Raw genomic sequence first — 72,089 nt, 5'->3', positions numbered from 1 at the left:
TAGCAGGAGTTTATGTGCAAAAGAAATCACAACAATGAAAGTTTGATTTTATCTTTTACTTTAAAAATTTCTATGAAAATACTAAGTCTGGACAGCAGAGGCTATAGAAATGTGACTTGAAGTAGGAAATGTGATTATTATATCCATTTTATACATGAAGTTTCCTAGAGTCAGAGTCCCTTATTTTGCAGTGCTAGGCTTAATGTTTTAAATTGTGCAAATTGTAAATTTTAGAATAGTCTATTTATTATTGAATAATGAATTAAAATTATACACAAAATAGATATACAATCATATTCTGGGATGGATGTAATTTACTTGATTGGAATGGAGAGCTCTCAAAGAGCTTACAACCTAATACTGAAAATTTGTGAGGTCATAAAAGTAATTACATTATAATTTGAAGTCCAACCTCTTCTTCCCAGAAAAAGAAAAAATCATAGTTAAAGTAAGAAAATAAATATTTGGATATTACAGACAAAAGTGCACTTATGATTGTCAAATTTTTAATGGACTTGATCTGTACAAAAATGGTAGATAACTTAGAAACACAAAATTGTTTAAGTACCACTTTGAAAGTGCTTTTCTTGGAAATAAAAATTTAGTTTACTATAAGTAAAATTTACGTAGAAAATTAGCCTCTGAAACATGTCTGTAAAATAATTTGGAAATCTTATGAGGAAATATTTAATTAAATATAACACTAACACTTAAAATTTTTCGAAATTAATTCTAAATTATGCAAAATTAATATTGTCTGCCTTTCTCTTTTTTGACACGCAATGAATGTAAACAAATGGAGAAAAACTGTTGGCAGCTGGATTGAGTGTTAAATTAGTTCATCTTGAATACCTGTAACTCAAAAACTCATTGGAATATTTAAGAAGTGACCAAAATAATTTTTACTATTTATTAAATAAATTTTATTTTAAAATTTAATTTATTTCCTAATAAAATTTTAAATTAAGTATTGGTAGAAATATTTTGGTGGAAAATTATTTAAATGTTCCTTAAATGTATGAAGGTTTACAATGCTTTGAAACTTGTGCTATTATAAAATTATTTCTATGTAGAATAATGATAATGGATTTTTAAAACTTAACATTTTTGTTATGTTGCTTGCTTTTTGCCCCTGTATCGTGTGTTAAACTGCCACTAGAGTTGCTAAGTTTTTGTTTTTTCCATCTACCTTGAAACCGCCATTCTGTTGCCAGGTTTGGTGGCTGCTTCACTGTTTTGGCCAGTAGTATGTCTACTTCTCTGGAATGCTTTCTTTTAAGGCACAGGTTATTTGCTTGCATTTAAAAGTATATCTTTCTCTTTACCTCTATGTATCCTTCCCCAAAGTCTATAACCCCAATCCAACCTAAATGTTTAATAAGAAAACAATGGAAGTATCCTAACTGATGGATACTCTACAAAATATCTGACCTGGACTCTTCAAAATTGCCAATGTCATGAATGACAAGGAAAGACGAAAACTGTCACAGATTGGAGGAGACTAAGGAAGCATAATGATTAAATGCAATGTGGTATCCTGGATTGGACCTTAGAACAGAAAAAGGACATTAGTGGAAAACCTGGTGGGACCATTGGTTTAGTTAATAGTATTGCATTAATGTTAAATTCTTAATATTCATGAATGTACCATGACTATAGTTAGGGGGAACTCAGTGAAAGGTATACAGGGGCTCTTTGCTATATTTGCAGCTCTTCTATAAATCTAAAATTTTTTTAAAACAAAAATTATAAAAAGTTAAGTGAAAATATGGTAAAATTTGCAAAAGTCTTGCAACTTTCCTAGGAATTTAAGCCATCTCTACCTATGGGTGTACAGGTAATAGGAGAGGTGAGGGACAAGATAGACATTTTTGATGCATGGCTTTGACAGTGCCCCCAAATAGCCTCAGTTTCCCTAGACACAAATTATTTTATTCATCTAGTATAAAATGAATAATAAGCCTTCGATTAGTTTAATAACTATATTTCAGAAGCTAATTTTTAATGGCATTATGTTTAGGATGAGTAAAATACAGGGGAGCTTTCTACAGCCAAGTTTCTTATATAAAACTTGCATTTTAAAGAAGGAAAGAGAAAAAAATGCAAATGGATCAGTTAGAAAAAAAAAGTATAGGGCTTCCCTGGTGGCGCAGCGGTTGACAGTCCGCCTGCCAATGCAGGGGACACGGGTTCGTGCCCCAGACTGGGAAGATCCCACATGCCACAGAGCGGCTAGACCCGTGAGCCATGGCCGCTGAGCCTGCACGTCCGGAGCCTGTGCTCCGCAACGGGAGAGGCCACACAGTGAGAGACCCGCGTACCGAAAAAAAAAAAAAAATTATAGAATGCTAGAAATTCTAGAAAGAAAATAAATACAGATTCTTTAAAGGCAATGTGAGAGAAACTAATGAGCCCGGCATCTAAACTCTGTAGTCTTAGGACAGATAAGGTTTATGCCTAAATAACAATAATACAGAAATGTGTGCTATGTGTGAGAATTCACAGAATGGAGAGAGTATTTTCCCTGAAAACATGTGAACGTGATGGTCATTATATTTGGACTTTAATAGGTCTATGGGATTAAGGTAGTATATAGAAGTAGAAGGAATTCTGAGTCACAAAAGAGTTTAGGCAAAATGTAGAGAAATTGAAGAGAAGCAGTGGAAGATATGTTGCATCTTCTGAAAACTTGAAAAAAATTTTGCCCAGTGATTGTTCAAACAAATATTGAATAAATTAAAAAGTACAGAATTATAAATTTTGGATATCCAGAAGCTTTTTAAAGCTAAACTAAGGAATAGTGATTTTACTTATGTGTCCCAACAGGATAAAGGCAAACTTAAGTAATAGTTTCAAAAGATCAAGTTTTAATAGTGTGCTTTCAAAAAAAGAGTGATGGCAGAAAGTCAAATTAGGACATGACAATAATAACAACAATACTGGCTATTACTTGCGAACTCACTATATGTGTGGATGTGCAGTACTGAAGTTATTTTATGCTTATCAAGTAAGTATAAATTACTATTACATATAGTATATTATATACAGTTGAACAACATAGGTGTTAGGGGTCCCAACACCCCACACCCCCGCCCCATGCAGTGGAAAATCCTCCTCTATTTTACAGTTGGCCCTTTGTATCTTTGGTTCCACATCAATGGATTCAACCAACCACAATCATGTAGTGCTGTAGTATGTATTTACTGAAAAAAATCCGAGTAAAACTGACCCCCACATTTCAAACTTGTGTTGTTCAAGGGGTAACTCTATATTAAATTTGTGATGCAGATAATAATTACTATTTTTTTTCTAATATGAGAAAGTAAAGCCCATTAGTAGCTAAGGAATTTTCCCAATATCAAAGTCTGTTGTGTGATAAAGGAGGGATTCAAATTTAATAATCACAGAATTTGCATTTTTTAAAAATTACTTTATTATTGATTATTGATTGATAACAAAAAGCTGTATATAGTTAATATATACAATTTGGTGAGTTGGAGATAAGTATACATATGTGAAACCATCACTACCATCTATGCCATAAACATACCCATCACATCCAAATCTTTCCTCCTGCTGTCTTTATTATTACTTTTTTAATGATAAGAACATTTAACGTAAGATCTACCCTGTTAGCAAAATTTTAAGTATACTATACAGTGTTATTAACTATATGCATTGTGCTGTACAGTAGATCTCTAGGACTTATTCATCTTTCATAAGTGAAATTTTGTACCCTTTGGCTGAAGGGGAAATAGGGGTATTAGAATTTGTGTTCTTAACTAACATGCACTATCATGGCAGAATGTTTGATCTGGGATGGTGACAGTGGGAATGGGAGGAAAGATGGATTAAAATACTGTTATGAACAGAATCAATAGAATGTGGTAATTTCATGAAGTTTAGAGTTAAAGCAGAGAAAGAGTAATTGATGCCACCAATATTTCAAGCCTGAGGGGAAAAAGGGATTTACTAACCTCAGAACAAAGAGATGGTTCTGTTTTGTGAGGATAAAATATGATGAGGTCACTCTATCAGAGGCTGAATCAGTAGGGCAAGTTTTATTACTAAGTATGAAGCCTAGATCATCTATAAGTCAGGAAACGAGCACAACTTAATATGTGCAGATATCAGTTGTTTTTACAACCTCATTTGGAAGATTCACATGTTTGAGAAAAAACAAAAACACTAATGTAGGTTTCAAGTCTGTTTTTTTTTAATAATCAGAAATAATTCAGCCTTTTTTCTCAAAATAAAAAAAATAGGTATGAGAGATGAGGAAGAAATAATAAAACCCTTGTGATGCCTTCATTTCCTAAAGGATTTATTCAGTATCTTAAAATATTCTATTTCCATAGTTAAAATGCAAGCAGTAACTTTATAAGGAGTATGGGTTACAATCAGCCCCTCATACTTTATCCACACCCTTCCATCTCTATCATTAATAATGCTGCTCATTCTCAATGTGTTTTGTATTAGTTCAAAATCATGCTAATAGCCATGTAAGGAAACATACTTGACACATAGACTGGGAAAGAGGTACTGGGTCACTGAGCTAATTGGAAACATTTTCAATTTTCAGGAAAGTTATCTTCATTATATCAGTAAATAATCCAGAGTTTAAAATATATCTTTTGAAATCTCTTATACAGCAAAAAACATATTTATGAATATGAAAATACATGGGAATTGCAATATACATCTGTTTTAAAAACTAATTTCTCTTAATTTGTCTCCTCACATTCAGTTTTAGGGACCGTGCCTACAATGATTCAAAAGAACATATTAAAAATTAATTCAACTTACAAGGAGTTCCATGGCAGGTCTTGTAATGTCAGAGTTACAATGACGTTTCAAATCTGTATTATTTCATTTTCATCTAATATTTTTGAATTGTCTTAAAATAATTATGAGTATTTTCATTTTTATATACATTGTAACTTTTCACATTTTCTTTGTTCTATTTTTTTGCTTTGTTACATGATAGATCTTAAAATCATCTTTTATGTAACAAAACATGAATCTAATTGATTTTGATATAAATATCCACTAGCACCTGGATAAAAGAAACTGTAAAGGATATCTGATCTCTTTCTTCTCTTTGTCAGCCATTTTACTTAACAGTGGTAAGTCCTTATTTTAATACATAAGTACTGTCACACATTTGAATCCTAAATGAGTTATTTTAATCTACTTTATAGTCAGATCTAGCTTCTTACCCTCTTTTAAATATATTTCCACTTCTGTTCAATGATGCCATCCTCGGGAGAGCAGAATACAGGATGATCTAACATTATAGATATAGAAACAAATCACTGCTCATGGACAAGAGTCTACAGGTTGAGCAGGCGAGCCATGTCACTCCCTATATAAATATTGGCCAGCAAGGTATTATGCATATTTTCTTTGCCTATTCTTAACTCAGAGACACAGCATGTAAAGAAATACTGAGTTAATTCATTTAATTCTTACAAAACCATAGGCAGTATGTATTTAACTCCCTGTTTATCAAGCAAAGAAACAGCAATGACATGATAAGAAATCATGGCAAAGGTTTAGAACCAAAATTTGTTTAATATTTATGCCTATTCTCTTTGCTGTATTCCATATTGTGATGGCTCTTTTTTTGCCTTTGATGTGACATGGCAATAGATCTTTGGAAAGGCCTTCCACAGTATTTAGAATTTTAATTTTTGCTTCTATGTTTATGATGTTCTGTGTTGTCTCCACTGTCAGTCAGTGAAGTTAACTAATATTGCTCTCCTAGTGTTTTACACTGCCTAGAGTTGCAGCACCAAAAGAAATGTGTAGTCTCACTGCTGCTGGAGTGCTCAACCTGGGATAGATTAATCTCACCTTTGCTATCATAATGCTGTTTTGTCATTGCCATTCCACCAAAATACAGGTAACTCTCAAAACTCATTATTGTGTTTAATAGTGTTCTCTTTAATCTAGATTTCACATAGTTCTGAACATCTAAATTTCAAGCACTTTCTTCAACCAAGGCTATAGCTACAATTGAAAAAAAAAAGAGCACTTAATTATCCAACTTGGAATGACTCTACTCCACAATGTTTTTCAGTATTGTCATGGGGAAATTTTTTTACACTTATTCTTATGATATTTATATATACAAAGGCAATAGTAAGGCATCTGCATTTCCTTTGATATTTTCAGGAAAAAATCCTCTGTTCATGAAATAGAAATAGATTACATCAGTCTCATTCTCTTTTCTTATTTTTTTGTCATTGATCTCGCCTTAAAATTAGATTTGTCTTCCAAAATTTGTCCAAGAAAGATATGACTCCTCTTCCTTTCTTTTTTCCTTAACAATTTTGTCAAAAGGCCATTAAATAGACACAAGCAAAGAAGGAGTCCTGGTGAGGCTTGAAGCCCATGTGAGGAAAGAAGGCAAGTGCGGTGGGAGCTATAAGTGTCAGGATATTGGTTATATATAGGGGGACTGAAAAAATAACTAAATATATTGATGATATTGTTAGATTTCTCAATGTTAGCAAAAGGAGTTAAAAAGATAAGAAGGAAGAAATCTAGAATAAATCTCATTGTGCTGGATTGGAATTAGAGTTATCAGTAGGATAATATATTTGTATGGGTAAAAGTACATGTATATATACACACACATATGTGTCACACATATGTGAATACATGTCTACATACATATACAGTAACACACACACAACTTTTGTTCTCATTCTCTTCACTAAAATGGCTATGGAGCTCCAAGCTAGAAAGAAAGCAGTCTCATTGAAGAAATGCCAGGAATTCCCTGGTGGTCCAATGGTAAGGACTCCATGCTTCCACTTCAGGGGGCCTGGATTTGATCCCTGGTCAGGGGAACTAAGATCCCTACAAGTGGCATGGTCAAAAAAATTAAAAATTAAATTAAATTAAAAAGAGCATGTTCTTTAAAAAAATAAAATAAAATGAAAACTGAGGAAGAAAAAAAAAATGACATGTCTAAGACTGAACAAATAAAAGTAACATAAACCTGTAACATCTCAAGTCAAAAAATTGCATCAAAGAAGAATTAAAATACACCAGAAAAGTACAGATAAGTCTTTTTAAATGGGTTAACTACAAAAAAGTATATTGTGCTTGAATTATTTTTAAAATAATATTTTGATCTACATTTTTATGACTCTAAAATAATTTATATTTATATTATGGTCTACATAAAAATTTTAAGATAATACATAATCAACATTTAAGTTCATGTTTTGAACATTATAAATTATTTCAATTTTTATTATTAAATTACATATCTTTTCTAATATGAAAATGATATCAGAATATAGTATATTATTGTTATAATATTAAGATAATTTTGTATTAACTTAAGGATAGACGAAGTGGACAATGGAACAGAAAAGAGAGTACAAAAACACACCCATATATGTGGTCACCTGATTCATGACAAAGGTAACAATACAGTGTAAAGAGTACAGGATGATATTTTTTATAAAGATCTCTTAATCCCTTGCCTCACACTGTACACAGAAATCCTTTTTAGATGGATTGAAAATATAAATGAAAAGTAAAACAACACTTTTAGTGGAAAACATAAGAGATCTTCTTTGTGACCTTGGGATATGCAAAGATTGTTTTTTTAAAAAAAAACACAAATTTTCTAACAAGAGAAAAAAGTTAAAATAAACTGTATTCAAATTAATTAACTTATATCTAACAAAAGATACCATTAAGAGAATAGAAAAGAAATCTTCTAAGTAGGAAAAAATATTCATAACACATATACCCCTCAAAGGACTCTTCCAGAATATATCAAGAACTACAAATCAATAAAAATATAACTCAATAGAAAAAAATGAACAAAATACTTGAACAGATGCTTCATAAAAGATTTCCAAATGGTCAATAAACACAAGAAAGATTGTGAATTTCATCAATCATCAGAGACATGCAAATTAAAACTACAACATGATACTACTACATGTACTTCAGAGTAATAAAAAAAGGATAGAAAATAATAAATGAGTCAACCAGAACTTTTATGTGCTGCTTGAGGGAGTATAAATTAGTACAAGCACTTCAGAAAAGTATCTGGCAATATCTGCTAAACATTAGTATGTATATGCTATATGAGCTAGCAATCAATTTCTAGGCTTATGCTCAACAGATATGCCTGTGTATGTTCACCAAAAGACATGTATTAAATATCCATAACAGCACAATTTGTAATAACTTTAAACTATCACTAACCATGTACTATGATTAGGAGAATGGATAAATAAATTGTGGTATATTGATAAAATGGAAAACTATGCAGCAATGAAGATAAATGATATATAACTACATGAGATAATGGGAATAGATCTCATAAACATAAAATCAAGTGAAAGAAGTCAAACTGAAGAGAATGAACTGTATGATTCCATTTACATAAAGTACCAAAGAGTCCAAACTAATCTACTGATTAGGAGTTATGAAAGTGAATATCTTTAGTGGAAGTGGCTTATTGGGTGGAAGGGGACATGAGACCTTCTAAGATGCAATTAATGTTTTGTTTCTTAATTTGAATGCTGATTACACAGATGTCTTCATTCTGGGAAAATGCACTGGGCTCTACACTTATGTGTACTTTTCTGTATGTGGATTCATCTCAAGGAAGAGTTTTTTAAAAAATGGATGTTATTGAATGAGAATTTTTTATCATATGTCAAATGGGTTTCTAATATAAACAAGCACAAAAATGCATGAAACCTATAAATTTGAATTAAAAATCTGTAACTAATTTTTTTTTTTTTGGCTGTGTTGGGTCTTCGTTGCTGTGCACGGGCTTTTCTCTACTTGCAGCGAGTGGGGGTTACTCTTTGTTGCGGTGCACGGGCTTCTCATTGTGGTGGCTTCTCTTGTTGCAGAGCACAGGCTCTAGGTGCACGTGCTTCAGTAGTTGTGGCTTGCAGGCTCTAGAGTGCAGGCTCAGTAGTTGTGGCGCACGGGCTTAGTTGCTCCGCAGCATGTGGGATCTTCCCGGACCAGGGCTCGAACCCATGTCCCCTGCATTGGCAGGTGGGTTCTTAACCACTGTGCCACCAGGGAAGTCCTGTAAGTAATTATTTTAATGACTTATTTGCCAGCGTATTTAAATGTGTGCCTTAGAGTAAAATTCATATAATTAGGTGAAGATTTTCTATAGTACCTGTATTGAATGTTTATTGAACGTCTCATTTCTACAGTTGTCACAAGATAAACTTATGAAAATAGAGGCTATATTCATAGTAATTCTCACTATAATGCTGTAAGCATTTCTACCATGATAAGTTTTATTCCTACAGTTTTGTAAAATCCACTTGATACATCTTTTTTGGAATGTATCATATTTAATTTTTATATATGGATGGTCTAAAATATAATGGTAAATACCACATTACTATTAGGAATTGCAATCATGACCTATTAAAAAAAATGTAGTGGACAACTTTAGTGAAATGTCATTCATGCTGAATGTATTTATGTTATGTTTTATGTCCTGTTTTCTTCTTTTCTGTTTGTAGTAAAGAAGTGCTGGAAAGTTACCTTTTCTTCTTTTTTGGAATCTTTGGTAGTGTTTGACCTCATGAAGTAGTCACTTAATCTCTATCACTTTGGGACAGGATGCAGGAGGTGCTCTTTCAGTTTCATACTAAGAAAAAGAAAACTCCCTGATCCCTGGTTAGATAAATAAGCTTGTAAAAACAATAATAGTTGCAAATTTGCACAATAAACAGCTAAACAAACATGTTTACACTTCTTTAGTCTCAAACAACAACTTGGAGAATTACCCATTAGAGAGAATTAGAATTCAGAGTTGACATCTGAATCAATATCACATAAAAGATAAAAAATAAACTCTTGCCTCTCCCTGGATCAGGTCAAGCAAGGTAGAACTACCTCAGAACCTTGACTATGGTAGTCAGACTATGGAAGATCAGTACTCAGTAGCATAACATTTTGACAGCTGGATGTAAGAGCAGCCATGGATTGATTAAAAACCATAGCTTTTATTGCTTGTATAGGGAAGTTGAGTAGACATCTTTCAGAAGGCATAGATTATTTGGGAATGGATTATTGATTACAAATACTAGAAATTGGAAATAGGAGGTGATGTGGTGTCAAAGAGCATATTACGCTTTCTACTACTCTGGCCAATGGCTCCTGAGATGTTTTTAATTTAATTTAAGGAAGAAAGTAAAGGAGATTGAGAATGCTAACATTTGAATGTTGTGGAACATTTCACATTGCTTACTGGTTACCATACTTTCTGGTACCAAAAGCAAAACAACAAAAAGAGGAATAAGGAAATAAGGAATAAGGAAAGGTTGAAGAAAAACTTGCTAAGAATAAATACTATAAAGGTATATTTGAGGTTGAGTTTAAGTAGTACGTAAAAAATAGAATGCTTCAGAGAAAAAGTACAATCAAAAAATAGTGAAACTATAAGGCAGTTAAACACAAAGACAGTTAATTTTTTTTCTTTGTACTGAGATATAGAATATTGCAACCAACTTGGGTCAGCTTCTCTGAAAAATAATATTGAGAGAAACAAAATATATCAGAATGAAAACATAAATGATAGCACATAGGTATCATAGAGTAAAATGAAAAAAGAAAAGCCAAAAGAAGAGTTTTTGACTTAATTAGCCATGTTAAAAGATGCTAAATTTAAAATGTTCTTATTCTAAAATGCTTACCTAGAATAATATAAAGTACAGCAACAGGTATTTTAGTTACATAAAAGACTTCTTAGAAATTATATACTAAAGTAGACAACTTGAAGCAATTTAAGGTTTTGATTTTAAAACTTTTAAGAGTTATGATTAACTATCTTCATTGGTTTGGTTTTTTAGTAATAATTTATTATTGTTAGCAATTGGACCCAATAATCTCCTTTTTCTAGTTTAATAATTGCTTTTTTTCCTATTGCCTTAGAACAAATACTGTATAAATGATAGAAAAATTTGCTATTACATTCTTTTATTCAATACATTATTATGTATTTATTACATGTTAGGCACTGCTTTGGGCTATAGGAATGCACAAAGAATGTAATTATGATAAAAATAGTGGTTATTCCTAGATTTTGCATTCTTTCACTCTCTCTCACTCAATCTCTTTTTTTCCCTTCCTCTTTCATGTTGTTCAGGGCTCAGCACACTATGGGCCAAATCCTGTCTACCACCAGGTTTTTCATGACCCATGAGCTAAGAACGGTTTTTGCATTTTTAAATGGTGAAAAAAATCAAAGAGTAATATTTTGAGATGTGAAAATTATGTGAAATTTAGACTTGAGTGTCTACAAATAAAGTTTCATTACAACAGTGGTATACCCATTTCTTTAAGCATTGTCTATGACTAATTCCACACTAAAAAGCAGAGGTAAGTAGTTGCAAAAGAATCTGTATGGCCTGAAAAGCCTAAGCTATTTACTCTTTTTTTTCTTTACAGAAAATGTTTGTCAATCCCTCCTGCAGTACCCTATCATTCTATACCACATAATCACAGCATTCTAAGTCAGTCAAGAATAGGAGCACTGAGCCACAGCCCATGCAGGAGGACAAACACCTCACTTAGCAATGGTCTTCAAGGGATGCACAAGAAAATCCCTTCTGTTGTGGAAAGAAAATATCTACACTTTTTCTAAACTTTTAAATGTTTTCTTTAAAATGTACAAAAATTACACTACATATATAATTTACAAATAAATATATATTTATATCTTAAACACACATATTATATGTACATTTGTATTACATGTTATATATGTGTGTATATATATGTGTACATATATATATGTAATTATAAATAAATAGACATATAGATTATGGAGACAGTGGAATGAATAGTGGAAGGGTTGGCTCAACTTCTAAAATGATAGTCATATGAAGCCAGATTTTGACTATAATAAAAAGAATTTCTGTTTTAGTGGAAACATGATTCACATGTATTACGTTCTAACATCTTAAAAATAGGACAGGGAAAAGGGAAGCATAAAATGAATATGCATAAATTTATTTATAAAAATATGAAGTAAAAACTACTATTCTCATATGTATGATGTTTTTTTCTTTCATCCCAAACTTCTATTTTAATAATGTTTAGTTCAAGTCTAGTGATAAGTACAGGAAGGTTAATTATCTCTGTATACACCTGTTAATTATGTGAAAGCATTGTCCTTTCATGAGTATTTTAGTATTGTCCAACAAGCTCATAAATTGGAAGGTAAAATTTCATAGAACTTCATGTGTATTATAAGGAGACATCACTTTAAGGGGTGTCAATAGTGGTTCTGAAGTATTCGAGTCAACTTTTCAAGCCATAAGGAGTCCACATAAATAGTGAAAGCAGGGTAGGAGGGTATAATGTGATTATGCCACATGGTCTGGCTCTTTTCCCATAATAAAGGTATTTTCATTTTAGTTTTTAAAAAATAATCCAAAAATGACCTTCTAATTCTTCTACATGCTAGATAATAAATCACATTTCAGTTAAAAGTCCAAAATGTTTCATGATTAGTTTATGATTTCTCACCTTATTTAGGCTCACGCTCTTTCATTATGCTCCTCTATGCTGTTTAGACAATTTCCTTTTGTCTCACTCTGTTAGCCATATCATCCTCTAAATTAGTAATTGAATTGGATGAATTAATAACTAAAACCACTTTCTTTTCAAAAATAAAATTGTGTAAATTGCATTTTTTTTCAGTTCTTTGCAAGCTTTATGAGCTTTATAGTCAAATAGCTAACCATCATACATTTATAGCTTATTGCACAGCTCTAAACTTTTTCACATCATGGTGCACTTTAAAACATGATAGTATCTCCACGACACACTGGTAAACAGTTGAGTGCGTTTCTACCCGATGGGCAACAGGGCTCCAGCTAACTCAGGTCTACACAACCACACTGAGGACTGTGAGGGATCAACCTTGGCTGTCTCAGACTGGGATCTCCAAAAATAGACCCTGAGAAACAGGGCTGTAGGTAGTTTATTTGGGAAATGATATCAGGGAATGAGGGACAGGGGGGATCAAAAGGGAAGGAAAGATGCATTTCACCATGTTGGCCATTATTATGAACCATGGGAGCTCAGTCACAAAGGCTCTGGTGCACAAAGAGGGACAGTGTAGTGTGTATGTATGTATGTATATGTATGTGCGTATGTATGTATTTGCTTCCACTCCCCATTGGTCAAGGGTGGCCCTATGAGCATTAGCAGCACATGTTTCTGGATTGCATACACCAGTAAACCACAGAGAGAGAGAGAATTCTCTGTAACAACAACAACAGTAACAAGAAAATGAAGTTTGAGGGGAAAACCCTCCTGACTGGGAGAGTTAAGACATCATTAGGACACTTGTAATATATTCAAGCTAAAGTCATTGTGGAAACCAGATAAGACACAGATGGGACCAAGTAGGTAAGTTTTTGTGAAGCCTTATTAGACACATAGTTAACCTTGTATGGTTTAAATTAGGCAGTAGACATCAGAGATCCCATCTATGTTTGGTCTGACAACCTGCACAGCTAGATATTTAATGAGCATAATTTAATATGGTGCTAGTATTTCTTTCCCTTTCATGTTTTGATTTTGAGAAACTAATCTGTTGTGCATTAATCACAACGTCCACTGAGTTATCAGAACTTCGTTTCACATTTACGATTTTAATGGATACTAAAAATTTCCTCCCATTGCCATGTAATCACTAGATGCTTTTAATTCCTGCAAAGTTGCAGAATCCAGTCACTTGTAGTCTGCAAGTCTGCCTCTTGAGCTGCAGAGGGTTAAGGTCATTACTTGATTATTGGCTTTCCATTTTTATAACTTTTAAGTAATAACACTTATTTACTAATCCTTGCCTCTTGCCTCATTTTCATCAAACTAAAAATATATTTCTGATAGCATATATTTTAAAAGGAAAATGCAGTTTCCACTAAAGATTTACTCATTCAAAAGTTTCAAACACAGACTCGAGAATAGATAATAAAAATATCTTAGATACATTAGAAAAATACTAATAAAGAAAAGAGCACTGGGCTTCCCTGGTGGTGCAGTGGTTGAGAGTCTGCCTGCCGACGCAGGGGACACAGGTTTGTGCCCTGGTCCGGGAGGATCCCACATGCCGCGGAGCGTCTGGGCCCGTGAGCCATGGCCGCTGAGCCTGCGCGTCCGGAGCCTGTGCTCCACAACGGGAGAGGCCACAACTGTGAGACGCCCACGTACCGCAAAAAAAAAAAAAAAAGAAAGAAAAGAAAAGAGCACTGAAGCAGGAGGCAGTAGTAAAGTACTGATTTCCTTATATAGCTGGAGGCCTTGAATATGGCACGTGCCTTCTGAACATCAATTCCTTCATCACAAAATTGAAGAATTAGAACTGATGTTTTCTAAGGACTCACTTAAGTCAAATAGTTTCTGGTTCATATATAGTAGCTCTTGATTATCTGTAAGCAACCAGAATTATTTGTTCTTTACTATCCATTGGAGAATTCTTATATGTATTCATAATTACTGAATTCTTACTAAAACTATAAAGTCATAGAGTAGGAAAAGACTGAGCAGGCAATCTAGTTCAAATTCAAACTCAATGAAAGAATTCTTTATATTCTTCATATCTTAATGACAGTCACCTAGAATTTGCTTTAATGCCTCCAGAAATAAGAAGACACTTCTAGTAACAAGAAACCTCATTAACACTCAAGAACTTGAAACTTGAAACTTGAAACTTCACTAACACTCAAGAAAGCCCATTCAATTTTTGAATAGATTCAGCTATTCAATTAAATCAAATACTATATATTTATTGATCATTTACAGAAATCCAGGTACCATTTCAGATACTTGTAGTATTCTTCCTTGTACCAAACTTAAAATCTGCTTCCCTGTATCCAATCCAATTGGATTACATGATTAATGAATGAATTATGCCTGAAGACTGTGGTTATTGTTTTCAAATAAATTGAAATAGTGACCTACACATCTTTGTTAGAGTCTTCATTGTTAATTTTCTATTCAGAGAAGTAATCTGATTCTTTCTAACTCTCTAGTAGCAAATTCAGCATAGAGGAAAAAATGACAAGAGTATAGACACAATCTCTGTATAGTTATCTTTTCCTGAAATTTCTCTGTGTAGCTTTGACTGGTAATGTAAGTTTGCCCTATTACCTATGGGTAGTTAGACCACTTTTGCTTCATAAATTGTCAGCATGCTCTCTCCTCAAAGTTGTAAGGATGACCTTAAACAAAGACAAATGTCTTGTTAGAATACTAAATTTCTTCTTTAAAAGCCCTAGCCTTCAGACGAAATATCAAGATCTTTTTTAAAGAACATCTGGAACTCTGAAACAAAAATAAGTTAAGAATAGAACCAAGTTAGTGATTTCCTGACTTTAAGTATATACACATTGGAGTATACTTAAAATTCTGCAAGGTTTCTCTAATAATAATTAAAATTAATTATACTGAGTAAAACTTTGTCAAACCTCAAAAAATTTTATGTAGTGGAAATACTTCAGTATCTCTCTTTAATTTTTATTTACTCTCCTCAACCTTAAATTGCTCTGGAGACACCATCTTTGTGGCTACCCGGGACTTGTCACTGCTATTCTCCTTTGTATACCTGGACTGAAATTTATCTCTACTCAATTCAGGATTTCTTTTTTTTTTAAAGGGTTTTGTATTACTTTTAGTTATAATGATATGTGATAATTTGGATACAAAATATTAATGTAAATGTCTCTCCACCCCTGGACAGTATATGTGCAATTTATTGGTGAACCCAGGAGACAATGCTCTTAGTTATTTTATATAACACTCGAAAAAGCAATATGTCCACTAATAACAGGACATGTAAGTTATGTAGAGGGAAAGGGTGGCATCATCACTTTCCTTTATGCAATATATCTTTATACAGGGTAGAGAAAGTTAGCAACACTCTTTAAATTATATTACACAAGCACAAATTACAACATTACACAATTACAAATTACTCTTATTATTTCAACTACTATTTAATGAATGCTACCATATATAAGGCACTTGGGATATAGAACTGAAAAAAATTCCACTTTCAAGGAAATTTTTATTTAATTTAGCATAAACACCAGTCAGTACAGTTATTAACCATAATATAAATTACTATTTCCTACCTTTTTTAAGTTGGTAGCATTCATAGTATTCATCTACACACTAAAACAAATAGCAAGTGTGAGGAGGATAGAGAGCTTCTGTAAATTTTCAGCATAACTCCAATCATGACAGTTATTCTTTGTTTATTACTTTGATTTTTTTGTTTGGGGAGTTAATTTCAGAATGTGAATTGAATTTTCTTCTTTTGTTTGTTTTTTTCCCCTTGTCAGATTCACCTGTGGTCACTCTATACCTACAGAGTAATTCAAAAGCCCTCTAGGTCTTGGAAGACTTTGCTGCTGCATAAAAGTTAGAATGATGAGGATGAAAACATCAAATCCAGAAATGTAGTAATTAGACAAATAAAGAAATTAAGAGAATTAGTATGTGACAGAATAGAAGATCATCTTCATACTTAAATCAATATTTCACAAGGTAAAGATGCTTTGATTAGAGAACTGGTTTTTCAATGCAACTGTTTGACAGATCCAGGCTGTTTCCAATTGAACAATTAGGTATCACATATAATTTTCCACATTGTATGAGAGCTCTAGGGCATTTGTAGACTTCAACAAAGTTTTAATTATGATTACTCTGATCCTTGTCATATACTTACATTTTTCTTTTTGTTGTTATTTTCTTCTGTTTATTTCAATGGAGAATCCAAAAAGTTCTAATAAAAAGAGGATTTTTTCCTTGGGAGGAAATAGATTCGTTTTATAGTAGTGTTTGCTCCAAAGTAATAAAATATCCTGAGAATTTTTTCCCCAGCCTTAACTTGAAGCATATGGTATAGAGTGGGTCAGTAAGCTAAGGCTTGTCATCTGTTTTTGTAAATAAAGTTTTATTGGAACACAGCCATGCCCATTCATTTACATACTCTCTGTGGCCAATTTTTCACTACAAAGTTGGATAGGTGTGACAGAGACCATATTGTATGGTCTATAAAATTTAAAATATTTACTACCTGCTCCTTTATAGAAAGTGTTTCTTGACCTTTTCAGTAGAGATAAACAGAACTGCAACTAGGTGAAGTTTCAAACTTTATAAAATCTCTTACCATGATGCAGATAAACTTGGTCAAAAGATATGTAAGAACAGCTTGGACATTTGAGTAGGTGGAGGAGAACATGGAGACTGCTTAGAACCAGAGAAAGTGAAATAACAGGGTTACATTATAGATTATAATTCATGGTTTCCTCAAAATTTTTTCACTGCAGTTAATATTGGTAAGGTTTTATACACACATACGGATTTTCAAAAACTTTTAAAAATCCTCTTTTGGCTAAACTAAACCTTAAATATTTCTAAAAATTCTATTCTTGGCTACATCTGTGATGATTGCAAATGAAATAAAATATTTACTATTACATCGAAAACACTATCAGTTTAAACCCTCAATTATTTGGAATGTTTTCCTTGGTTATAGTGTGTAATAAGTGTTTATCATGTTGATAAATGTTTAAATATTTAAAGTATCTGCTAAGTTAAACAGACAATGTCTACAGAAATGGTTTGGAAATTTGGGGGTAAGGAGTTGACTTAAAAATTTTTTTCTACCATAATTCTACAGCAGTGGCAACAAACTAATGATGGATATTATTTGCATATTTTCACTTTTTGATCATTCTAATCTAAAAGTAGAAATGTTTCTTATAATATTGATGTTAGGAAGTCCAGGTTTTCATTAGAAAATGTTAGCATTTCAATTAAAAGGGCAAGACTCTGATATACAAGCATTAGGATGTACTCAAAGCATATTGGAGGCTTAATGTTTATTGGTTGAAAGTTGAAAGTCTATGCAAGCATTTCTGCATAGTAGTTAAAAGCATAAGTTCTGTAGATAAAATGCCAGTTCTTAAAAGCAGTTTTCACCAATTGTTAGCTCTATGAATTTAGTTCATTTAACCTCTGAGCTACACAGGTTTTTGTCCTAAAATCTGGGAAATAATAATCTCACAAGATTGCTGTAAGAATTAAGTGGAATATTTCTAAAAGATGTAATAGTTAGCATATAGTATTTTCTTAAAAACTGTTGCTATTTTTGTAACTATTACATCTTCTGTTCTCTGGCTGTTCTGCTCCATGTAAAAATGTCAATGTTTCTAACTCCAGTTACAAAAGCACTAATAAATATTCATTGGCTTAATTAAAATGAGAAAAAATAATTTCAGAATAAAAATATCTTAAAATAATAAAATCAATAAGAATGGAGAGTAGGAACTAGATAAATCAAGTGATTTTAATATTTTCTTGTACTGGATACATGACAAAGTAGAGAACACGAGGAATTGGTTACACAGGTTTTGAAAGGCTAAAAAAATTTTTTAAGTGGGGAAAAGAGTAACCCAAATGTAACTGAGCATGCAACTATAGACACTATGACTGGGGAGAGAAGGAAAGAGGTGATGTGATCTGAATATAGTTGCTTAAATGAGGGCCCCCCACACTTCCCCAGGTGCTGGGAGTGCTGCTCTTTTGATGCCAAGCAGACATAGCACTGTGGTTCTGGAAGTGCCCATGGAAGCTAAGAGTTGAGCCTGTCTGTCCTCAGATGCTTTGGAACATCTATGCAGCTGGGGAAAAGAAACATGTACCTACTTGCCTCTTTTGTTTCAATCTCTCCCTAGTGCCTCACATTGGGAGAGCCTAATAAGAAACTAGGCAGTAATAGAGTTGGGAAAATGTAATTTCCCCATTCTCATCTCAAGCACAGAGCAGATTGGGAAAGAGTGATTTGGAGCAGAAATATAGAACTGACACATAGTTTCCTAACTCCATTATTTAAGGAGAAGGCAAAAATAATATATAGCCTTCAGTTTAACTAAGAGGAGAAAGTGAGAAAAAAAGAAACTTTAAAAAGTTTTATGTTAACATTAATAAAAGCAATAGGAATAGAGAGTAAGAGCTACAGGAGTTGAAGTAAACATCATGTTCCTTAAGCAAACACTTTCACAGGCACATGAGGAAATTAGCTAATTATTTGGGAAATTTAAAAGGAAATCAAGGCATCAAATTGGCTTAGTTCAGAACTAAGGAACTTGAAAGACAAACAAGAATGATCCTTAGTCAGGAAATCAGGGCAAGTCACAAAGGTGGAACATAAAGAAATAAATAGTACACGTGTACAGAGAAAGCTGTTGGAGAGCACCGCATATAAAAACTGCAATGCAGCTTGAGAGGCCCATTATCAGCAATGAAAAGCATGGATCAGGCATGGTGTCAGGCACAGTGGTTGTCCAGGAAGTATGTTTCATCTCATGAAACAAATAGTAATACAGACACATACATTTACTTAAAAATCATTGTCTTTTTTATGAAATGGTAGCTATGTTCTTTTAACTATTGGTGGATTTCAATGAGGAGTGGAATTTCTATCTTGAAGAATGAGTTTGTAGAGTCAAGAAAACATATTAAAAAGCACAAGCCAGAACTTTTAGCAATGCTTATAATCAGTACTTCTTGGTGCCTTGCATCGCAGGAGTCATGTGTAATCAGCAGGTGTTATTGCAAAGTAATTAGCTATTAACTAGTTCCTTGGAGGGCAACAGAAGTTGCTTAAGATTATTCAAAATTAAAATGATAATTTTGGAAAATATAAAGTTTTCATTTTAATTTTGGGGAAGTATCCAGAAAAATGCAAGAAACCAAAGAACAGAGATATTACTGGTTAAATGAATAAACATTTGAGAGTAGAATTTTAATTTGATATATTTGTTTCTTAAATAAAGTGGTAAACCCAACAAATAAAAAATAGCTATAGTGTGGTAGTTATGAGCTCATACATTTAAGCCAGACTGCTAGGGTTCAAATTTTAGTACCTGCCCTAACTACTTCTGTGAACTTGATTAACACCTCTGTCTCTCAGTTTATCCAATCTAATATGCCCACTTTTCTGAGCCTTGTAATCCATTCTGGAATCATTTACCTTTGTAATTCTGACATTTTATCCCTCTTACAGTTGGCAATTGCTTTTTTTACAGGCTTCTAGAAGACTTCTCAGAAGCATATTCACAATTTCTGAGTTTCAGCCAGGGCCTTAAATCTTGTATCCTGGAAGAGTTCTCTTATATCGGTATATTATTTCATAATTTATGTTCTGGCTTCCTTATTCCAGCACCCTCAGAACCAGGAATATGTGTACTCTCCATGGTCCAATAGTACATGATGGTGAGGTCTTGCAGTCTCTTTTCTCTCATCAGGCTCGGTTTGGGACTTCACCAGAGTTTATGCCATAATGTTCTTGAAGGAAGATAAAGGCAGATTATGAAGAGGAGCCTGTTGCATTCAGGGGAGAGTTCTCTTCGTTGTCCATTAACAGAGAGCAGGCTTAGATGATTAAGGGAATCCAAGGTTTCAAGTTTTGGAGGTATCTATCCAGATGTTCCCGTGCCATGATTCAAGATTCTTTTCTTCCTGACTAGGGCCCTGAATTTAGCAAAACAGACCTGCTTTGATTGGACATTTAACCATCTTTGGAACTTGGCTACTCTTAAAGTAAATTCCTAGCCCTGATCCTCTCTTTCCTCTGCTTGCTAGCTGAAGAAGATAACTTCTTTATATGAGACTAAGGAGGCCCTCTGTCTTTCACAGTTCACTTTCAAAAAACATTTTACTGTTCACTGTCCATTTTTTGTTATCCTTTCCCCAAACCTCAGTTGAGCTTATCTATAGCCATACAACTCTATGGTCCTTACTAGGTTAGCTACATATCCTCCCTGCCCTGTAATTCCCCAAATCCTGACACACTGCATGAGCTAGTACAATCCTTTCCTCCAGGTGTGCCATCTCAGTTTACCAACAGTGAAAACTTTAACAACTGTCTTTTTTGTGACAGGGGGCTATCTGTGCTCTAGTTATGTCATCGTCATGCCAGAGATATTCGGTGATCGGTGTCCAAATTTTGTCTGACCACTTCTGATACCAGGCTGAGTTTTATGGGAAGCAGATAGAGAGCTCTGAACTTTGTCCTGTAGAGTAATCCAAGATGGGGATGAAAGGATCAGGCCTTATAATACAATTTTTCATTTAGTCATTGGTCTAAGACGCCCTCAGAAGAGCAAGGCAGTGTTTTTCTGTTGAGGTACTTCCAAACGAAATCTGACCACTGAGGGCAATCTTCCGGCTACAGTACAAGCAGCTGAAAAGTGACGTCAGGGCAGTGACTCATCGTGTACACTACAAATAGTAATTAAAAAGTTCTTTGGATTTAACCTTATATGATCAATCAACTGAGTCTTTATTAAGATTATAAAGCACTATACAAATATTTTAAACTTGTAAATGAAAAGATAAAAGTATCATCAAGAGGGATTGGGATATAGAAGAGGAGGCAAAGCGTGGGAAAACCTGTGAGATCTCGTACTCCTAAGTTCCATGATGCAGAGTCATGATATGACCTTGTGAAGAGGTAGAATATGAAAGTTTGAAAATGAACATAATAAAATAGTAATAAAATTATAAAAATTAAAGAAAGGGAGAAAGTTGAATGGAAGTTGTGCAAGCAAGTGAAATTGTCACTTTTTGGAATGGGGTTTCAGTGTATATATTGTCTTAAATGATAAGGCAAAATAGAGTCATCAGCATATTATTTAGGGTTATGGAAACAACCAACACACATACTTAAAACAGAATTAGTTTTTGAGGGATGACTGAAAGTGGAGATTTGTAGGACAGGACATAAATTATGTTCATACTTTCCATTTTCATCTATCTTGTGTTTTTAAAACAGTGTCCATCAATGGATGAATGGATAAAGAAGATGTGGTATATATACACCATAACTTCATAATATTTACACACACACACAGGAATATTATTCACCCATGAGAAAGAAGGAAATTTTGACCTTTGAGACAACAGGGATGCACCTTGAGAGCATTATGCTAAGTGAAATATGGAAGATAGAGAAAGACAAATACTCTATATTATCACTTGTATGTGCAATATAAAAAAGCCAAACTCATAGAAACAGAGACTAGGATGGTAGTTACTAGGGGCTGGAGGAAATGGGTAGATATTGATCAAAAAGCACAATCTTCCAGTTATAAGATGAATAAGTTCTAGGGATCTAATGTACAGCATGGTAATTATAGCTAATAATAATATAGTGTTATGTACTTGAATGTTGCTAAAAGAGAAAATCTTAAATGCTCTCACCGCAAAAAAGAAATGATAATTATGTGATATGACAGAGGTTTTAGCTAACTCTATATTGGTAATTATTTTGCAATATAGAGGAGTATTTAATCAACACATTGCAAATCTTAAACTTACATGAAGTTATATGTCAATTATATCTCACACTGAAAAAATAAAACAAGGTATTAATATATATATATTAAAAATGAAGAAAAGCTATGAAAACATTGATGAAGGAAATTGAAGACGATACAAGGAAAAGGAAAGATATTTCACGTTTATGGATTGGAAGAATTAATATTGTTAGAATATCCGTACCACTCAAAGAAATCTACAGATTTAATGCAATCCATTTCAAAATGCCTATGACATCTTTCACAGAACTAGAACAAATAATCCAAAGTTTATATGGAACCACAAAAGATCCCAAATAGCCAAAGCAATCCTGAGAAAAAAGAATAAAGCTGGAAATATACTCCTTGACTTCAGACTATACTGCAAAGCTACAGTAATCAAAATAATATGATACTGGCAGAAAAACAGACACATAGATCAATGGAACAAAAAGGAGAGCCCAGAATAAATCCATGCACTTACGGTCAATTAAACTATGACAAAGGAGGCAAGAATATACAATGTTTTGCATCATTTACAATGTTGTCACAATCGTATTTTTAAACCAGTTTTACTCCATAAAACGTAAAGCTTCTCATAGTTATGCTTAAAATATTAACAAATTTTATTTATTTTAATTGACATTATAGAAAACAATTAGCAACTATGCTTTTAGTGCAATATGTACTAAGCACTGTGACTGAACTCTTTTGTTTAAGAATAACATGGATCCCAAGAGATGTAAAGATTGGCCAAATGTTTGTGACAGAAATAACAGAGGCAAAAATACCTAAATTTAAAAAAATATATTAGTTTGGATGCTAATAATTTCATATTAGGCTATCTGAGGTTAATAACCAGATGTATGAAAACTAAAATAAATAGTCAATACGTACCTCTTACTTTTCTCTGTTAATACTGATAAATTAACAGGAACGATTGTCACATGGTCTTTGGATCACCTTTTAGTTTACAATGACTTCCTGACCACTGCCCAGTCCTTAAAGATGCTGATCCCATCTATACTAGCTGATTAGAATACTTTCACATTTCAAATGTCTAACTAGGTTAATAACAAAGAGTGAATTAAAAAGAAAACTTTTTAAAACTTACATTTAGATTAGGAAAATGAACTATGTCTTTTTGCATGGAAACATTGTTCCCTGTATAATATTAAGTAAGTTACTAAACCCCAATGTACCTCAATATGCCCAAAAAACTATAGGAATTTTTAGAGGATAAATGAATTAATATTAAAAAAAATCCTTCACTCATAATAATAAATGCTCATTAATTATTTATAATCATCTAAAACATCACTGTTGTATGTGGCTATTTATTCATTTTATGTGTCATAAAGTCCAAGTTATATAGATTTTACTCCTTATGAAAATATTTCCTCCATTTATATAATTCAAAATTATTTTTTCTTCTTGGCTGTACATTATTTCATTTTATAAGTGTATGATATCTCATTGGAATATTGATGGATTTAGGGGTATTCATGTTGTTTCCTATTTACTTCTTCTCTGAGCACTGATGCTATGCATAATTTTACACATATATTACCTTTATAGAATTTGCCCTATGAGACTGATTTTCAGAAATGAGAACGATGGCTCAGAGTCTATATAGATTTTTATTCTTTAGTAGAAGTCACCACTTTGCTCTTAAAATTGCTATAACTATATTACCATAAGTTATGTATGAGATAAATTATATCTGATTCTTCATCTATAATAGGTATCATCTCAATTTTTAAAATGAGCTGTCTTATGGGTATAAAAGGTTTGTTCAATGTTACTTTAATTTGCATTTTTGACTACTAATTAGTTTGAGTGTCTTTTCATATGCTTATTCACCATTTGGGTTTATTCCTCTGTGAACTGCCTCTTCATATTATTTCCACATTTTCATATTGAGTTTTTTGTTCCTAACTTACCAAATTATTTTTCTCCTCTGCTTTGAGATTTTCTTTCCATTTGATATTTTAAGCCAAAAATTCTGGTCTCAACAGTGATTACGTCTTCTTCAATTCATCTAGTAAATTGTTCATTTGGGAAATCGTATTTTTTATATTTTCTACTTTTAAGTAAGTGGTTCCTATGTGCATATGTTGCATTCAAATCTAGTAATCTTTTTGTCATTATTCAAGTTGCTGCCTGTCGACACCAAGAGCTCTGTTTTTCTTGCCTTGTACTAATTTTGCTTTAACTGCTACTCCTATCTTGTTATAAAGAATCCTTAACTTTGTTGTTATTATTATAATTTTTAATTGTTTTTGGGGGGGTTTCAGGTCTGGTTGATGCAACACCACCTAACTGTGGACAAATGGCATGAAATGTATTGTCCACCCATATAGGGGCAGGGGTGCAGAATTAGGTAAGCTGCCTCTTACCTACTAAGGCACTAGGAGAAGTGTGCATCTGGCTGGGGAGGGTCCAGCATATTTATTCATGTTCCACTGTCCTCATTGTGTTGACATTTCATATACAAGTCAAAGGATCCCAGAGGCCCAAGATTTTTCTATACCCTAATATTCATCCAGAGCTTTAACTTATCCCATCGTGTCACGGGACAGCCACAGAGCACTGGATGAGTAGAGAAATTGTGAAGTTCAGAGTGAAAGGGAGGAAGTCAAATTCAGCTCTCAATCTTTCTAGAATTTTTCATGCCTGTATTTCTTTTCCATGATTAAATATTGAATTATTTAGATTAGCTCATAGTTACTTGAATATATTGACATTTTTTAAATATTTCATTCAAAATTGCTTTCAGCATAGAAATGCAAAGTGAGAATAATCAACTTTAAAATAGATTACTAGTGTAGTCAAAAATTGGTAAGCACTATTTTGTCTCAATGAAATGCAAATGAATTTTTAACCCTCTTCCTCTCTGTGTATCCCTGTTATTATATTCTAACTTGTCAATCATAAAGGCAAAATTTAAAGAGAAGAAAGAAGTGAGATGAAAATAAACCTTGATATTCATCTTTTTGTATAACTTTTAACAAGTGAAATCTAACAGCACTGAAGTTTTCCTTAACATATAGCTTGTCTTGGGAATTCACACAGTAGAGAAAATTATGTGAGTGATGTATTATACAGAGTTTTATTCTGACAATAGTCTGATGAATGGTATAAGTGATCCATTCTCTCCAAATCTCAACAAATACTTATCTTTACAATACATATTTTTCTTTTTTTCAAGTTGGTATTCTACAAGTTTCTCAAAATTCAGAGCTGTCTAACATGTTATAAGCAAATCTAGACATCATCTAATTTTACTCTTCCAGAACTCTTCTCAAAAAGAATGATGAAATGTTTACTTTCCCCTTTAAAAGCTTTGGGGTAGAAGTGATAAATGTATAATTATAATTCACGTTTCATCTATACCTACTTTTAGACTAACAGTTTTCAAAGTATTAATCTATGTTTTAATATTGCATATTAATGGTATACTAGTAGATTGATAGGCAGTTTTCTTACTACAAATAATGCACTATATAATAGTTTCTTTTTATGCCTATGGATTGGTTGTCTTATGCTTTGTATAAATCACATATTATGGGTTCATTTTTTCTGAACACCAAAGGCTACTTATCTAAAACTTTAATGTAACTACATTAGTTTCAGGATAATTTCTACTATTAATAACACCATAAGAAAAATGTAGTGGCCACTTTAGAAAATTGGATGCCATATTAAAAACTATAATGAATTATGATATTGCACATTATAGCAGGACATAAAACTTGTTACATCGTTCTTTCTGCCTAAAATAAATAAATGAGGTGACTGTGAAAAAGTCAGTTAAAGAATTCATAAAGATATGCAAGTAGGAAAATTAAATAATAGCAACAACATTCAATAATTCAATAATGCAATAATAGCACTAATATTTCATCTTTGCAATATTCCTGACAAGTAGTGGATTTGTAATCCAAAGACTTGAGTTTAGCTTTGCCACTAGTCTATGAAAAATTGATTTTAAAACCTTTATAAAATTATTTTACAGATCTTGGAATCTCATTCTTCTCGTGTGTTACATAGGATTATCATAAAATAAATGATATATACGAAAGGGATTTTAAAATTGTAAGAAGTGTAATGCAGATGTACTTTACAAATGTAAGGTACTGCTATAACCAAGTTTTATGCATTTTAGCACATAAACAACAAAACACATAGTAAGTGTAAAGTCTGTGTTTCTCATAAGTTCCACATTTTAGAGACAGTAAGCAGATTGTAAGACTGGGCCTATATTTCTTTTAAAAATGAGAATAAGAAGAAGAAAAAAAGGAGAGGAAGATGAGATGGAAGAAGAGGAAGAAAAGGCAGAAGAAGAGGAGAAGGAAGAAGAAGGAAGGGAAGAAGGAAGACATGAAAAATAAAACAAATCAAAATTACAAAACCAAAAAACCTACCAGACTGGTACTTTACAGAACAGATTTATATACTGTTACATGAAAAATAAGTAATAAGAAAATGCTAAGTCATCACAGTGGTGACAAAATTCAAACAGTATTTTAGTTTAACGGTTTTTAGTACAAATATCCATTGTTTTAAGAGTTTCACATTTTAGCATTCATGTTATATCAAAATGGAATCTGAATCTGTCACTGTTTTGGCATCATGACCTGATTTGTGAGGAGAGTAGGGGGCTCATTCTCTAGCAAAACACTCAGGTGTTTTGTGTATTATCTCACTTAACACTTGTAATCCTTCTCTCAATTACATATGACTTCTATTTCACATAAGAAGAAACTGATGGGAATTCCCTAGCGGTCAGTGGTTAGGACTCTGCGCTTTCACTGCGGAAGGCGTGGGTTCAGTCCCTCGAAAGCGTGGGTTCAGTCCCTCGTCGGGGAACTAAGATCCCACAAGCTGTGAGGTGCGGTCCCCTACCCAAAAAAGAAACTGATAAGACACATTCAAAATTATACATTCAGGAAGAGGTGAACTGTGGGAAACGGTCAGCCTTGAGAGCAAGCTGCGGACATGCCAGGCATGCCGCCACTGCTCCAAGGGACTGTGCCTACTTGCTCCCCTCCTTGTTTCATTCCATGGGAGATAAATCACCAGGGCCCAGAGATCAGAAAGAATGTAAAATGAGACAAGCAAAGCTGTCTCCCCCCCTGCACGTGCAGGTTATTTTGGATGATTCTGGGTTTATGGGTTTTCTCTCAGGGAAGTTAACCTTGAAGCCGAGACAGTCTGTAGATGATATAAACCACCATCTGGCAACCAACCTCCCTTTTTCTAGTCTATATAATCTGCAACTGTAGCACAATAAAATTTGCCTTGCAACCATCAGTTGTCTTGGTCCTTCTGACTCCATTCATCTGTGCTATTTCAGTTCCTTACCCCTTCCCTTCTGACCCTGGGCGGTGAGATCCTCTTTTTCTGGCTGGTCCACGGCAGTGAACTTGTATTTGAAACCCATCATTACTAAAGCCAAAGACATTTTAATTTCATTACACCATCTCCTTTCTGCATACACTTATATTTTCTTAATAAATAGGTGAGAAATTAAAGGGGAGTTAGGTTAATTTGAATAATATTAGACACAAAATTTAACAGGTATAAAATTAACATTGTTTAGGTAATGCTTATAAAACTAGTAAACTTAGAGAAAACAAAATCAGCAAGATCAGTAGTCTAATTTCAAAATAACCCTTCAGATAATTTTCTACGTTTGATGAAATGAAGCATGTTTACTCTTAATTTGAATGTGGATATCTTTTTACAAAAAAATAAAGATTTCTTTACTGATCATTTAATTCATAAGAGAATCACAGTGTAAAATGTTCTGCCATAGCAATTTTTTCCTTTGGAAATTGCAAATAATCTCATTGAGGTCATTACCTATAAAAAGTAAATTAGAAGTTTTAAATTGATTGATTGGGAGGATAACAGTTGCACAGAGCTCAATTTTTCAAACTTCTCAGTTTACAGCAAATTATCATCTGTGTAAGATCATATTCTTGTTTGGATTGATCTTATTTTAGTTTCCACCTTAATCCACATTCCCTAATCCACATTCCCCAGTCACATCTGATGCTCCATAAAGTCCACAATAGGCACCTAGTCTAATATGTTTGATGTGTGTCCTTAGATAATGATATGACTTGGTAAAATATGTAATGTTTTGAGGTTTGTCTCAAATTTAAAATTATAACAATAATAGTGTGCTATGTAGCTTGTCCTGTTTCCTACTTTTTATTAGTAAAACTATATTTTAATATTTATCTATTATTTTAGGTACATCTTATTTGTGGTTTCTAAGAGAATGGCATTTAAGAGAATTCTATCCACAATATTTATATCCACAATATTTAATTTATTAATTACCCTAGAGATGAAGGAATAGACTGTCTCCAACTCTCGACTACCACAAATATATTCAATAAATAAATGTTCCATGGTCCCTCATGGATCTATTAGACAGTTCAGAGAAATTTTCTGGTATATATAAACAAGGCATGGAATTGCTGGATTAAAGGGACTACACACATTCAATTTGCTAAATACCATCAGATTGCTTTTTAGCATGGTTAACATTTCACTTTCATCTCCAAGTAGTAGTTTTGCTGTATATAATATTTGCAGAGATAAGCAGTCTTAGTTACCTGGTATCTTGGAGGTTGCCTGGCCAGAAACTGGCTTGTGTCTACGTTCTGCCTTCACCTCCGGGGCAGAGGATGTACCTAATCACAATTTCTCTAGAGACTCATAGCTCCCTCTCCACAGCAAGACAATCTGCCACTTTCCCTATGCCTTGTGATCTCCAGAGGTTGAGCAGCTATTTTCCCAGTGATTGGTTTAAATTGCTGTTATCTAATGTCAAGCTGTGATCCCATAAAAAGAGGTAACAACAGGAGATGATATCCAGTCCATTCTGATCAGCTCTAGACCAAGTTATCTACAATTTATCAGGAAGTCAGAGAAATATTTACCTGCTACCCTTATACATCTGAGATTTAGCAAGCACCAAAAAATGTATCTGGTGTTTACCCTCAAGCCAGAACATACAAAATATTACTCCACTGCCTGTTTGAAAATTAGTGTCCTTAGAGATAATATGATTATAATCTGATTCTTGTACTTTTTTAGATGACCAGTGTTTTCTCTCTTTTTTATAATATTCTCTTTATTTTGTTTTTCTAAAATTTCATGACAACATAGAGATATTTAAAATATTCTTTTCACTCATAATTGTTAAATTTCACCACAAGATGTCAAGGTGTGACTTTTTCTTTATCCATCCTATTTGGTACTTTATGATACACTTCCAACAGATGTTTTTCATCTTTATTTTAGTAAATTGTTAGTTATTACATTTTCAAATATTTCCTCATTTCCAATTGTTTTTCCTTTCCTTTTGGTAATATTATAAAATGGCTTACCTTATCATATATTAATATAGCGTCCCCTGCATTTCATTGATTGTTTGTACAGTGTATCTTTTCCCATCCTTTTACTTTCAATTTACCTATCTCTTTAAGTTTGAAAAGAGGTTCTTTCTTCAAAGAAGACATACAGATGGCCAAGAAACACATGAAAAGCTGCTCAACATCACTAATTATTAGAGAAATGCAAATCAAAACTACAATGAGGTATCATCTCACACCAGTTAGAACAGGCATCATCAGAAAATCTACAAACAACAAATGCCGGAGAGGGTGTGGAGAAAGGGAACCCTCTTGCACTGTTGGTGGGAATGTAAATTGGTACAGCCACTATGGAGAACAGTATGGAGGTTCCTTAAAGAACTAAAAATAGAATTACCACATGACCCAGCAATCCCACTCCTGGGCATATACCCAGGGAAAACCGTAATTCAAAAAGATACATGCAGGCTTCCCTGGTGGCGCAGTGGTTGAGAGTCTGCCTGCCGATGCAGGGGACACGGGTTCGTGCCCGAGTCTGGAAAGATCCCACATGCCGTGGAGCGGCTAGGCCCATGAGCCATGGCCGCTGAGCCTGAGCGTCCGGAGCCTGTGCTCCACAACGGGAGAGGCCACAACAGTGAGAGGCCTGCGTACCGCAAAAAAAAAAAAAAAAAAGATACATGCACCCCAATGCTCACTGCAGCACGATTTACAATAGCCAGGACATGGAAGCAACCTAAGTGTCCACTGACAGATGAATGGATAAAGAAGATGTGGTACATATATACAATGGAATATTACTCAGCCATAAAAAGAAACGAAATTGAGTTTTTGTAGTGAGGTGTATTGACCTAGAGTTTGTCACAGAGAATGAACTAAGTTAGAAAGAGAAAAACAAGTACTGTATGCTAACACATGTATACAGAATGTAAAACAATATGGTTCTGATGAACATAGGGGCAGGACATGAATAAAGACGCAAACATAGAGAATGGACTTGAGAACACGGGAGGGGCAGAAGGGAAGTTGGGATGAAGTGAGAGAGTAGCATTGACATATACACACTACCAAATGTAAAATAGATAGCTAGTGGGAAGCAGCTGCATAGCACAGGGAGATCAACTCCTGCTTTGTGACCACATAGAGGGGTAGGATAGGGAGGGTGGGAGGGATGTTCAAGAGGGAGGGGATATGGTGATATATGTATACAAATAGCTGATTCACTTTGTTATACAGCAGAAACTAACACAACATTGTAAAGCAATTATACTCCAATAAAAATTATAATGGCTAAAAAATAACTGTAAATTAAACAAAAAGGGCTATGGGAAACCCAACATGGCTGCTTGGTTCTTCCTTGATCTCTGGCAAGCCCCTATTTTCATCTGATGTGTTAATACTTTCTCTTGCTGAAAGGCTTATGCCCTCATGATGGCAAACTATTAGAAAATATGTTTCCCACTTGGAGTATACCTTCTGCAATCTCCAGTGATCAAGGCACCCACTTCATTGGGCAAACCATACAAGCCTTAGCAAAAACCTTCCAAACTTCTTGGATTTATCACTGTCTCTATTACCCTCAATCATTAGACAAAGTTGACAGAAATAATGGAAAAACTAGACTCAAGCAGAACAAGAATTAATTACACTGGAGTGAATGAAGTGATAAATAAGATTATAATTTTTATGACTTTGTCCAAAATATTACTACTTTTTAATCTTTTGTTTTCCAGTTACAAGGAAATCTTTTTTAAGACTTACATCAACTTGGTAAATTATACCTTTGTAAACAGAATTGAAACTTTTATCATTTTCTCCCAACCTGATAACTGCAAATTTCAGAAATTCTTAAATTAAAACTGCCCTCTTCTTGAAGCCCTTCAGACTGAAACTAGACAACATGATATAAGCTTCTGAGAAATTGCCATAACAATGCTGGTGTCTGTTGCAGTATGAGCCGTTCAGAAAATTTACCTGAACACCCGATGACATCATCAGAGATACTTCAAACTATAAAAGATCCTTCAACTCTAACATCTAAAAATCTTTTTAATCGATGGCCCCTGGACTCAGAAACTCACTTACAGTTTGCACCAATCATTAACCTTTGGGGATTATTTTGTTTCCATATAAAAGACTCTTACTAGATACCTGATTGCTTGCACCTTTGGGAGCCCACCTATATCACCACCTCCTAAAATGAGATACAACGGTTTAACTGAACTGACCTGTTCTCAGAACTGAAAACTGATTCAAAGAAATGGAAGACTCTAATAACCCATTCTCTATCCCCACAGCCACCAGCTCAGGTTTTTATATGTAAAAACTTCCAGAAACATATCAGAGGAGGGAACTGTTGGGGTCAGGGTTGGCCGCCCCAAAAATGTGCCTCAATGGTATATTGATTATTTAAATTTAAGTTACTTAAGAAACAGCTGATGCAGGAGGGACACTCTGACCCTCCTTTCTGTCTCCCTAAAAGCAGGAAATAAATCTCCCATATAAAAGGTATACTCCCTGCATCTGAAATGTCACCCTTATCACCAGAGATAGGAAATCCTGGCCAGAAACCTATATAAACAAACCTTATTATTTCTTTAATTTAGTACTCCAAGTCCAAATTCTGTTTAGGTTCTTCACTGATTGAGCAGCCAAAACCTAAGTTTCCTTGTCCTGCCAATTCCTCACAAATGTATTGTTTCTTTGTCTATAACTGCCCAACAAAGGGGAACTTGCCCTCTCCTTGGAAAAGAATGTTTTTATATAAGAAAATCAGGAAAAGTGGTCCAACAATCAGAAATATTAAAGTCTAATATTGCTATCTTTAAAAAACTGGCTGAGCACTCTCTTGGGACCAAACTGACCTATTTAGTTGGTTACCTTCTGGAGTAACCTCCCTTTTAGGATCAGGACTACAGTTCTTATCGGTAATTGTCATTTTAGCCCTATCTATTTGTTTGTTATTCAAACTAATCAATTGTGTTATTTCAAAAATGTTTAATGCAGGATCTATTAGGGTAATGGTGAATGAGAGTTTAAGTCTTTACCTCATCACCTGCCCATGCATTCCCAGAGAGGTCAACCAGCTTTGGGATCTTGATTGAGATATGATCTGCCCATTGTATAGTCAGGGGGAACACAATAAAAGTGCTTCTTGTCTCCTGGGCTGCGGTCATAAGAAACCCCAAATAAGCCCCTTTTAATTTTAATCAGGTCTCCATTTCTGAAATTTTAGTTAACAAATGAATCCAATGTATAGGGTTGATGATGTAGGCCATTTTCCTTGAAACTTTGACTACTGACCTAGGGCTTTCTTATAATTATCTTAGAAGAATATTTTTCTGGTAGCAAGGGTACAAAGCTTAGGTGCATGGCATGGAGTTTTTGCCTCACACGTAAACACAGCAGAGGAGACAGCGCTATCTGAAGACTCAGAGAAGTTTTTCTTAAGGAGATGATTTCTGAGGTGGGTCTTGAAGTGTGATAATAAGTTTCTCTGGAAGGAAAAAAAGTAGTAAGAAGGCAGTGAGGAAATATCACCAGGAAAAGTAATAATGCATAAAAAATCATCACTGTGTTTGAAAGAAGTGCAGTTAGTATAGTTTTCACTGCATATTAAGTGAAAGGTGGAGAAAGTGTGGCCTGAAGTTGTAATATTTTGCATACCCTGTATGTGAGTTTAATTTTTGTTCTCTTCAGTTGTGGCCTATAGGCAAGTTACAGGAGAATTCCCTGGGGGAGATTTACTGTACTAGAGGGTACTGAGGCACACCTTTAGAGCATCTCATTCAGCGGCTCCAACTTTGGAACCTGGAAACAAGACAAAACAAACAAACAAAAAATTAAAGCAGAAACTCCTAAGATGACTTTTTTATGTAACTAGATTTGAAAACCATCTCCATGTGAAGCAGACTTATTTGAGGGATTTTAAGGACATGAGTGATTTAGTCAGGTTGTTATTTTAGATCAGACACTGATAGAAATATAATGAATTTAAGGTAAAGAAGGGACAGGTTTTCACCTTTGAAATTTTTGTATACCTTATTTATTTTGCTTATTTTATCTAATTCTATCGGAATATATGCTACACAAATTTAAGGACTCTTGCCTATTTTGTTCATTGATTTCTTTGTCCTTAGTATTTAGAACACTAAGTGACACATCAGAGATGTGCAGTAAATATTTGTGGAATTAAATGTGGCTAGTTCACACCAGACAGGTTTAAGAAAACACTATTTTTTAATCATAATTAGGAAAAGTTCAAATAACAACAAGTAAAATACTGAAAAATAGTTATTTTGTAGTTTAGTTTAAATCTGTCCATTACTCAAGAAGTTGCTCCATAAAATTTATCAAATGAAAATCTGAGCAAGGATATTCTCTTAGAAACAGAGAAACAAAGCTACCAACAAACAGTTGATCATAGAATATACATTTTTTCTTAAAATGAAAGGGGAATTTCTGACAGTTGACATACAGAAATAGATTAATTCTTTTCTAGGATATTCTCTGTAAGATTAATATTAAGAAAAACATCCCAAATGATTCAGTTGATGGTGTTTGTGTCTTTGAATCCAGCTCTCTCTGGTCATGAATATAACTGTATAAAGAGTATTTGTAAGTGTATTTAAATTAACAGTGAATATAATTGTGTTTATATATAAATGAATCTTTTGAATGATGTGTCCACAAGGGACAGCCTTAAAGTTCACATTCTCTAACACATGTTTACAAAATACACCACCAAATACAAGATTGATTCTTTCTTAGATTTTTCAATGCCTTTTGTAAGAGTCATTGTTAAACTTCAGTTATATTTCTACAATCTGGTGATGGTTATCTGCCATAAATTTCATAGTGAAGAATTTGGTTAAAAATAAAGAGAAACTTTAAATCAAAAATATAATTGAATACATCTCTAAAATAAAGTGCTTCATGTACTTAAATAGAAATTTTTACTTTTTAAATTACTTTGCTCAGGTGTAATCTTCATGCAATAAAATGATGATTTTTGTGTACAAATTGAGGTGCTCTGACAAGTGCAAATGTCTGTATAACCACAGCTACAATCAAGATCAACACATTTTCATCATCCTTAAGTGTTCTGGTGTGTTTCTTTGCAGTCAAACTCACCTATTTCTAGTCCAACACAACCCAAATGTGTTTCACTGTAGATTAGTTTTGCCTATTCTAGACTTTCCTCTAGGTGGAGTCATTCTCTCTTTTGCATCTGGCTTCTTTTGCTCATATAAAGCTTTTGAGATCCACCTGTATTATTGCATGCATCATAGCCTCTTTTATTTTCCTTGCCTAGAAGGTTTACATTTTATGAATATAGCACAGTATGTTTATCCATTCACCTATTGATAGGCATTTGGGTTGTTTCTAGTTTCAGGCCATTATGAATACAAATGTTATGGAAATTTGTATACAAATTTTTCTGTAGAGTTGTAGACGTGTTATTACTTCTTTTAGGTAAGTGCTTAGGGGTTGAAAACCTGAGTGTGTGTTTAACTTTATAAGAAACCATCAAACCATTTTCCAAAGTGATTTTACAAATTTATCTCTACACCAACCATGTATGAGTTTTATTTGCTTAAAATTCTTGCCAATATTTTATATTATCGGTATTTTAAGCTTAGCCATTCCAGTGTATGTTTAGTGGCATCTCATTGTGCTTTTAATTTATATTTCTTGATGGCTAAGGATGTTGACCATCTTTTCATTGGCTTATTGGTTATTCCATGTCTTCCTTTGTGAATTATCTGTTCAAAACTTGCCCATTTTTTTCTGAAATTGTTTTAATATTTTACTCTTTTACCTTTCCAAAAAAATGTTTACAATTTCTCAAGTTCCATAAAACAACTTGAGCTCCTGATTTGCATGTCATTCATGGAAAAGTTATTTGAAACTATTTACATGCTTTCTATAATCCAGGCACTGTTCAAGGACTGTGGATATTCCACTGAATAAAACTGATGCACTCCTTTATTTCGTGGATGTTATATTCTAGTAAGGGAAGAAATACATTAAGTAAAGATAGATAGATACATACATACATACGTATATAAATACATACATATACCAATAGTGATAATAATTCAGGGCAAGTAGTATTGTCGTGGATTTTATTTAAATAGTGTCATATGGATTTCATCTTTTAGAAGGTGAAATTTAAACATATACCAGAATGAATTCGGGAGTTAAGATCTGTTGATAACTGGGGGAAAAAAAGTACAGGTAAAGGAGACAGCAAGTGCCAAAGACTCTGAGATGGGTGCATTCTTGATGCGTTCAAGAAATACTAAAGAGACAAATGTAGATGAATAGAAATAAGCAAGTGGAAGAGGGTAAGGAATGACAGGGAAACCAATATGGATGGGTTAAAAGATTTTTAAAGAACCACACTGGGTCTCTGTGGAGCACAGCTTGATGGGGTCAAGGAAGACTAGATAAGAAGCTATTTCAATGATCCAGAGATCCATGATGAAGGTGATAAGAATCTTCAGGCTCTGATTATTTTGGAATATAGAAGCAAGAGAGATTTCTGATGGCCAGATGTAAGATAACAAGAAAAAGAAGCATTTGTCATGACCTATAGAATATGCAACACCAAGAGTGAACCCTAATGTAAACTATGGAATTTGAGTGATAATGACATGTCAATGTAGGTTCATCAGTTATAACAAATGTGCCACTCTGGTGCAGGTTGTTGATAGGGGAGGAGGTTGTGCATGTGGCGGGGGGGACAGGATATATACGGAAAACTCTGTTCTTTCTACTCAATTTTGCTGTGAACCTAAAACTGCTCTAAACAATAAAGTCTATTAATTAAAAAGTAAATAATAGCTTAACATTTTTCTAAAGCAAAGGAGAATGGAGTTGTCATTTATGAAGATGGAGAAACTGGGAGGAAAATTTGTTACTATGTTGAGAATCATGAGTTTAATCCTGGATAAACTACATGTGATATGCCTGTTAGATTTACAAGTGAAAGTATTGAATAGGTACTTAGAAGTATGATTCAAAAGTTCAGGAGGGAGATCTAGGCTGGAAATAAAAATTTAAAAAATGTAACTCTATTGATTGTTTTAAAATTTATAGGGATGTGGATGTGATCACTTAAGGAGTGAGTGGAAATAGAAACTGCAATATTTCCAGTTCAGGAAGGTAAGGAGAAACCACTGAAAGGAGGTGGAAAAGGAGATCCCAGTGAGGAAGGAGGAGAACCAAAAATGGTAAGATACAACAACTGATCTTTGGATTTGGCCACTAGAAAGTCACTGATACCATAGACAGGTGAATTTTTTTTTTTTTAAGTAGTGGGAATGAAAGTCTAATGGTTTGGATTTAAGGAAGAACAAGAGAAAGGCTCTCTGGATTTCTACAGGACAAACTGGCTAAATCAGTTTATTTTAGCATATCCTCCAAATGCATATATGTCAACAAGGAAAACTAATATAATCTACAATCAATATTACCATTCAGCATAAATTAAAGACATAAACTGCAACAAACTTTAACTTAATGTGAAAAATGGAGAAATAAACTACTGACTCTGATCCGGAAGCTCGGCCTCTCTGCACTGGTGCCAAATCAAATCACAGAGACAGAGTTTTGGGTGAAGTAGAAAAGAATAGCTTTATTGCTTTGCCAGGCAAAGGGGGACACAGAGAACTCCTACCTTGGAAAACTATGTGTCCCAACCCGAAAGGATTTGATGAGGAGTTTTATGGCAATAGTTCAAGGGTGGGCTGCTGACAAGATTAGGGTGTGTGCAGGGTCTCAGGTGGTCCGGTCTCTTAATCTCTTTTTTTTTTTTTTTTTTTTGCTGTACGCGGGCCTCTCACTGTTGTGGCCTCTCCCGTTGCAGAGCACAGGCTCCGGACGCGCAGGCTCAGCGGCCATGGCTCACGGGCCCAGCCGCTCCGCGGCATGTGGGATCCTCCTGGACAGGGGCACGAACCCGCTCCCCCTGCATCGGCAGGCGGACTCTCAACCACTGCGCCACCAGGGAAGCCCTCGGTCTCTTAATCTTGATAAGTTTCTCTGGTCTCTTTAATCTCCTTGGCTGCTCCTCCCTTGATTAGCAACTGTTTGAATTTGCCCTTTGGAACTCAGGGAAGGTAATGGAGGCTGGAGTCTTGAAGGCTTCCGTGCCCAGGAAATCCACAGGGTCCTTTTCGGTTTCAAAACCAGGAGAACCAGCTGCCATACAGAGCATAGAATTGGGAGAAAACCAGGCAGGAAACAGAAGACTCCTTTTCTAAGTAGAAAACATGTGAATATGATTTGTTTTTTCCTGTGGCTCCTTGGAGACCCTTTTCAGTACATAATGGCTGGATGTGCACTACCTAGTCAAGGTTGTTACATAAATGTATGTATGCTCTTGCTGAGACTTGCTGATGAAATGTTAGTCATTTCATATGGATGATATTAAATATTAGCCATTGAAAACTGATTTCTTTTCATATTGCCCCAAATTAATGGTTTATTTCTGCAAACACATTTTTTAAAAATGCATTTATTGAGTCTATCTTCTGGGAAACCAAATGGATGGTTTAGCCTACATAAAACTTCATTTATGTTAGTCTCACATTTCTATGTAAAAATTATAATTTCCAATTATATAATTCATAATGAAAATTTAATCCTTTGAAAAACATTTCATAAGTATATATGTAATTTGAGAATTTGTTTCTAAATAAAATGTATATAATGTGGCAATTACTCCAGAGGAGATTAGCTTGTTGTTTCATTAACCTGCTTAGATATGAGATTTTATTAATGCATAGCTTATAGTCAAACTTCCATGATGATATTCAATTTAAGAAATAAGGAAGATTAATAATATTGTAAAAACTAAAACTATATATATACACGCTATAGGCAAAAAATTAGAATAGCTACTTCATCATATAGGAAAGGAAACCAGAGCTTTATAGCTCTTATTTAACTTACCTAGTCAAAATCGTACACTAAAAATATTCTTCATGAATATAAAACATTGGCAAAAACAATCCACACATTGCCAAAGAAATGAAATTTCAAAACCAGCAATTAGGAACCATGTGAGTTGGGGGGGGGGGGAACTCCTGAATCTGGAATTACAAAGCTCTACTGCCTTAATAGCAAATCATTCATTTCCTTAGTAAACTTGCATAGGTGTTGTAATAGTTAGGTTAAAGAATGTGTGCTAGAGTGCTTTAAAAAGTATAAAGTCCTAATTATATATATCAGATACTACTAATTTTTGCATAATAAATAATATACATGATTTTTATGCATCAAATACATCACAAGTCAGATATACAAGAAGATGCACATGACACAAAGTTGCAAAGTGTAACATTTGCACATCCAGGTCTTATTAAATAAAAATTTTGAATATAACTATATTTCTTTATATTTTATATTGTATTATATATTACTATAATATTTGTATAGATATTAATGCAACTAACAATCTTATTGATTGATTTTTTTTTCTCACAAATAGAATTAGCACTGAGATCACGTAAAACACAAATAGGCCTCAGCCAGGGAGGGCTGGCTCCCCCCAAAGAAACAATGCATTGTGGGGACTCCATCTTCAATTAGTTTTATTAATAAAGTTTATGCTATTTCAGTATTTCAGTGATATTCCCACCCCAAAACTAGGTATGATAATAGAAGAGGCTTAGAGATGTGTTCTAAAGGTGAAATTTAGGTAGGTTGTGAATTATAGTACTGCAATATTGTTAAATTGGGGAAAAAAGGCAAATGTATTCCTAAAACTCTGCCCAAATTTATTGCTTACCTGTGGGATAAAATTTATATGAAAAAGAAGCAGATGACTTCAACACCAGTAGTTATTCCTTTTTAGCACATCACCATTTATATCACATGCTCTCTAATCCTTACCTACAGCTCCCTTCCCTTGCAAAATCAAATCCCCTACAGATTCTCTCAAAAACAGGTAGATTTCATTTGCCTGAGGATTAGTATTGATTTCATTTTGTAAGAACTCCTGCACTTCTGCCCTCCACGCAAAATGAATTATTTGTCTATCAATGTGTTGGGGACTGCAGTTCCTCTTCCTTGAGACAAAGCTATTTATTTATTTTATTCTTAGAGATAAAAGGCATAAATGTATAAGATAACTCACCAATGCTCATTTCTCTTAAAGAATAATTTTTAAAATGTCAAGTGTAAAAGACTGACAAGAGGATTTTTATTTTGTTTTGTTTCTATTTTAATAGGGAAATCCTTAAAGAAGGTAAATATCATTCTGGGTCTGAAGAGAGAAAGAGCTTGCTGCCTGAGGCAAGAACATGCAATGAAAAGGTTTCAGAAAAAGTAGCTTCAAAGTAAGTGATGTTCACAGATTTCAATAGTTTTTAAGAGTTGGTTTTACATTCACCTGAGAAGGAGCAAATACAAGTTACACGGATAGGTACAAATCTGAAAGCTCATGATTTATGAGGTTATTTTTTTTCCATTTAATAGAGTTGAATTCTTTATAAAAGAATTTCATTCCTAGAAGAGTCATTAGTCTAGGTATCAAGGTATATGAAACAGTATTCAGACTCTAACATACATAAAAATAGCCCAGAAGTCTCATTTTAAAAAAATGAGTTTTTTATTCTATTCTCAGAGATTCAGTAAATTAGCGATGGAGAAAAGTAGCCCAGGTGACTCTGATACAGGTAGTCCATAGACACCTAAATGTTGAAAAACACTAATAGTGAGCATTGTTTAACAATGACCATATGGGAAAGCCACTCCTCTGGGATGGGCACTAGGAACATTCACTTGACAATTTTTTCTGCCACAAGCCTCATTAATAATAATATTTCCTAGATGTAAATAATATCTTGTTGAAGCCTCACAACAAACGTGATAGAGACATTATCTTTATCACCATTTTCAAGTTGAGAGAATTGAAACATGGACAGTTTAAGTAATATATTCTTAATCCATTCAATAAATAATAATAAAGTGCCTATTATGTGCCAGGCATTTTTCTTAATGGTTAGCAAACTGTGGTGAACAAAACAAATCAAATCCTTATTCCTATGATGGAACAGAGTTGTAGAGAGAGAAAATCAAATATGAACAAATAAATGCAAGAATTAGACGATTTCAGTGGTTTGCAGAAAATAGCAAAGACATTATAATATAAATTAGATGTTCAGAGAAGGCCTAACTGAGAAGGTATTTTTGACTGATACCTGAATAACAAGAAGGACACCGGCTGTGAAAAGAAGCTAGCAGATAATTCCAGACAGAGGAAACAGCAAGTGTAAAAGGCTCAAGGCATTTATGTTAAAGTCTGCAGTTGTAACTCTTTGAGCTGGATTTTTTTTTTTTTTCCCTAATAGCTGACTGTTTTATGTTTGTACTTTCCTCAAACAGGCATGTACACCTGGAGGTATATTACTTGAGTTTATAACAGACAAGGACTCTCATACTAACTGTCAAGTAACACAAAAATATTTTCCCTTGAGGAGCTGAACAGAGTGCACCTTAATGAGATGAGAGTGAGGCTGCATAAGTCACCACTGTGTGTGGCCTTAGCAGTTACTCACTTGTTTGTGCAATGCTGTAAGTCAAGGAAGCATGAACAAAAGGAAGAAAAGTGAATGCTCTGAACATGGAGAAGCTGAATAGTTTCAATAACTAGGAAGTTCTCAGTAAACATATTTGGCTACCAAAGATTAGGGGATAAAAGATACTAACTAGAATTTTGAACTCAGGTCCTTTGACCAAATGCTCATCTGAGTGGCCTGTGGTCAAAGAAAACCTTTATCTAAATATACATGGTTCCTGGAATCCATGGAACTCTTGATATATGAAGTATTATAATATCAAGTTATAAATTTTAGTTAAAATAAAGATGTTGGTTGCCTCATTGTGTGACAAAAAAATGATTTGTTCAAAAGTTTTTCAAATGTAAACACTAGCAGTTAATAACTAGCTCCTAATTAAGAGTAAGTTGTGTCCCTTTCTAAGATTTTTTTGTCCTTTATTTTATGTACTGTCTAATACATAAAGCTAAAGCTAATTTCAAGGGAGGAAATATTTATTGTTACTTTGGAAAGTTAAAAACAATGCAAAATTGATTTGGAGCATTATGGATTCTTAATGCTTCTACTTGAAGACTTAAGAAAATAAAAATGCTCTGTGACGTTAATAGCTTTTGCTTTCTTCAGAAGTGGAATTCTTATAGCTGATCTAGAAGTTTTACCTGAACTAATAAATCATAGCTTAATCGTCTCATTAAAAATGAAAATATTACAAGCATCATATTTTCAAAATAAAAAGTGATCTGAGTCCTGGGAAAATCCCACCGTTTATCCTATTTAGATATAGAAAAATAGGTGAGGTTGAGGAAAACATAGGAAGAACACTCTTTGACATAAATCACAGCAAGATCTTTTTTGATCCACCTCCTAGAGTAATGGAAATAAAAACAAAAATAAACAAATGGGACCTAATGAAACTTAAAAGCTTTTGCAAAGCAAAGGAAACTACAAACAAGCTGAAAAGACAACCCTCAGAATGGGAGAAAATATTTGCAAACGAATCAGTGGACAAAGGATTAATCTCCAAAATATATAAAGAGCTCATGCAGCTCAATATTAAAAAAACAAACAACCCAACCAAAAAATGGGCAGAAGACCTAAATAGACATTTCTCCAAAGAAGACATACAGATGGCCAAGAAGCACATGGAAAGCTGCTCAACATCACTAATTAGTAGAGAAATGCAAATCAAAACTACATCACCTCACACCAGTTAGAATGGACAATCTACAAACAACAAATGCTGGAGAGGGTGTGGAGAAAAGGGAACCCTCTTGCACCGTTGGTGGGAGTGTAAATTGATACAGCCATTATGGAGAACAATATGGAGGTTCCTTAAAAAACTAAAAATAGAATTACCATATGACCCAGCAATTCCACTACTGGGCATATACCCAGAGAAAACCATAATTCAAAAAGAACATGCACCCAATGTTCATTGCAGCACTGTTTACAATAGCCAGGTCATGGAATCAACCAAAATGCCCATCGACAGACAAATGGATAAAGAAGATGTGGTACATATATACTATGGAATACTACTCAGCCATAAAAAGGAACGAAATTGAGTCATTTGTTGAGATGTGGATGGATCTAGAGGCTGTCATACAGAGTGAAAAGTAAGTCAGAAACAGAAAAACCAATATCGTATATTAACGCATATATGTGGAACCTAGAAAAATGGTACAGATGAACCGGTTTTCAGGGCAGAAATTGAGACACAGATGTAGAGAACAAACATATGGACACCAAGGGAGGAAAGCGGCTGGGGGGGGTGAGGATGGTGGTGTGCTGAATTGGGTGATTGGGGTTGACATGTATACACTGATGTGTATAAAATGGATGACTAATAAGAACCTGCTATATAAAAAATAAAATAAAATTCAAAAAAGAGGAAAAATAGATGAGGTATAAAAGTCAAAATCTTCAAAGTGTTTCAGGGTTTCTTGCTCTACCCACTTTACTTCAGGACTTCCAATATCCTAAACTGATGTCATTTAATCTTCTCCTGCAGGCTCAGGGTTCAATCAGATTACTAGCAAGGAATGCCAAAGATCAGAACAGTTCAAAGCTCAGCCTCAAATCTGCCCTACTGCTTTTTAGGACTTTTACTTTTCATTTTTTGCCTTATTCTTCATAACCACTTCACTGGCTTATATTTCTGTAAAGACCACTGAGAACCTTTGTTATACAATTAGCAATTTCTTTAATTTGACTTTGTTTTGTGGTCTGGGATTCTGCCCCTGGAACCTGGTCCCCAAAGCAGCCTCCCCTACTTTTGCAACATCAATGCATCACCGTCTGCTATCATCCAAGCTTCAGCATCCATTTGCCAATGTGCTGGGATCCTGCCCACTTTCAGGCTTCCTGATACAAAGGTTAGGTTTTATTCTAGGTGACTTTAGTCTGCTAAGAAAGTACTTCTTTGTATAGCACAGGGAACTCTACTTCACCTCGCTGTATAGTAGAAACTAACACAACATTGTAAAACAACTATACTCCAATTAAAAAAAAAAAGTACTTCTTAAACCTGACTAAATAGTGTGAGCTAGATAGGATTTAGAGTCCACCAATCAGATGCATTCATGTAAAACTTAAATTTAGAACTAAGTGGGGAGAGGGGCAAGGCATGTGAATTTCAGTCAAGGTGAATGGGTTCTGAGGCCAACAGCTGTACTGACAGTTTAGCAAATTGGAAGGGAGCACTAAGTAGTTCCATTGGTGGCTTGGCCCATTTATGCAATGTGGCTTTGTGAGAATTCTTGGAGACTCAGCGTATTGCCCATTTCTCTGTCTTTCCCAATGATTTTGTGAGCTCTTTAATATCCTATAACTAAAGTTTCCAAAAATTCTTGGTTCAAAGTGCCCTTGGTGTCCCAGTAAGTTTTGTTTTTTCCCAAAGTGGTATTGGAATTTAAACTCTAAAATCCATGTTCATAAGTATAATCTTTAACATATTTATTATGTTTCATTTATTAAATAGGTCAAAACAGCTTAATAGTAGTAGTTTCCACAGTGCCCAATACATGTCAATGTGCTCAGCTCAAAAACTTAAACTATCACTTGGCATCTCTGTGAACTGGCTACCTTCACAGTAGCACCAGAGGGTGCCTTGGCCAGAGTTTGGGAACTGTGGCCCAATGGTAAATTACATTCTGTTCATACTAGCACAGAGTCTGTTTATTCAGCCTTTTCAATGTTTCTAAAAACTCTTTAGAATAAATTATTTGTTCAACCTAGTTAAAACAAATATCATATATTAATGCACATATGTGGAATCTAGAAAAATGGTACAGGTGAACTTATTTGCAGGGCAGGAATAGAGATGGAGACATAGAGAACAGACGTGTAGACATGGGGGAGAAGGGGAGGGTGGGACGAATTGGGAGATCAGGATTGACATATATATATACTACCATGTGTAAAATAGATAACTAGTGGGAACATGCTATAGAGCACAGGAAGCTCAGCTTGGTGCTCTGTGATAACCTAGATGAGTGCGATGGGGATGGGGGATAGGAGGGCGGTCTGAGAGGGGATATAGGTATACATATAGCTGATTCACTTCATTGTACAGCAGATACTAACACAACATTGTGAAGCATAAAAAACCAAACAAACAAAAAACAGATTCTATATTTGCAACTGAATCCAGACTGATACAGGGTAATCCTATCATCACATCTTTGAAATAGAAGAGAAAGGTCCATGTTGAAAAGACAGTAACTTTCCCAAACAGCTCCTAGGTGGCAGAACTGGGATTCTGAGGCAGGTAATTGTTCCTCCAGGACTAGATGCAGTAAACACAATTCTATTCTACCTCCAACTACATGGGAGGAAAATGAGGCTCAGTGAAGTTCATTTGCAAAGTTGAAATCACCTTCACAATAGTGGAGCTGAGTCTTGAAGCCAGGTGTGTCTAATTATGAAATTTATCTTCTTATAATATTCTATCCTTACTATTAACTATTTGGTAATATGGGGGCAAAGTTTTTTCCATTCTGTAGCTATTAACGTGCAAACATCCTCCCATGCCTACTGCTTCAAGGATATTGTACTTAAATTACATGACATATAATAGTTTTCAAGCACTGTTTCTACTCCATTTAGAGAAGAAGGGGATGTTGCTGGGTTTTCCATAATTGACATCAAAGTGACCACTCAGTTTTTTATGAAAAAGGCATAGATTTCTGCCTTCACTTTACATATATAATACATGGACTAGAATAATTAGATTTCAGGTTTCTGCTAGGAATGTTCTTGGATATAAAACTCCACTTGTTTTGAACTAATAAATATATGCAGTCTAAAGCATGAAAATTTGCCCATGTTTTGGGATTCTCTAAATTTTATTTCCAGATTCACAATTCTTTATAATTTTAAATCTAATTTATATGTTACTTGCTCAAAATTACTCTTCTGGCAACTTCTTACAATGTGTTATTCCTAATGAATTCATTTGCATCTGTGCCACTAAAACTATGTTACAGGTTCCCAGTTTTCTTACTTGAGAACACACTTTGATTCTAATAATTTTCTCTAAAATTCATGTTCAACGAAATTAAGAATTCTCTAGTTAAATATATAAATTACTAATAGAAATATTGAAGTATTAGATACACCTCAAATGTTGAATTGATCCTCTTTATTCATGGATTCTGCGTTTGTGAATTTGCTTATTTGCTAAAATTTATCTTTAACCCCAAAGTCAATACTTGCATCATTTTCACAGACATGCACAGAGTGGTGAAAAATTTGAGTCCCCTATACACATATATCTAGCTGAGGTCAAACAAGGCGATGCTCTGCCTTCTTGTTTCAGCTCTCACAGTATAAACAAGTGTCCTCTTTGAGGTCTGCTTAATGCCATGGTTTCACCTTGTTGTGCTTTCTGTTAGTGATTTTGCTATTTAAAACAGCCCCCAAGTGTAGTGCTGAAGTGCTACCTAGTGTTCCTAAGAGCAAGAAGGCAGTGACATGTCTTTACAGAGAAGTTTAGTTCAGGCAGAAGTTATAGTGGGGTTCATAATGAGTTCAATGTTAATGAATCAACAATACGTATCTAATAAGGTGGGTGACTTTAAAAAGAAACAAACATAAAACAAGGTTATGCATTGATTGATTGACAAAACGTGTAACCAGAGGCTCACAGGGACATAAATCTGTATTTCCCCTTGGAGCCGTGGTTAACTATTCACTAATCCATTGTTAACGAAGACTTTATAGAACATAATTACCACAAATAATAAGAATCAACTGTATTAGAAAATAATTTTTTCACTATAAAGCAGAAATGCTGCTGCTGAAAATTATTGCACCATTAATGAGATTTTTCTGTATCTGACCAAATTGCTCCCACTGGGCACTGAAATTGAGATGCTCTCAAATATCCATTTATTTTTTAAAATGAAAAAGATCATAGTAAAATATATACTAAAACTAAGCTGCATCACTAGTGATTTACAAAAATGAAGCGGTTACCTAATAATTATGTCTGTGACCTCTTCTATATACGATATAAAATTCAATCAGACATGGCAGAAAGGTTATATAAATTTGAATCTACTCAGATACTCCATGACAAACAGAAAATTAAGTTATTAAATTATTTGACAAATAATTTGTCAAACAAATGTATAGATCATTCATTTTAGAGTCATTATTTAAATTCTAACATTGTAAGAATAATATAATGTAATTTTTAATACATACTTTGTTACCATTTATGTTCAGCTTAGCTTTGTGTTTATTTTGTGAAGCAAAATCTTTATCATTGTAGTTGTTAGAGACACATTTAAGAGTATACTAGGGTTCTTCAGAGAGACGGTCCCAATAGGACACATAGGATTGGTTTCAGGACCCACCACAGGTACCAAAATCTGGGATACTCAAGTCCCTTAAGTAAAATGACATAGCACAGCAGGCCTTCTGATCTAGGGGTTCCATATCCACAAACGTGATATATCTACTGATCTGTGGTTGGTTGAATCTGTGGATTTGGAATCCCTGGATACAGATGGCCGACTGTAAATAAATAGGTAGATAGGTAGATAGATAGATAGATAGATAGATAAAGATAATATAAAGAATTTGCTCGTGCAGTTATGGAGACTGACAAGTCCCAAGATCTTCAGTTGGCAAGACGAAGACCCAGGAAAGCTGATGGTTTATATCTAGTCTGAAGGCTGGCAGGCTCAAAACCCAGGAAGAGCCACTGTTTCAAGTTCAAAGACAGGAAAAAAAAACATATTCCAGCACTAAAATAATCAGGCAGAAGGAGTTCCCTCTTATTCAGATGAGGGTCAGCCTTTTGTTCTATGCAGGCTTTCAACTGATTGGATTAGGCCCACCCACATTAGGGAGAGTCATTAGCTTTAGTCAGTTTTTTTTTATTTAAATGTTAAATTCATTCAAAAACACCTTCACAGAAACACCCAGAATAATGTTTGAACAAATATCTGGGCACCCTGTGGCCCAGTCAAACTGGCACATAAAATTAACCATCACAGTGATCAAGATACATTGAGTCACAAACTTAGAATAATTTATTTTATTTAATAGACATTTATATTGAAGAGGCATTATTCTAAGAAATTTATAAATGTTTTCTCAATTAAATTGCATAAACATCCCAAGTAGTAACTCTTAAAGATGAAAAAACTGAAGCACAGTGAAGTTAATTAATTTCCCTAAAGTAACACAGCTGGCAAGTTCTAGAGCCAGATATCAAACCCATGCCATAATCCAGAAGCACTAAATTATCTTGCCTTTGCATCTTTCTTTACAAATCCTCCCAAACTCCTAAACTCACTTTATCCTTACAATAAAACCCTGAGACAACTATTATTACCTCCATTTTTCAGATGGGAAAATTGAGTTTCAGAATAATTATTCAGGTTTAGAAAATTAGAAGTATAGTTAAGCCAGGACTAAATTGCATCCTTTTTCCCAATCCCTGAATGATTCTCAATTGTAAAATGGAAGCATTGGATAAAAACATTTTTTTGTTGAGCTATTGTAGTATAGCCAACTTAAATGTTATATGCAATGTACTTAAAAATAATCATGTAGAATCAGAATTTCTAAAATAATTTTCTTCTGCCTACTACTGAGTTATTGAGTTAATATATCATCAGGACATGATTGCTCTAATTATGTAACAGTGCTATTCATCATCACAAATACACTATCACAATGATAATGTATTACTCAGTAAAGTCACAACAGCTGGCAAGAACATCCATGGAAACAGGCGATGTGTGAGTTTATGTGTTTTATTATTTAATTTACTTAATTCAGAACAAAGCAAGACAACATATTTGTGAAACCTCCAGAGAAAGTTTAAAATTTTCTGAATTAGCTTTCCTACTGTTGTTTCCATAATGCAAACATTTATTTGCAAACCTTGTATTTGCTTGCCAGCTTGATAGCAGTCATGAGAAAGTCTCCACACCATGACCTATTTGAATACCTCTGGTATATTTAAGTAGTGTCTAGTCCTCTTGGTATTCTAAATAAATTTGTTTCCATCCAGTAAATAGAAGTGGATTAAAAAAGAACTTTAGGACTTCCCTAGTGGCACAGTGGATAAAGAATCTGCCTGCCAATGCAGGGGACACAGGTTGGATCCCTGGTCCGGGAAGATCCCACATGCTGTGGAGCAACTAAGGCAGTGCACCACAACTACTGAGCCTGCGCTCTAGAGCCCACGAGCCACAACTACTGAGCCCACGTGCCACAACTACTGAAGCCTGTGCACCTAGAGCCCATGCTCCGCAACAAGAGAAGCCACCACAGTGAGAAGCCCGCGCACCACAACGAAGAGTAGCCCCCACTCACCGCAACTAGAGAAAGCCTGCACACAGCAATGAAGACCCAATACAGCCAAAAATAAATAAATTTTAAAAACTCATTTAGTAATGAATCTACAAACTGACCCCACTGAGGGGCATAAGCATATGAACTATTTACTCTTATTTGTGGTCTTACCCTCTCTGCCACACAGATGTGAAAACTGTCTTTGACTCTTCCCTCTCCTTTGCACCATCACCAGCTCAAATGACAATATAACCTATTGAGGATATCTTTAAAACCTTATCTTTGTCATATTTGTTGTGCATTTCTGGAGGACTGCAGCCGCTAGACAAGACTGGGCCACTGGAAACACCAACAGGCTTGGAGTTAAGGCAAGTCCCTGGTAGCCTAGACCTTCTACTCACAAACCCCTCCCCCACTCCCATCCAGGTGCTCACTGAATCTTGTTTTCTTCAAATGACATCCTGTCCACCATCAACTTCATAGGTTTTATGGCAATCAAATTGCAAAGATAAATAATATAACCACTTTTCTAAACTGTAACATATTATACAATTCCAAGGGATTCTTTGGAAAGAATGTGAATGTACCAGACGTAGGTTTGACTTTGGCTCAAACAGAAATGGGTTAAATATTGAGTCTAAAATGAACGGGTACACTACTCTGCTGGGATTTCTATAAAAGCGAAGCCATGAATAGGCACCTTTTGCTTCTCCTAAATAACCCCTGAGTAGTCAATCTGTCCCCAATTGAATCCATTCAACACACCCCTTCTAAGTGTGGGGCTGCCATAGGAAATGAGCCCTGCAGCCTTCCAACTACAAGGAGCATAATTAACCAAAGTCCCAACTTCTGCACTCTGAAATCCATCATAGCCAGGCTTCATGTAAGTTCTTTCCCAGTGACTGGACATGGCAGGGATACTTGTGGCAGACATGTTCCTGGAAAACAGAACTCCTCTGACTTTGACTCTGAGCCCGTGGGAGGACTTAGCTGAACATTCCTTAGATACCAACATAGTCTACCTCCTTGCCTTGGGATCATATTTGCATGATGGCTAACAACTTTTTCAGGATCCTAGATATTCTTACCATTTACTCTCCCACATGGTTCCCTTACTAAAATACTTATATATTTAATCCTGTCTTGGAATCTGGAACACGCCCCCCCCCCCAAAAAAAATATCACCTCTGGTTACCCTAATGGAAAAATCAGCAGCAGCAGAAGCAAAATCATAGCCATTTCTATTTCCATGAGTAGCCTCATCATTATCAATAAAATAATGCAAAGTAGTCCCTGATGCATAATAAACCCCAAATATATGATGCTTACGTTATAGAACTATCGAATGTGATACAATTCTTATTTTGCATAAAAGGGCTCAGAGATATGAAGTAAATAGTCATAGGCAACAGAGCTAATAGACAGCAAATCAGAAATTTAACTCTGGTCTGCTTGATTCAAAAGTGAAGCTTCTGAGAACTATGAGAGGCTGCCTCCTGGATGTCACCTGCCAGTGTGTCATATAAACCAACTTAAAGCATATTTCCATCTTTATGCACTGTTTCCCCAGCCCTGTTACTCTTCTGTCTTATTCTGCTTAAGATGTTGATAACATTGCCATACAATTCACAAATGGCAAGAGTTCAATAAGGGGGTCAATAAATATGCATTAATTAATGAATCAGCATGTAGATAATAGGCTAGTTGGCTCTCTAAAACTTACACTTATAGATATTAAAATCCTATTTATAAATACTCAGCTCAAAATGTTTCTGACAAGTTTTTTTTTTTTCCCCAAAGTTTTTCAACATGCAGCATCATCAAAAGCTTGGTGAATACATGCACAGAATCCTTGGAAATAGTAGACAGAAAAGATGTAATTAATTTGACCAAAGTTCACAGTTAGAAATGTCTACAACTCTTCTGTTACTGGATTTAAATATAGCTTAAATTTAAGCACAAGATTATATGCTCATACATGGCCATTCTTGTCATTTGGACTCTGCTATATTTCTAGTATATTAATTTCTGTCTGTGAGTACATTTTTAAATATAATTTAAAAACTATTAGATAAAGAAACATTTATGGAAACTTTCATTTACATCTTAATTAAATAGGTCGAATTAGAATAAGGGCAAAATATTGATAGTTTCCAACAGCATATTTATCCCTAGTTATAACTAAACATTGGTGCATTTTTCTGTGCAATACTTGAAATTGAAATATTTCTCAATTTTAATGATATCAGGAGGAAATTTACTGTAAGTACCAAACCAATTCCTGGAGTGTATTTTTTACAGAGAAAACTAACTTGTGTGAATTAAAAAAATGTGTCATTTTCATCAATGTATGCCTTGTAGACTTCTGAATTCTCATTTTGTTTATTACTCTGGAAATTACTACTAGCCAAGTTATATTGCCATGGTGTGAGTGAATCAGAGAAGTACAAATGTATTCAAAGCTGTCATATTTAGCACAAGAAAACTTGGAGCTCATTCAAATGACACTCTAATCCTACTGTTTACAAAGCCAGAGATGTGCTATTGAGTTCCAGGTTCATGGAATGAGAAGAAAGGTTAATGCATTTTCTCAGTTTAAAGAAGGAATAACATGGTTCATTAAACATAAGGTAGGTCTAAACTGAAACTCTAAGCTTAAATAGTTATCAATGAAATAACCTGAAATCATTGTATTACATTCATTTCATTCTTCCTACCAATTTTTATTGAACACTGATTGTGTGCAGGACACTTTTCTAGCTCTTTGGGACTCAGCTTGCAAGAGGCGTAGAATCTAGTGTGGGAGATAAGACATATATACAAATAGTCGTATATATAATTTAAAATTATAAACAGATCATTGGAAAAAGGTTCTGTTAAAATGGAAGCTTGAGTGGAAGGATCTAAATATATCTTTCCCAAAGTTAATGAAATACCATATTTGACCACAAAAAAGTTTCAAAATAAAATATGAGCTTAATTTAGCAATTGACAAGAATCTCCATCAATAGGTTACCATTAAGAAATGGAACTTATTGTTTACTTCCTAGACCAAATCTTTACTTTGTGGCACAATCATTTACCTCTGTTTTGTGCAAATGACTTTAGGATTCCAGAAAGAATGTTGAAGGATAGCTGGAGGGATGAATCACTTGAATGCTTATGTGAACACCATTGAGCCCATCTAGTTTATAATAATAAAATTATTTCAAGTATTATTTGCTAAATAACTTGTTTTTAATGAGTAGAATCTTCTTCATTTAAGCTGAGGTGTCACTTCTACAACAAATTTAAAATGCAGTTTTTCAGAAATTTTACTTTTAAAGTCCTAATCAATAAAATAAGAAATAGTAGATAAATAAACCTGAATATTGGGAGATATTTATACCTACCAGCCACAAATAAATAATTCAAAAATTATTATAATTAATAAACACTATAGTGTTGAATAAAGGCAGTTGCTTTCCTACCAGTAATAATTATTTAATACTGGAGAACATACTGAAAAAAACTGTTATTCATAAGTGTAATGGAAAGATAACATCTTACTTAAAAAATTGCAAGGAATGTGTATAGCCAATGAATAAAAAACTTCCTAATATGAACTGAAAGATAAAAAAAACCTTGCATAAATGAAAATAGATACTCACATAAGGAAAATACTATGAGGAAACAATATTATGAATTTGATAATATTTTAAAAATTAATATTTAGCTTCTTTGCTAAATATCAAGCACAAGGAAAGGATTCCAGAGTATCTCTGAAGCCTCTCATTGAAGATGGAAGACTGAGCACTCATACATACCAACCCTACATTTCAATTCTAATGAATTGTAACAAAAGCTAGTCACCCAGTTTTAGTCTTGGGGAAAAAAAGAGAAGTGTCAACATCTCTATCTACATAGTCCACTGGGAGGAGCCTCACTGCACAAGTTTGTTCTCTAAGCATATCCTTAATGAATTAACCTCATTTCTTCCAGAACCAACTTCTTCCCTCATAATTTGTTGACTCTGAATTACTGTTCACCAGGCCTTCATGAAAGGATAGACTTTCTGACAGGCAGACTCTAAGATAGCCCCCAATGATCTTCTTTTCCTGATACTCACACCATACCTTTGAGTGTGGGCTAACCTAGTGACTTGCTCCTAATGAATAGAACGCAGCAAAGGTGATGGGATGTTACTTCCATGTTTAGACAAATAAGATTGTGACTTTTATCTCACTAGTGGTCTCTCTCTCTTGCTAGATTTGGTGAGGCAAGCTGCCACCCTGGAGGGGCCCACATGGCAAGGAACTGAGGGTGGCCTTCAGCCAACATCTGTCAAAGAGCTGAAGCTCTCAGTCCAACAACAGACAAGGAACTGAATCCTGCCAACAACCACTTGAGATTAGAAGCAGATTCTTCCCCAGTTGAGCTTCCACGTGGGCCTGAGCCATGGCTGACACCTTGAATGAAGCCTTGTGAGATACTCTGAAGATCCAGCCCAGAAACCTAAGTCACAGAAACTTAGAGCTAATAAATATGTTTTATTTTAAGCCTCTATGTCTATGATATTTTTTTTTGGAGAGCAATAGATAACTAATACATTCTCTTATGTCACTGTAACAAGACTTCAACTGTAGTATAATTTAGTATCTCTGACAATCTGAAAATTAAAAATTTCTCTTCCACTCATGGCATTTTTTTCATCTCATCATGCAATTATAAATTATATATTATGATAAAAAGTAAATAAATAAACATATAAATAGAGGGATTGTCTCAAGAAGTCTCTTAGGGGAGTACTGTGTCCAAGGAGAGAAAGTGCATTTGACGTGATTCCTGGATTCCAGAATAGGCTTGCAAGAAAAAAAAAAAGGAAAAGAAAAGAAAAAGAAAGAAAAGGAGAGGAGAGAGTTATGAATGAAATGGTAATTTCCATACTAGATGTGTATATGTATGCTATGAACAAACATTGTATATATCAATATTGAAAATTGTTTTGTGTCAAATAAGTTTTTTTTTTTGGTTATTAACTTATTTAATCTAGGTTAAATTGATTACATGGTATTTGCAGGGGATAATATATTTCTAAACTGTTTCTGTGATTTTTTTTTTTTTTTTTTGCCGTACGCGGGCCTCTCACTGTTGTGGCCTCTCCCGCTGCGGAGCACAGGCTCCGGAAGCGCAGGCTCAGCGGCCCAGTCGCTCCGCGGCATGTGGGATCTTCCCAGACCGGGGCACGAACCCATGTCCCCTGCATTGGCAGGTGGACTCTCAACCACTGCACCACCAGGGAAGCCCTCTGTGATTATTTTAATGACACTTCTAGCAGTAAAACTTATTTCACTGAGATATGTTGACAGGAATGAAAAAGATTTTAAAACAATATCAGCAACTTCTAGATATTCATGTTTAACTTCCATATCAAAAGGTGCAAATGATGTTATGTTCTCAAGCTCCATTTTCAATCTTTTTAAAGTAGTAAATTCTAAGAATTTACCTTCTTAATTTATGTTTAAGTTGAAACCATCTCCTAATGAATGAGATGGATTCTAGATCCATGAATTTCATGAGTAGGTGATTCTTTGATAGGGAACCAAGCTCAGAATATTAATTCATAAGGTGATCTGCAGTAAATTCTACAAATGTTCAATATCAATACTTACCCAGCTTATAGATAGTTGTTGAAAATCATGGAATTTGTCATAACAGTATGTAGAAAATCTGTTTTTCTAATATTTCTTTAGGCCTTCCCTCCATGCTTTGAAATATTAAGGTTATTAAAAAACAGTATAGATACCATGATGTTCATTTCACATCTTTAAAAATTTGAGCTCAAGCTGGTTTCCACTCTTGAAGAAACACAAAGAGTTCATTTTGTAGATCAAATATTCTTGTGAGAAACCTTTCCCGTAATAGTCATCTTACCACAACACACAATAACACTTGCAGTTTGCAATCTTTAATTACACACATTCCCATGCTTCATAAAACTGAGCTTTTGGTTCAGCCAACGTTTTTTTCATAGCAAGATAGTTTCAATGGAGAAACCACTATGCTGACTTACAATCTGGCACAAGCTTCTTTATCTGGCTAGCTACTCCAGAATGTTTTTCAGTCATTACATCTGTGCCATCAGGACAAATTTGTAAAAACACTTAAAACTCCAAGCAACATTTGTTGTCTATGTAAGTTTTTATAATTGCATATGGATCAGTTAGTTCTATTTGTTGGCAATGAAACTGAAAAAAGAATACTTCCCTCATATCACTATCACATTTAATCTACTTCCACTAAGGGATTTGCCATGTTAGCAATATCTTTGCTTTGACAAGGTATGTATTTATCCTATGAGTTGGTCTTCCTTACCATTAGCCACTACCTGAATATAGTAGAGTCACCAAACATTTCCAAAACAAAATCACTGATGAAGTTTAAAGTTTTCACTGTCTTAGAAATTGTATGAGTGTGTGTATATATATATGTGTGTATATATATATATATAGAGAGAGAGAGAGAGAGAGAGAGAGAGAGTGTCTTGGCAACTTGATGTACCACTTACTAGAAGCCAGCAAAACACTTAACATTTATATGTGAAATATTGAACATTTGCTTATTTGCTTCCATGTTCTTTTTTAAAATAAATTTATTTATTTTTGGCTGTGTTGGGTCTTCGTTTCTGTGCGAGGGCTTTCTCTAGTTGTGATGCGCGGGCCTCTCACTGTCGCGGCCTCTCTTGTTGCGGAGCACAGGCTCCAGACGCGCAGGCTCAGTAGTTGTGGTTCACGGGCCTAGTTGCTCCGCGGCATGTGGGATCTTCCCAGACCAGGGCTCGAACCCATGTCCCCTGCATTGGCTGGCAGGCAGATTCTCAACCACTGTGCCACCAGGGAAGCCCCTTCCATGTTCTTTTTAAAAGTCAACGTTCTTTCAATGAATTATTTTTGGTTTTGATTTCATTTATGTTTTTTTATGTAAATGCCACTTGAATTTTGATGAGTTTTTTGCTTCATTTGCCAGATCCCCAAAAGCACACTGTGGTTGCAACACTTCACTATCAATTATGTCTAGAAAATAGTACTTAGTAATGTGAGTTCATATTTCTGAATAAAACTAGTTAAAATATTTGGCCTTTAATTTTTTTGATGCATTTTATCCTTGACATTTGTTCTAATGATGCTACTACATTCAACAAAGATGTGTTTTTTTTCTTGACCAAAAAAAAGGTAAGTGAAACTTATTTAATAATATGTAAATTACAGTTAAAAAGAGAATGTAAAATTCACTTCCTCAGTTTAGCTAATAATGTTAAATTATAAAATAAAAATAAAATTTAAATCGATAACTTCTGCTCAAAAGACACCATTAAGGAAATGAAAAGGCAACGATTCAAATCTGACAAAGAACTTATTCACAACTCAATAAGAATACAAATGATCATAATTTAAAAATGGATGAAAGATGCAGAGAGTAACTTTACAGAAGAAGAAATATTAATGAACATAATCGCCTAAAAATATGCTTAGCATTTTTAGTGTTCAAGGAAATTCAGATTATAACTATAATGAGATAGCAATACATATCTACTTGAAGGTTAAAATTAAAATGAGGGACAATATCAAGTGTTTAAGAGAATGTGGAGCAACAAGATCTCTCAAACGTTGCTGGTAGAAGTGTAAATGATTCAGCCATTTTAGAAAAGAGCTTTGCAATTTCCCCACATACCTTTCCATATAAGCAAGAATTTCATCTCTAGGTAATTACCCAAGAGAAGTGAAAACATGTGCACACAAGGACCTATATTAACCCAAAATGGAAATATCCCAGATGTCTATCAATGGAGTGAATAAAAATGTTATGGGATATTTATAAAATGGAATATTACTTAGCAATATAAGGGACTATTGATACACACACAAATGTGAGTAAATCTCAAAAATATGTTCAGTGAAAAAATCTAGTCACAAAAGAATATATACTGCATGGTTTGATTTACAAGACATTCTAAAACAGGCAAAAATAATACTTAATGAAATAAATCAAATAATGGCTGCCTGGGGCCAGGGATGATGGTGGAACTGATGGCAAAAGGATACAAGGGAACTTTGGGGGGTGATTGAAATTTCTCATGGCTTATTTGGATATTTGAAACTTCTCATATTTCATTTGTTTATACACTTAACTGGATTTATTTTGTTGTAATTTATACTTATATAAAATTGATTTTAAAATAGTATGTGATTAATAAAAATTAAATTAATTAAATTACTAAAATTAATTTGATTAAAGTAATAAAAATTAATTTGATTTAAATGACTAAAAATGGAAAGTGTTAAAAGTAAAAGTAATTTTTTTTTAGCTGTCAATACAGTTTTAAATTATAGTTAACTAACCTTATAACATAGCATGTTGTAATGTGCTCCTACTGCTTATGTGTGGTATGTATCTTGCATCATGTCCAACCCAGCACACAAATTCACTAGTGCATTAACACCCTGTCTGGTCTACAGCCTGCTCAGCAAGATGCATCCACTGATCACAAGCACAGATGTAACAACAATGCCAGATTGTTATAAAAGTTTGCAGTGCTTACCTTTATGTGTTCTTGCACACTGATAACAGTATCCAAAATATACTTGAATATCACTAGCTGGGAAAACAACAGTTATATTAATGTACAGTTAAACTTGTGCAAAATAACTAATAATAAATTAGAGAAAATGATTTAAATTATGTATCAATTTATGGACCAAATTCTCAACTGGTTAATTTCATATATTAATTAATTGTAGAATTTTAAACTATATTTGATATTAAAATACTCAAAAACACAAAACCTCTAAACAAATATACACCTTTGAATCAAATTATTTTCCTCCAAAATTATATATTCTTTGTATAATAACCAAAGAAACCAAAACCAAAAAAAATTATGAAACAAAAACATAATGATTAAAATGTAATGAGGATTTCTCTATAGTGATTCCTTTGGCTTCAGCCAGTATGCCCAACTAGGCATGTTGGAATTCTGTTTATTAATATTAAAAATGTAGCAAGTCATTTTTTCAAGCTTCATTTTCATTTATAAATGAAGATGATATTGGCTTCAAAAGTTATTTAGCAATAAAATTGTATAATTTATGAAAAATTGTTTTTGAAATGCTCTTGAAAATATACAATAGTAAAAGTGATTAAGTTCTTAACCTGTAGTACCACACAAAGCACTTAGGGATATACATCAAACTTAGAATATAAAAGAAAAGAACATATTCCTGGTCTCTGCCCTGCTTACTCTGACCCTGGGTACCCTCTCCTCCAACCCCATCTTTTTTTTGGTTTATCCTTACCTTGAGAACTGATTAAATATTTACAAAGAGATCCCATAGCCATTCTTTCTGGTAGAAACTTAGATCAAGATCTTTAGATTCAGCAACCAGTGTCCTAAACATGCTTGTCTGAATTCTCCTTGACCCCAGAAATCTTGGGTAAACTCTGAGCCCCAATGTAACGCCCACATCACTTGTGCTTAACTCAGACCTTAGGACTGGAGCTGCGTCGTGTTCCTTATTTCCAGTGAATCTAATAGATATGTTAGCAGCCCCTTTAAAACTGAGACTCTGAATCCTAATCTTTCTGGTTGTAGCAGGAATATTCGATGTAATTCTTGCTAATTTCTCTCCTAAGGCCTATGAAATACCCCACAGGTGTCTAACAAAAATACTGATATCTTTCCATTTACAGACATATATCCCTAACCAAGATATAGAACTTTTCTAACTAATCAGTCTCAGAACTCCTTATTTCCCTGTCCTTTCTACCTGATTGATTCATGATTTTGGGACTTCCTTAACAAGTTCTCTGTCATTGCATAACTGCAGTGAGTCATTGTTATTTATTGAACACTGTTCTAGGAACTGGGTAAGTCATTCTTTCCCAGCCACCCACAGTTGGCTGACTTGTACCACAGGCTTCTTGGTTTTCTCCTCCCACAGCCTGTGTTGGCAGTTGGTCTAAAGTCTAGACTGAACAGTGACCAAGGGTGAAAGAGCATATGTCTGCTTACGGGACAATTAGACACCATGTTTCTATAACAGCTTTGCATTTCATAAATCTTTGGAGTTTGGCAGGGGTTCATTTTTTAAAATTTCTTTACTTATATGTCAAAATTATTCATGATGTGACTACTGGATCAGTTTCAAGGGCCCCACAAAATGGGAATATTCTATAATGTTTTGATATCTTGTTTTATTTAATCTTCTATGTCTGAAAAATTGAATGAAAAATCAAAAACAGTTTAAAATATCAACCTAACATCTATTAATCTTCTTACATTTGCTAGTGAGACATTAAAATCATTTACTAGTAATGTTACACAAAATGTATATGTAATTTGTAGACGATGTCTCAGGAATAGAAACTTTTCTATATTCTACTTTTTTTATTTCAATATTTTTTATATTTATTTTTGGGGTAATTTTTAGGAAAAAATATATCCCTAGATCCTTTATCAGAAGTCAAAAGTTTAAATGCAATAGAAAATACAATATGCACACCTCATTTGAGCATTCTAAAATGTAAAGATATTTGCTGAAATTTGACTTTTAATGCCAAAATACTTTTTGTTTTAAACTGATTATAGGTAGGATTGCCCAAGCAACATTAATGGTGATCCGAATTTTCTTTTTCTATTTTCATGTAAATTCAAAATCAGTATGCCCGTTTGAAATAATGAGTTCTGTAGTATTAGCAGGAGTTTAATATACTTCCTGGCAAGGTATTGGAAGTCACTAAACCGTGTATGTTGTACGAATAATTTTTGTCTTAGTTATGTCTTTTCCAATTATTATGTCGACTCTCTTTATCAAAATTAATAATGAAAGTACTTTTTCAAGAAATTCTTAGTGAAAACCAGGAAGAGTAAGTCAGCCGCATGGTATTCATTTATTCTTCTTGCCTCATCCTAAGTCACTAGATCAATTTGAAACTACCAGAACTCAACAGATCTAATTACACAGAGAGTCTTATCAGGCCAGCTGTAAAGAAAATGGGGGGAAGAGTGCTTAGCCAGAAAATGAAGAAGTGAAACCTGGAATGGTAACGCTATGTATTGAAATGAATTAATGAGTGGCAGTTGGGACTGAGCAATGGGACATGGAGTGAAGGTGAAAGTCTGTGTTATCAGTATTGTGGAAGGATAGTAGTCCAAACTGACAGGCAAAATTTCAATCTCTGGGTAGCGTTTCTAGGTTAGATACATGCAAGATGTCAGAAGTTCACTGCTGTGGAAATAAAGATAGAGACACTTACATAGAGTAGAAGCCATTTTTAGGTCTTTTACTAGAAACTGGGAAATAAGGGGAGAGATTACAAATGGGAAATTCTAAAAGACGGTGACGGGGAGATACAGGCAAACATATACTCAAAATAGCTTACCATAATTATTGCATAAATAAATGTTCAAGGAATTTGTGTAATGGGGTAGCAGAAGAAAGGGTATAATAGATAATGTGAATCCTGGCCAAAAAAGCTAGTGAAAATGAATTAAATATAAATTAAAATTTATTTAGTTATATATACACCAAATATTTACAAAAATATTTTTTAACCTACAGATCTCATCCAGAAGCATAAAAATGGTACAAGTGTAATTTTTGCTAGAATAAATAGACTGTTTTTATAGAGTTTGGTAGAGTTTCCTTTTTTAAAATCAAATATTTAAACTAAGCCTATATAACCTATCTTTGTTATTGAAAGTCCTAAATGGACTGCTAGACAGTGTAGGTTAGTGGCCAGAAATATTAATATGGGTATTTACTAGCACTTGATGTTTTCTCCATCAATGATATCTTGATGTCCGTGTTGCTATAAGTTTCAAAGCCAAGTTCATATGCACCACAACCAAGCTGCTCACTAAGTATTCCCTTCTTTAAGTTGTCTCTCAGTGAGGGTTCATTCAGTTGCAAGTAACACAATACATGGTTATGGTGAAAGACCTGAAATTAACGTTCCATATTACGTGCTGCTTTAATGGCCTAGCCACCACAAGTTCTCCTCCATATTTTGCTCCTGCAGAGAAAGTCCCCTAGCCAAACAATCATCCTTACCAAATGGGTAAAATGCAGGTCCTGCTCACCCTTGGGTAGCATTTAAGTACTCTGCTAATACTCAGAATATTCAAAATAGCCAATCACATACTCCTTGTGAACCAGGGGGCATCACACCCTCTTGATAATACAAAGTCTGCCTGCCTCTCTCAGCACTGTTTCCTAGTGTAACCCCCTCGTAACCCTGCATGACATGCAGTATCCATCTACTCAGGCATGTATGTAACTAATAAATTGTTGATCACGTATGGCCAGAGTGGGTTGTCAATATGTTCGGCCATCCCCATAACCCTAGGGTAGGAATCTCTCCCACACCAATGTGATTAAGAGGAGGTGATAAAACAGTGACTAATACTGGCTCAAACAATAAAAAATTTAAAGACAGCCATTTCACTTAACAAGACAGAAGTAGTCTTTTCATGGCTGTTTCAATGTCTCAACACAATGATTAACTACCTAAGCTCTTTCAAGCATTTTCAAGCATTAAGTTGACTACGGACCTGCTGAAGACCCCATTTTACTTTTCTTTTTTTGGTCTTTGCTGTCTTTAATACAAGAAATTTTGTATTCAGGCTTATTTCATCATTGTTGCTCCTGGCATCACCATGTTCTCACATAACTAACTATATTCATAGTAAAATGTAAATGGGCTAGACAGGGAAGGATGATGTTCTTCTTGCATCTTTCTGTAACTCAGAAAGGAAAATTTGTCTTAGAATCCATTACAGTCTCCATCTTAAGGAGTGACAGTAAGTGGCATTTTAGGACTGTTAAGTAGGCAACAAATAGGACCAACTATAATTTAATTGCCTCAAAACTCATGTCTTTGTATAAATAGTATGAATTTGGCTAACCATGCAGAAAAAGTATCTAAGTTTACTTTTCTGTTAAAAGATTTCCATGGAAAGACTTCCATGTTTCCAGAGTTAACTTGTGTTTCTTACATTAATTTTAATGAATTTATGTAGAATTGTTTTCTGAAAGTACAAAGATTATTTCAATTTTTGTTTTTATGGTTTTCAAAATAGATAAGGGTAAAAATATCCATTCATTGTGTTTAGTATCATGATATTTTTCTATTCTGTATTAAAATTCAAATTGTTTTATAATCCACATTTCTTGTTCACTAGTAAAATATTAATTTTTGTTTAATGTTACATAGTTTATATTTTTGCTTGATGTATTATGTTTTTAATTACTTGGTTATATACTAGATTGGTGACCTGGAGAATATTAACTACAGGTGAGTACACACCTCCAAGCAATAGATGCATTTTAATATGTAGATGTATACACTGATTTCATTTATTCTCAGAAATTCATTATTCTTTTAAACAGAATTATGTTAAAAACAGATTAAATCACCATAGGTGTTACCAAATCAGCAACATTAAAGGTAATGGTTGCAGGGAGTGTGATCAGTTCATGGGCTTTCCTATGATTGGTTGGTGGTGAGGTAAAAGGGTGTTGTTTAGGGAATCTTAATCATCAACCTTCTGGTCCCAACTAGCCTGGGGTCTACATGCTTGTCAGCATATAGTCACTGTCCTCCAACTGAGTGGGGGGTCTTAGTTCCTGCAGAACAACTCAAAGATATGCATCAGATTGTTGGGTATATCCCTTGAGGGGGAACTAGGACTCTGTTTTTTGCTGAAATTTTGTTTAAGCTATCATTACTTTTCTTGCTTGACTGCTTTTCCTTTGTTTCTGCATTCCCTCACTTCCCTAATTAGTAACTGCTTGTGCCTGCTTTTTGGAACTTTGAGGAAGGCCGAGGAGACGGAAAGCCTTTTTTTCTACAAACAAGAAATGAGGGACACAGCAGGGGTCTGTCACTGGGGAGGTCCCACAGGGTCCTGCTCACTTTCACAGCTAAATCATAATTGACTATAGCTTTCATTTATGTGAAAGATATTATATGCTAGACCAGTAACTAAGTTGTATTACTTAATAGAGTAAATAGGTCCATACACTCAAAGCCAAGAGAACTGAGCACTTAGTAAATGCTAGCTAGCATGGAAATAGAGCATTTCATTTCATCAACACATAAATCCTATGAGTTAGGTTTAATTTTCCTCATTTTATAAACTAGGAAGCATAAACACAGAGAAGGTAAGTAACATTTTCTATATTCAGACACTGGCAAATTAAAGTCAACATTCAACTTCAGGCCATGGTATTCTAAATGGTTTGATCTTTCCATTCAATTTAGGGAGGACCAATAGAATTCCTGATATTATGCAGAACCTCATCTGTTGGGAGATCAAATGGGCCTTGATCTGGCTTGTAAAATATATTAATTGAAAATTCTGGAGAAAAAAATAATTTTCAGCCTTAGCAGGAATAAAAATCCTCTTTGACTTTACTTTCTTCACGTGGAAACCGATGAAAGAGTCCTAACAAATATTTCTCCTCCAACCACTTTCTTCCCTCCTAATAAATATTTCTCCTCCAACCACTTTCTTCCCACTCCTATACCTCCTTCTCAAGGACCCCTAACTGACTTTTTTAAAGGAGGCTCTTTCCCAAGCCATATGGCCCTGCCCCAGAACCGTGGGTAATTGGACCATGATGAATAGCCTGATCAGCCATGCCAGTTGGAGTCACTCCCTGGAATTTGAAGCTGGATTGAATGTTTCTAGTGAATCTCTATTAAGACTGTGAACTATGAACTAAAGTCATGTAGAAGGAAGGCTGGGCCAGGTCCATAGAAAGCCAGTCAGCTGAAACAGAACAGAGCAGATAAAGAAGAGAAACAGAAGAAAGAAACAGAGAACAATATCTTATAACCCTAGGTGAAGAAGAATGCTGAGAGGCAGAAAGAGACAGTAGGGACAGCAAGAACAAAACTAAGAGTGAGCAGAGAGCAATACCTTTGATTCCTCAGGACCTGCTAGTTCCTGGAGTCAGCCTTTCCAAAAGCCTCACTGTGATTTACAGCATTGCGTCTCATATTATTCATTCCAAGAATCTCCTTTTTGACTTTAACCTAATTTGCTTTGTCCTCTTTCTTGGAGCTGAAGAAGCCCTGCATGAGGAAACAGAAATACAAATACAAACTGAATTCAGTTCTGAAAAAGTCAAAAGATTAATGAGTTTTGTATTTTTGGAAATACTAATTTCATTTGTACTTACAAAAATGTGTACTGCATTTTACCACAGATTACACTGGATATATTCTGCCCAATATGCTCATTTATATTTCCCAATTGACATGAGAAAACATCTATGTAGATTCAGCTTACTCACATGTAATCTGGTAATTATAACACCTTGATACAAAATCTGAAATAAATTACAAAAAGCAATTTCCACAATAATTGGCAAAAATGGTCATGCATATTTATTACTATGAGTTCTTCAAAGACTACTCTTTTCACATTTCCCCTCTCCTTGGAAACTATGAAATCTGAAGGATAAAAACAAAAACTGCAAGCATGCAAATGTGTAGTTGTGATATAAATACTCTCTTCTTTTATCCTAACATTTCATTTTCAATCTTTTTCCAGAGAAGCAATCAACTGACACATGTAATATTCCAATACATTTTACACACTGAAAAGTTGGCATATTTGGCACTCAACTCTGGCAGATTTTCACAAGCATCCAGATTTTTAAACCCATCACTGAAGAATAATTTTCAGGAAACAGTCCACTCACATAAATTGTGTTAGTTTAATAGTATAAAGTAGGTAGGGTGAGCAGACTTGGGTTTTGGAGATATTCTGGGGTTCATTTTAAGAAATCAACAGTTATTTGATTCTTTAATTCTGGACATATGTAGTGAAAAGTGTCAAAATGCAACCATAAAATGAAGACATCAGATCAGGTAATCATATTATAAATAAACTCCTTACTTTCTCTGCTGGAGATATTAGACCTCAAGAAATATAATAAAAATCAGTTATGTTTTGAGTGGAAATAAATCATGTATCAGTTTTATATGATAATATGATACTAAATAGAGCATTTATTCAAACTGGATGATGGAGAACATCTCCACTGATCAAAACTGCCTGTCTCTCCAGCATCAGTGTCTGCTGCTCTCAGTCTTAAACTTGACATTCTTGCTGCACAGAACAGCTCAGGGTTCTCTACACACACAGCATGCTGTCTGGGGACTCGACCTGTGCTCATATTGCCATCTTTCTCAGGACATTCCTTTCCTCTACTCTCCCATAATATTCCTTACCTAGTTTTGCTACATCAGGTAATATAATAATCCTTTTATTTCCCTATTTTGCCTGAATGCCTTGTAGGTCTTTAAAGATACGAGTTATTTTCTGCCAAGTCTTGTTATTCCCTACAAATCCCTGGGTTTCTATCGATGCTTGTCGTGGTAGCACAGAAAGATTGCATTCCCACTTCTTTCCTGCATTGCTGGTATAGGGAACACCCTCCAGTCTGCTCCCAACTGGAGGAGATGGAAGAATGGCTTCTGCCTTGCAACCATCACCTAAGAGTAATCCCACCACACTAGACATCATCTCCCTTCTTGAGCTTTCTTTCCTTGTCATAAGTTTTCTAGGCTCAGCTAACAGGTACACACTGATTCTGGACTCTGACCTCTAAAATGCTACCCAGTGGCCTTCCCCCAGGGAAGCAACCACCACAGTTGTTTCCCTCGTGGTTAAATTTACTGGTGACTCCATGAGTATCTGAGGTTTTTAGTCATAAATTTCAATGTTCCTTTCAACGTTAAGCTGTCATTTTGTCAGCAAAACTCATTCTTCGGTTTTTATACTCTCACATTGGCAGGAAAAACAAAAAGGTGAGAGGTTCTACTACATTCTTAGCCCGTACTGTAAGACAATGGAAGCCTTCCAGAATTATGGGAAAACATCTCTGGGGTCCTTCTTAAAAAAAAAAAAAAAAAGATGTCAGCACCATCACCATTGGCTATGTTGTCATCCATATATCACTGTGGAGTAATAGCTTCTCACTCAGAAACTTCAACCTAAGTGCCTATTCAAAAAGACTCAGGGTCCCAACTCTATAGCATTTTCCCAGTTGACAGGTACTACAATGTATATAAGAAACCAGATATATCTTGAGAACGCATTGCCAAGTAGTACCAGATAGAGAAGAAAGAATGGAGTAAGCAAAAATTGTTCTTTTGGCCATTTGCCTGAAGAATGCACTGCTAGAATTACCAGTTTAACCAAATTAAGGGATCTGATGATTGTTTTGAATACTGGAGGATTGAAATGAGATGGTCTAATATGGATATTTTGCCAGATTTTGCTTCCAGAAATAGTGCCATGAAGGTTTGTGTTAGATATTTTAACGTATCACTTGGGTTGGTGAGTAAGACCTCAACTGATTTGTGAAATATGTGAGTCTAATGAGCTCTGACACATTCAACTTGATAAATGGATTATGATGTTTCAATTCACAGGAAAATTACTTGAGACAAGAACAAATAGATTGACCTTCAGAAATAGTCTACCATTTAATACTCACCAAAATACTGGTGAACCGTATAATAGAATGTCTTTCAATTTGGGTTTATAAGACATTTTCTTATTAGATTGGGATTATAAACTTTTGTGAAGAATGCCTTTTTCATATATTAGGAAGTACCTGATATCAATACAACATCACTGATGAAAATTTTGATCTTTTGGTTATGGGGCTATCAGGTTTCTCCAATGTAAAATTAAAAATTTTTCCCTGCCATACTCCATTCTTTAGAAGCAAGTCACTAAGCCAGCTTATATTCAAGGGAAGGGAAATTAAACTCTACCTCCTAGGAGGGGTATCAACAAATTTGTAGATATATATTAAAATTATTAAAGCAATTAATATGTATTTGGAGGGAGGTACTTTGAAGTTCTGTAAATATCTTGTTTCTCCTTAAATTTTCATACGCTAATTTTAGCATTTAATGATGTATTTTACTGGCAGGAATTGTTACTATGTTGAATAACAGTTGTTTTTCATTTACCTCATTCCATCTACATTTGTTAATTAAAATTATTCTGTAGGGAAGATTTGTTCCTTCACTCATTTGTTTATTTAGTCAATCATTTATTTACATCATATGGACTCATTGACATTTATTTTATTCTTTGTTCTATAAGCCAATACTATCATTATTTACTTATTTATTTACTCAAATTATTCCTGCTTAAGCCAATAGCAGCTCTTTCATGTTGACTCCTATGTCCTTTTGACATGACACCATTTGTTTTTTTGTTTGTTTTGCCCTTACATATTCTGGTAGTACAAAATGCTCCAGGCTCACTTTATATTTCCCTACCCCTGTCCTAGAATCAAGACTGGTTTCCTTTTTTGAAAGATAATATTAGAAACCTAGATCTGGATACTAGATGTGATCATAGCCACCAGGGTGTCTAATTTCATGTCCTTTTCAACAGTCAAAACTAGGAAGCATATATATTATATATATTTACTTATGTGAATTTATATGTTTTATATATTTTATAGTTTTACTATACACAATAAACACCTGCTATATATATATGTATATATACATATAAAACCCATGTATACATATATATCTATATTTTATACATATATATCTATATTTTATACATATATATCTATATATCTAGATAGTCTATCATCTAATATCTCAGACTTTACAAATATAAGGTTCATCTATCTTTCCTGCATTGATTATTGTAACTTTTTCTTTACAGTGAGAAATCTGGCCTTCATTATCTACAGTATGTGCATGTATTTACTCAGCCCTAGTTTACATATGAAATAGTTTCAATTGCTAACCTGTACCACTATGAGAACCACATTTACCGACTATAGTATCATATTTACATACAGTTTTTGTCTATTTTTGCCTTACAGTATCTAGCTCAAACACTGTTTTCCTAAGTAACTTTTATCACCTTCCTTCTCCCCACTTTCTTTGATGAGCTTATGGAACACATTTTGTAAACACATTTGTAATATGGTTAGTTTCATTTGTTACAGTCTGTGTTCCATACAGTTTTCTCCCACATCCTGGTTAATTTTTCAATATTTGCTTACATATGGTTTACTCTTTGTGACATATACTTCTGCAGGTTTTGACAGACCTAAAGAGATATGTATCTACTGCAACTACCTTACAGAGCAGTTTCATCAAAATAAAAATTCGCTTGTGCAGCTCCCTGATAGTCAAACCATTCCCCTTCCCCAACCTCTTAACAACCACTGGTATGTTTTCTTTCCCAAGAGTTTTGACTTTTCCAGAAAGTCATATAAATAGAATCACACAGTATGTAGATTTATGGGTCTGGCTGTTTATACTTATCAAAATGCATTTAAGAATCATGTATATTGCATGAATTAATAATTAGCTGCTATTTCTTGCTAAATTATATTCCATTAAAGTTTGTTTTTATTCCTAGTTTAGAGAGTGTTTATCATGACTGGATATCAAGTGTTCTTTCTGCACCTACTGAGTTGCATAAATATCATGAATTATATTAGTTGTTTTTTGATTGTTAACCAGCTTTGAATTCTTAGGGTAAACCTCACTTGGTCATGATGTATAATTATAATATATCACAAATTATATATATGTATCACTATATGCTCCTAAGCTCACTTAGGTTGTTGGTAGAATTTATTGCCTACTGGTTGCAGGACCCCAGCTTCTTGCTGGTTGTCAGCTGAGGCAGCACTCAGCTTCTAGAGACCACCCCCACTTCTCTGAGACTGTCTGCAGTTTCTTTCCATGTGGGCTTCCTCAACAAGTCTGTTTATTTCATCAAGCCAGCAAGGAGAGTTCTGCTAGTAAGACAGAGACGTATGTAATGTAATACAATCATGGGACTGACATCCCATCACTTTCTCCATCTTCTGTTAGAAGCAAATTTAGGCCCCACACATACGCAAAGGGAGAGAACACAGGAGGCAGTAATCATGGGGACCACTCAAGAGTCTTTCTACTACAGTCAGTATGATGAGAGGCCTATCAATTTATTGATATTCTCAAGGTACCAGTTTTTGGTTTCATTATTTTTTTCTATTATTTTTGTTTTCAATTTGATGTATTTCTGTTCTAACCTTTATTATTACCTTCTTTATATTTTCTTTGTATTTTCTTTGGTCTTCTTTCTTTAGTTTCTTAAGACTGAAGCTTAGGATACTTATCTTAGGTTTTTCTTCTTTTCTATTGTAAGCATTTACTACTACACTTTCCCTCTAAGTTCTACTTTAGCTACATCTCACAAATATTTTTATGTTGCATTTTCAGTTTTTATTCAGTTCAATTAAAAAAATTTCTTTTGAAATGTATTCTTTGACTCATATGTGGATATATGCATCTCAATGTCCAGATATCTGTTTGGTATTGATTTTTGTTTTGACTCTATTATTGACTGAGAATGTACTTTGTATTATTTATACTCCTTTACATTTGTAAAGGCTTGTATTATTGCCCAGAATATGGTCTGCATTGGTGAATATTTTATATGCTATTGAGAAGAACACATATCATGCTGTTATTTGTTGGAGTGTTTTATAAATGGAAATTAAGTGAAGTTGATAATTTTTCTTCTCTACTTTTTCTGTCAATTACTGGGAAAGAAATATCAAAGCCTCCAAATATAACTGTGAATTTGTTCATTTCTTCTATGAAGTCTATTAGTTACTGCCTCATGTATTTTGAAGCTCTGGATATATATGCCTTTTTGAAGTCTACCATAAAAAAAGTTTGTAAATTTTCTGGATAGCAATAATTATTTGAAAATATGATATCTCCCAGAAATAAAAAACAGTGTGAACCTCATCCTATTGCTAGTAGAATTAAAATTCAGTTACTTCTTTAAGCTTCAGTCTCCTAACTTAAAACAATTAGGATACTAATTGCACACTGAGAATAAGAAAAGCGATCTGATAGCCCAGAGCTTGTGTGGCAGTAACTGCTAGGTCTTGGTGTACATCTGATGAGCTTAATCACTCTCACAGATCACTAACTAGATAAGGCCACTTTGTGACATTGACAAAGGGAGTCCAGTGCTAGACCGCTCCTTACATGCCTGAGAACAGATTTAAAATAAAGTTACTACGCAAACTATAAAAATTATCAAACATACCTTCCCCCAATAACTTGAGTCACTTTTGCTTCCTAACCAATTGGAACTTTAGCCTCCTTCTATTATTCTAGCCTCCTCAACAAGGTTTTTAAGATACCCGATCATAGACTTATCTCTCCTCCTTGACAATTACCAATCTAGAGTAATCCTCAATCCATTGATCCTTTCCTAAAATTACCTTTCACAGGACCAAATCCTAAAATAAGCTCCTTTAAACACCTTCTTACTGAGACACTTCCTGGTTTCCCAAAGGAACTCAGCTCCTTGTTATTGCAAACATCAAGAAACCTAATTTTATTTATAGCTTTCTTTCTCATGTAATTCAATAGTTGGGCATCAACAGATGCAACATAGAGATATGGTAATTAAGGTAATACAAAAAATATGGTAATTAATTAAGGTAATACAAAGAATAGCACTGGTGGTACCATATGATAAATACTCATACTTTAATATAACTGAATTTCCAGTTGAAACAGTTTATTTGAAGGAAGCAGCTATGTTCTACTCACCTTCGTGTTTCTGCTGTAAAACAGTGTACTTGAAAAATAATAGATGTTCAATGAATGTGTTGAAAAAATAGATCAAACACTAATATTTTAAATAATAATTTAAAGATTTAGAAATTATAAAAGAACATAATGAAGACCTATATATGATATAGAAAAAAGTAAGATGGCAAAAAAAAGTAAAATCATGAAAAAAAAGTAGAATCACAGAATAAGATACAATTTAATCTTTAAAATGACTATGAAGAAAGAGTATCTAGATGCTCTCACTAATATTATTCCAATATCTAATATCACTGAACTTTTGTTTTTCATTTCTTATTAGGTGATATATTGAAAGAATATTGGCTCTAGCATTAGACTGTAGGATCCCTGAAGAATTGTTTTTCAACTCATCCTCCCACGTTACATTCTTATTTCATATTAGCTTACTAGTCTCTTCCAAGACCCATGACCTATAAGCAGTGATTGGTATCCTTTGAGGCCCTGCATGGCTTTATTCACAGTGCAAGTTATAAAACAGATTTTGTGTTACTCACTTCTGAATCCAGCATCATTTCCTCAAAATTCCAGACCTATCATTAAATTTGTTAGTTTAAACAATGTTTGGCCTCTGGGGGAGCATTTAGTATACTAGAGAAGACTTTCTCTATTAAACTGATGGTGCACTAAATGGTACATTGATGACCTGAAAAAATAAATGTGTCTCCTTAAGAACAGGACTCCTAACCAGGGAGAAACTTGGACATTAGGCAAAAAGATGGTTCATTAATGCTTAACCATCAGCTACATAATCAATAATCTAAGAATCCAGAAGGTCTCTTTATGGAGTGAAGTATTAATATATTATTAATATTCTTTTTAAACATTGATAAGGCACATCTTGTCAGCTAATTAAAACACTGTTTCTCTATAAATACAAAAGAAAGAGTAACTTTCCAATGTACTGCTGTCAATTGATTAGCTTATATACTGATTTACTAGCATTATATTTAATTAAATCCCTATTCGGTATAAGTGGAAAGAAGTTCTGTTTGTAAACATTAATTTATTTTTACAGTCATCCTTTTCACCTCAAAATCTCTCTGTATAAAAAGAAGTTCAGTTTTTCTGGCTTTGAAAAGTTACACACACACCACCCACATATATTTAAAATTTGTAGTTAAATTGCATGAAACTGTAAATAAATAAGTATTCTTTATTGAAGTTAGAGGGTTTTTTTTTTGTCAGTTAAGAAGGTAGACAGATTAACA

Source organism: Orcinus orca, chromosome 5 (assembly GCF_937001465.1).
Source record: "Orcinus orca chromosome 5, mOrcOrc1.1, whole genome shotgun sequence".
Taxonomy (NCBI): domain Eukaryota; kingdom Metazoa; phylum Chordata; class Mammalia; order Artiodactyla; family Delphinidae; genus Orcinus; species Orcinus orca.
Note: the sequence above shows the minus strand (reverse complement) of the source record.